The sequence below is a fragment of the Euphorbia lathyris genome, chromosome 8, assembly GCF_963576675.1.
Source record: "Euphorbia lathyris chromosome 8, ddEupLath1.1, whole genome shotgun sequence".
NCBI classification, from domain to species: domain Eukaryota; kingdom Viridiplantae; phylum Streptophyta; class Magnoliopsida; order Malpighiales; family Euphorbiaceae; genus Euphorbia; species Euphorbia lathyris.
In genome coordinates, this window is record NC_088917.1 from 73,414,594 (window position 1) to 73,486,682 (window position 72,089).

Consider the following 72,089-nt stretch of genomic DNA (forward strand, 5'->3'; position numbering starts at 1 on the left):
AAAATATTATTAAGTTGTGATTGCTTAGTTCTAGAATTATAATTATTGTTAGTGTAACTTTAAGATTTTAATTTCTTTATTTATTTTATTAAATTTTATTTTTGGACCCCTCCCTTTTTTATATCTAGATGTGTGTTGCGATTTATTTAGATCTAGGCTAATTATTTACGTAATTGTTACATCTTTTAAGATTTAATTTCTATATTATTAAAACATATTAATTTTGGACCTCTCCTTTTCTTGGATCCTAGGCAGGCGCTCCTCCTGCCCATGCCCAATGATGCCTTTGCCACATGGGCTACCACTAAACTGTCCTTAGTTGACTGCAAACTTTCACCATTAATTGACTATCATGTGAGTCTCTGCTCACATTTAGGCACACAAACCTGATTTTCTTATAAATAAAAGGTACATGGTACCCAAAAAAAATGCACATTCTATTGAGTCTCATTGCTCACTTAAGTCATTCTCATCACAAACTTAGACATCAAAGATGGGTAGTCGATTGTGAACTTCTATTTAACATTTTTCTGTCTTATCTCATGAAGTGTTTGGTTGCTCCTTGTCATACTCCTATTTGCATTTTCACTTCAAAAGTGAGAGTTTTAAGTGTTTGGTTAATGACCTCGTGTTTACCTTTTACACCTGAAATGTAGCTTTTTACAAAATCAGTGAGGGCCCGTTTGTTTTACCTACTGTTTGCTGTTGTTGTTTGTTGTTTGCTGTTACGGTTTGTTGTTTGTTATTGCTGCTTACTGTTGCTAGTTGCTGTTTGTTGTTACGGTTTGCTGTTTGCTGTTGGAAAAAGCTGATTTTCCAAAAAGCAGAGATTCTCTGCTTTTGTAAAATGCTGCTTTTCATGTGTAAAAAGTAAACAAGAGGTCACTAACCAAACACCTAATACTGTTTTTCAAGTGTAAAAGGAAAACATGAATGTCACTAACCAAACACCTAAAACTCTCCATTTCGAACTGAAAATGCAAACAGGAGAACGAAAAGGAGCACCCAAACACTCCCTAAATCCATGTTTTTTAGAAAATCAGTCAGCAAACAACAAACCGTAATAGAAAACAGCAAACAGCAAATACAAACAGTAGGTAAAACAAACAGACCTTCACGCTTTTAGATTTTTGTCACATTAGTTTATATAACACAAATGGAATTAAATTTAAGAAAAGTATTAAGCAAGTGATGAATGTAATTAAGATAGGGAGGAAAAAGGTAAGAGTAGGTATAAAAGAGAGTGAAAAAAGAGAATGTAAGTAAGTAAGTAAATAGGAAAGGACAAAAGTAGAAGAAGAGAAGAGAAGCGTGGAATTCTGGGAGGGTATTATTGGGAGTAGCGAATGAATAACGACGTGACGATCACCTCTTCCTCACTCTCATTTATTGTTTTCTTCATGTCCGGTGCCTTTCACACTTTTTCTAAATCCAAACTGCCCCTCCCCTCCCTCTCTCTCTCTCTCTATAGGAATACATCCAATTCTCTCTCTTCTTTTTAGCCTCCTTTTTACCCTAATGGTAAAGAGTTGATATCTTCTTTACGATTATATACAGTGACAGATTCAAGATTTACTGACTGATGATATTTTTTTACATTAAAAAAATACCTAATACATCACTAGCTCCATGAGCTTATCCAAAATAACAGATTGACTTCCTGAACTTTGCAAGTGTCTCACCAGCTCTTTAAATTTGCTTATTTCGTATCACCAGCTCCCTAAATTTGTACATAAAAGTAGATTAGCTCCCTGAACTTTGAAAGTGTCTCACCAACTCCTCAAACTTTCTTATTCTCTAACAACTAAATACAAAAACCATAATAGTAACTCTCGATCCTCATCCATTCAATCTCTCAAATCTGCAACACTAACTCTTATAATAGGTTGAAAGGTATGAGAAACGAAAAAATTACCTCTCGAATAGATAAAGACGTATTTTTAGAATATAGGTTTAATAAGTTTTTGTATTTGCTTGTTATAGAATAAGCAAATTTAGGGAGTTGGTGAGATACTTGCAAAGTTCAAGGAGCTAATCTACTTTTATGGACAAGTTTAGGGAGATGGTGATACGGAATAAGCAAGTTTAGTGAGCTGGTGAAACACTTGTAAAGTTCGTGGATCCAATCTACTATTTGGGATAAGTTCAGGGAGTTGGTAATGTATTAGACCAAAAAAAATTAAAACCTAGTTTGGTGTTGCTAAGTTCTATTAACGTGGGGAATTGAAAGGATGGGATGAATGAAATTGATTGGCTTGGGTGGGCGAATGCAGTATAAAATTACAGGGGACCAAAATTTTAAAGGGGATTGTTGGTTAGATTGGGGGCCAGTTGGGGATTTTGATGGGGTCAAATCATTTACCCACCGTATTAAAATGTATTTTTGGACTGGCTAGAAAAAAGGAGAGCCCCTCGGTTTGGTGACATATATTTATTTATTATTTTTTTAATCCATGTATAAAAATATGATCTACGTGTTGTCTACGTGCCTTTTCCAATGATTGTTATTGCTGGAATATGGATAAAAGTCCTACAACAAAAAATTAAATGTAAAATTGAATGATTTTAATGTTAAGAAATTTAATTTTGTGACATTATTGTGTCATCTCTGATACTTACAAGAGCTTAGGTGTAATTAACCCGATGAACATATATTGTACACATTTCAAGCCAAAATATTGGTATATTAGAGATATGTAATGTAAAAAACTTATTCTTAGATTTAAGGGTTAACATTGGTTCGGTTCGATTACTAATCGGACCGAACTATCGGTTAACCAAACTGAAATCTCTCTTAAAAGGAAAATCGAACCAAACCTCAGATTAATAAATCAAATTTTATCAATTCGGTTTGGTATTACTAACCAATGAAAATCTGTCGTGTTGCTGCTGTCACTTGCATCTGGTTAATTTGGCATCGCAGGAATGAAGCAATCTTTAAGGAAGATTCTCCTTCTATTCAGCACTCGAAGATCTCCCTCTTTCAAATGATTCGAGAGTCCTTTGCCACTTCTAAAGGTTTTTGCTCTTCGCGGAGAGATGTTGTTATCTTATCCCGTCTTCTGGCTTCTCCTAGGTCATCTCCTGCTCCCAACATTATTCCGGTCCATTGGCTTAAACCTCCTTCGGGCTGGGTTAAAGTCAATATGGATGGCTCTGCTTTTGGCACACTTGGCGAGGCAGGAGCGGGAGGTATTTTTCGCAACTATCGAGGTTTTTCCAAAGGTTGTTTTGCTTTTTCTATCCCTCCTTCTTTTGCTTATATGGCTGAATTGAGAGCCGCTATTTTCACTATTGAACTTGCTTGGGAAAAAAATTAGCATCATCTTTGGGTTGAGTCAGACTCAATGTACGTAATTAATCTGCTTAGACATCGTTCCATGGATGTTCCTTAGAGTATTCGACAAGAGTGGTTGCATTGTCTCAACATTTGCTCTAGGATGAACATTCTTTTTTCACACATCTTTAGGGAAGGAAATAGAGTTGTTGATGCATTAGCAAAGTTTGGAGTCTCTTCCTCAGTGATCAATTGGTGGCCTTCAGCTCCTGCTTTTTGCCACAGGTTTATCAATGATGACATTTGTAGTATTTCATACTTGCGTTTTTCTTAACTTTTCCTATCTTTTCTCCCCCTCCCTTCTTTTTGTTTGTTCTCTTTGCTCTTCTCTTGTTCAAACACTCACTTTTTCCTTTTATTAATATATTGCGGGTTTGACAGTTCTTGGGCCATGGGTGCTCACCCCGCCCAAGTTCTGTCTCGTCCCAACTTCTAGAAAAAAAAATAGTAGTAAATATATTAAATAACTAAGTAAAATCATAAAAATGTAGAATAAATACTATATATATATATATATATATATATATATATATATATATATATATATATGGTAAATTACATACATAGGATACAACTTTTATCCTTTTTCACACTTTGATGTATCATTTTTAATTTTACACACAAAACTGTACAACCTTTTGGTGACATTCCACTAAAGTGTATAGCCGGTAATTATGACCGGTCAACACGCCACGTCAGCAATTTGACCTCCCTAGAAGTCAAAGTTGCTGATGTGACGTATTAACCGATCAACTTTTGATTTTTAGAGAGGTCAAATTGCTGATGTGGCGCGTTGACTTTGCGTTAACCGGTCATAATTACCGGTTGTACACTTTAGTGGGAAGTCACCAAAAGGTTTTACAGTTTTGTATGTAAAATTGAAAATTATACACCAAATTATGAAACAGGACAAATGTTGTACATCACGTATATAATTTACTCTATAAACAAAGAGTTAAAATGGTAAATTTTCTTAGAAAAAGGAAGTAAAAAAGAGTGTGAAAAGGTTATAGAAGTAATAGTAGAAAAATGTCTAGCCATTATAGTGAATATATAGGAATCCCAAATAGTAATAGAAAATGGTTGTTACTTTGTTTGGTTGTTGAGAAAATATGAACAACATTTTTACATGAATATGTTTGTTTTGTTGTCCTTTTTTATGTTAACAACATGTGTGCTACCTATCAATGATCCTTACACTTTTATGTGCTAGCTATCACAATATTATTACTGTTTTTTTTTACTGTTTTTTTGGAATTTTGTTACCATCAATAATTTTCTAATTTTCTCTCTCTAGATAGAGAGATTGATTATTTGGTTTTCTGGTAAATGCAGCTAATAAGGTAGGTAGTACATATTCAAAAGATCTATATTTTGCTCATTATGATTGAATGATTCCATTCAACTTGTTGGTTGTGTCTCTATTTTTGTCCTATTTGTGTGTTGAATCATTTTTTACTTGATTATTTCTGCAAACTTTGAGATTTCCTAACCTATGCATTTTCTATATGGTAAATTACACTTATACCCCCATCAACTTGGCCTTAGTTTTTTTATGGTCCTTAGAACTTCAAAATATAAAGCCTCTAAATTTTATCATTTATGATGTGAGATAATATAAAATAGTACATCTGGCGCTGTTATAGAAGATCACATCATCATTCATAAAACTGGATCACATGACAGATCTAACCTAAGATATTATTTTTAATTCCGTCAATAGTAGATAATGTAGGTTTAAACTATACTGATTCCCGTTCAGTGGAAGCACAAACTTCTGTCCGTCAATAGGTGACATGTGTCTCGAGGGGCGAATATAGAATAGAGTTATAGAGGGAGCCAAATTTTTTAAAAAGGGTTGCTGATTGGGCTATAGGTGCAATGTGGGATTTTGACGAGGCCAAAACCTTTCACCCGCCATACTAAAATGTACCTTTTGTCTAGCTAGGGGGGGTTGAGGCTCCCCTTAATCCATAATGTTGGTCCGCTCTTGTGTGTCTCCACACGCTCTAGGATTTGTAACACTCTCAGTCAGTCTAAATACATTATAAATAGAATGAGATAATCTCCAAAGTACATATTGAATCATTAATTTATTTCTTATAACTTTTGTTTACTGTTGTGTTCATCTTTATCATATCCCTAAAAGCTTACTTAAACATCGGAGTAGAATTGCTGATTTTTTACCCTTTTTTATCTTTTTTTTTTCTTATTACATGCTTGCTCAGAAATTTGTAGAATTCCACTACATCACTTAACTAACATTAAAGGTCCTTATGAAGACGATTTCAAAATAGAAAGTCCAAAAATTAAAGTTTTACCTCTTAAGTCTCACTCAAGATGTAAAACTTTCCTACCAAGTATTTAATTACGTTTATATTCTCATTTCAAGTTAATCTTTTGACTAACTTAATTGTGATTAGTAGTTGTGATGGTTTTTTTATTTTGTTATGATGTCTTTTAATCTACAAAGTATAGATTGATCATGAGTCATCTAAGAAGGATTTAACAAACTGTCAGAGAGGGATTGGTATACGACATCTCTTTTCTGATGTTTAAGTCAATGATTTTATTAAGAATGAAGTAAGTAAGACTTGAAAAGCAAAGTGCAGACAGAATTGATTGTGTATCTTGTGCCTCTTTAGAAATGGCTGATGTAAATGAAAGATATCTACATATTCTTTTACTCTGTCACATAACACTCAGATGTTAATTATATCACTTTAAACAAGTTGATAAGACTAATGAAAACATATCCAAAATTTAGGAGAGCAATTGATTTTTTGAGGCAATTTCAGTGAACTCGTAACATATTGAACATTTTTTTTATATAAGTTTAAAAGGAAAATTTTTATATATGTATAATGTAACAACGAATTTGGGATAAAAAAAAAATTCTCTCAACCTAAGAATAACTCTGTAAAAATGGAACGACGGACACCGTCACAGAGGTGAAACACGCTATTAACCGAGTTTAATATTCACAACTAATTACAAGGTCAATTTATTCAATTTAAGAAAATGGAAATTTAATGTGTACAAAAAAATGAAAGACAGTGTTTTCTGTTTCAAGGGATAAATTTTTCTGAAAATCTATAAGTTACATTTGTGTACAAAGCTAAATGTTATTGCTTTGTTTCTTCATAAATAAGAGAGTTAATTCACTGCAATTTAATTCAATTCAATTGTCTTGTCAGCCAACAATTAATTAGCATTTAAGTTCTTATAAAAATTAATACACATGATTTATGAATTTGGGATTTTTATTGGATAAATGTGTAAATTTTTCATCCTAAACTTGACATATTTAGATAATACCAAAATATTGTTTTCTTGTTAAATTCACCCTAAACTTAACTAACTTTGACATATAGCCCCTTTATTAGGAGCTGAACACATAGAGTTAGAGTTGTGGAATGACTTTTTTGCTTTTTTCATTGTTACTATTTCTAACAATCCAAAAAAAAAAAAAACACTTGGTTGATTATAAGTTTTTAAATCTTATTCTAAAAAATTATATTTTCTTTGTTTTTGAATTTATATATATTTTGTATTTTGCTTCTTAATAATAAAATGTACGATAAAATGATTTAACTTTTTTTTTTTGGAAACACAATTGCAACTTTATTAGATAGTAGGACCAGCGTCCTCACGAATAATATCTGTTAGCCCTATAGGCAAAACACTGAAAAGACTATCATTAGCATTGAAATCAGCCCGCCTAGCCATAACATAAGCGGCCCTATTAGCTAAACGATGAATAAAACACAAATTAAAACCAGAATGCGAGTTGATGATATCCCTGCAATCTTGAACAATCAAACCGAACTCCGAATTATCTTGTCTGTCAGAACTAACCGCATCCACAACTAATTTGGCGTCCGATTCAAAGACAACATTTATGAAATGTTGGCTAGCAAGCCAACTCAAACTCGTACGAACCGCAAGTGCTTCGATGATCTTTGGTTCTTTTACAGCTTTAATTAAGCAACTGCTTCCAAACAGAAAATGGCTCGTCTCGTCCCTTACAACTGCTCCCAATCCACAGCTTCTGATTCCCGCAAAGCTCGCCCCATCTGTGTTGCATTTTACTGAACCAGCCGGTGGCGGACTCCAAGTCGAAGGCATGGCGATCACTGAATCAGCTCCTAGAGTTGCAAAAACCGCAGAAGCAGCTCCAGGTGACCCTGTTTGCTTACACATAGACGAGAATGCTTTCCAGTCCCTAGTGTCGTCAAGTACAGTACGCCAGCTGATATCCGTTGGCCACCATTCTTCTCGCCAAAGCACTCTATTCCGGTGTTCCCATATCGCTTTTAAACCGCAACAGATTCTGACTAATCTTTCTGATGGTGCAGCTTCTAGCTCCTGCAATAACCATTGTGAGAACGACAAACTTCCAACATGAGGGACCCTTAAACCAGCAACTCGCCATAGATCACCTGCAAAAGAACAAACTGTAAATAAATGTCGGTCAAACTCGTCATCCGCCACACAAACCGGGCACTCAAGTGATACCGGGACTCTTCGTTGGACTAGCCTAGTCCGAGTGGGCAAACAATTAGAGCATACCCTCCATATAAACATTTTTAATTTTGGCGGGATTTCTAGATTCCACAATTTCTTCCATCCCTCATAACCCACTTCATTATTCGCCATATTCATTCCTGTGAGATACCCAGATCTAACATTATAAAACCCGTTCTGGGACCAGTGCCACATCCTGACATCTTCCTTGGGGGTAATTGGCAATATAATATCACAAATAGCAGAAACTTCAGAATCACTGAAATATCCATGCAACTTATTCATATCCCAGCCCCTCCCACTTTCATCCATCAAGTCTGCCACCCTCAAATCAGACAGTCCAGGAAAAACAAAGGAATTGACACGAAAATCATCTAAATTTGGAACCCATGGGTCATCCCATACTTTAATACTTTCACCATTTCCCACCCAAATGATTTAACTCTTAGTTTATAAAGAACTTCCAAATGATAAGTCTAATTATAGAAAATGTAGAATTTAATAGTATTGATAATAAAAAATTTATTTAAAACTTTTATAATATAAAATTTCAAAAATAACAATCTTGAAAGATACCAATTTATGCAATATAAATATAGGGATAAGCTACAAAAATCTACTAATTTTTCCCTAACGTTTAAAATTGTGAAATTTTACTATTAATATTAGTATCAAAGAGCGATTTTACCTCTAATGTCACCGAGTTGGGTCAAATTTCAGCTTATTAATAAAAACACAGATGTTTTGTTCTTTATTTTGCACTAATTGCATACCAGTTGGTTCTAAAAAAAAGTTTTCATATTTCTGTGATTTAATAATAGAATTGGATATTAATATTTATAAATTCGGTAAAATATGTGATTTTTTTTTATCCAACTCGTACAAAAGACGTTATATTTTTTAATTTTTTTCACGTCTAAATCATATGTTTGTATATGTTACTAATGAGTGATAAAAAATACACACATGAAAAGTGTAACAGATAAGATTCATGAATTAGAAGACAGTTGATAAATTATTTCTCAAATTATCCAACTTATCAATGTTAGGGGTATAATTACTCTTATTAGGAGTAAAAATTGCACTATTTTAGTTGATATAGATAAAATTATTTCTAGCTGTAAACGTTAAGAGTAAAATTTGTACTTTACAACTAGAGAGAAATGTTTAATCTGATGAGGCTAGCAATAGATATTTTATCCCATGGGCCATGCTTGATGGATCTGGAGCCCGGAACTATGGTGTTCAAAATTGGTTGGGTTATTATAACCCACCAAATTTGAACCCATCCAACCCATGTAAGATAGGTTAAGTGGGTTACAATGGGTTAGATGGGTTGAATGGGTTATAAAACTTATATTTGATGGTTTATCATAACCCATCTTAATAACCCGTCTAACCCACTCAACCCATATAATTCTTCATATTCTCACTTTATCTTTTATTTGTCTCATTTAAATTTTAAAAAAATATGGTTATTAATAATATGATATTTTTTAAATTAAAAAAATAAAAATTGTAAAACCGGACAATTGAGAAAACAAAAAAAAAATCTAAAAAGGAAAAAATGCGTACTTGAATCGGACATGACGCCCAAATCGTAGGGTGTTCAAAAATCGAACTGGACCGAAATAACCGACCGAACCGATGAAATTCGGTTTTTCGGTCTATTTGATTTGGTTTCGGTTCTAATATATATAATATTTCGGTAATTTCGGTCGGTTCGGTATTTATGATAAAATCACCGAAATAACCGAACCGACCAAAATAAATTCTAAATAGATTGAGAATTATAACAAGATGATTAATAGTTTTCTAAGTTTTTTTTATAATATTTCGGTTATTTCGGTTTGGTTCGGTTTTCAGACTGAACCTACCGTTGAATACCCCTACCAAATCGATAGTGAATCGAGCGAGTACACCGATTCTGGCGATTCATGTACTCCACTAAAAAAAATATGTTTAAAATTTTAAATGGATAAAAAAACAATGTTGGTAGGGGTGTGCATCGGTTCGGTTTAAACCACATACCGAACCGAACCGTATGAATTCGGTTTTTCGGTTCGGTTTTTTTGACATTTCGGTTCGGTATCGGTTTTAATTTTAAATATATTTCAGTATTTGGTTCGGTTCGGTTTGACAAAAAATATAAAAAAACCGAACCGCATCGAATTACACATATTTTACATTCATATATCATATATTGTTAGGTTATCAAATTAGATTTCAATGTCAATGTTTTTGTTACTGCGTTTGAATTGGTCACTATCCTCAGTTATTTGTCATTTAAAGGTTCAACACATTAGAAAACATTCACAATCTGGTATACTATGCTGAGTTTGCTACCTTCTGCCTCTCATATTTATTTCTCTACATGATAGATGGTTTTTTTTATGTAATCATTTTATTTGTTGTTGAGATAAATTTAATGAGAAAATGTAGTAGTTTTTTTTTGTTTTTTTTAACTTAATTCGGTTTGTTCGGTTTAAACCGAACCGAACCGAATATTTTAGTTCGGTTCTATTTTGGTTTTATCTATTATTCGGTTCGATGTCGGTGTCAATTATTTTGATCATTTCAGTATTCGGTTTTTTCGATTCGGTTTTACACCGATGCACACCCCTAAATGTTGGCCTAATTAAAAAATAACTCAGCAGCTTATAAAAAAAAAAATCAACTCAATAAAAAATATAGAGTTGAATTGTTATATACAATTCATTTCATGATAAATATATAATAACCCATCCAACCCACTATAACCCAACCCATCTAACCCATTTAAAAAATTCAAACAACCCATCATAACTCACTATAACCCAACCCATCTTAAAAAAAAAATTCCTTACATGGGTTGGGTTAAAATTATACTATAACCCACCCAACCCAAATTTGAACACCCCTAATGGATAGTGTTAGGACTAAGCCCATCAGTGTAGATTCTTCAGCCCAAGGACTTTGTCTTTGGGCCAAAGCCCATTACAGTTTAGGCGCTGAGCTAGATTGGGTCCAAGGAGGCTGAGAATTGTGTTTGTTTACAAGCTTTGGTCTATTTCCGTAAATAAATATTAAAAATATCTTAGTAAATTTTTATACATAGAAAAATGATTAGAGAATAGAACTTGTTGGCTTAATGTATTAGGACAACTTTGTACTTGGCTAAAAAAAACTGATTGCTCCAAAATTTACGGAATATTGTATTAGCCCTTTTAAATTTATTTAAAATAATTTATTGATTATTTAAATTTATTTAAAATGATTTATTAATCTTCAGCCTCTTAAATTTGTTAAAAGTAACAGAGGTTTCAATTTATCCAAATCGAAATTTATTTAATATAGACTTAAGACGTTAATCATGTTGTTTTAAGCAAGTTTGGGAAAGTAACAGGACACTCTGTAAGTTCAAGAGGCTCATAATGTATTAAGCCAAATTTATTTTGAATAAGGAATTTTGTCTTTCGACTTCCTCCTACGGATTTAGTTTTCTCCACATTTGAAGTGTTTTTCTTTATTTTTATTTTCATTTTTGTTAGTGTTCATATATTTTATTCGTTTGACTCGTAACTTCTCTCTATAATTTTTTTCATTTATATCTTTTTCGGATTTAGCAAGAGCGGAAATGGTTGATCTTGTCAATAGATCATTAGATCGATGTGGTTGTAAAATAAATGGCTCAGATTTTAATGTTCAGGATGACTTAAATGGTGAAGATTGGATTGAAGCTGGTTTTATGCGAATTTAGATTTACAAAAAGTATATGATTCATAGTATGTTTGTTTGTGTCAGTGGTACCTTTTATGATTTTTATTGTTGTTTAGAGCATCTCCAACGCAAGATGCTTGGAATGGTGCTTGAAAGAGTGTCTTGGATTGGAGTAACAAATGTTGTTTAAATGATTATGGCAATGTTGCCAATTTTTGACACCTTTATATTTTTTTTAATATATAAAATGATTTAATTGCCTACTATTTGTGAAATTTTATGGAAATATAACTAAATAAATTATATATAAAATAATGATTTATGGTACCATAATGGAAACTTTTAGAGTTGCTTAGAGCATCTCCAACAGCCTCTTAAGTTAGCTCTTAAGTTAAAATTTAAGGAGCAAGAATGAAAAATCAGTTCCAACAGCTTCTCAGTGGGTCCTCAAATTATTAAGAGACTCCACATCCTCTCTATTAATAGAGAGCCTATATCCACCTTTTAGTGATTCTTAGTTTATTTTTTATTAATAATTTACTATTGAGTAGTTTCTCTTCTCTCACTATTGGTAGATAAAAAACAATAATTAATAATTTTAATAATAAAATAATAAATTTTTCTCAAAAAAAAAATAATAAAATAATAAATAAGGAATGAATATAAGAGTATTGTTGGAGATGATATGTCTTAGTCCCTCTTAAATCACTAATGGTGTGTTTGTTAGAAGGGATATATGAGGTGAGATAGGGATAAAAAATACGAGATAAGTTATCTCGTGTTTGTTTGGGAGATAGAAGAGTGAGACAGACGAGAGATAAACTTCTTATCCCTCAAATCCTATACCCAATAGGGGGTGGTATAAGGAGATGAGATAAGCTCCTGCGATTTTAATAGGATGGAAAAATTCATCTTATCCCTGAAATTAATGTTATATAGTTTAAATAAGGTTAAAATACTAAAATGTATTATTTTATCCTTATCCTTATTCCACATACCAAATATTGAATAATAATTCTCTACTATCATATTTTTATCCTTATGTCAACCATTTATCTTTATCCCAATCTTTATCTTTATCCCTATCCCAATAGAATACCAAAATACCGTAAAAGTTAATTATTTATATTATTTTTTAGAGAGTGAATTAAAAGTTTTAGAGATATCTTAGTATTAGAACTTAAAAAAAAATACCGAATGTAATATAGATGAAAGAGAAAATAAAATAATATGTTACTTTTATCAAAGATGCTCTTATAGTCTTTTTTTTCTTTTATTCTGCGAATCTTACAATAAATTGCAAATTGGAACTGATTTCAATTTGGGATTTTTTGCTTACCAATCAACTGTGCCCTTATATGGTTAGAGAAATAATGTTTCGTCCGCCCTCGAAACGACATCGCATACGGCAGCCACCATGTTTTTCTATTATTTCTTCAATCTTTGTTATTTTGATTCTCTCTTTATCTCTATTCCTTTGATCTTTTTTATTCTTCATCAATTTTCGCAGCAAAGGATTATATATTTTCACCTCACCTCACCTCAATCATGGACGGATTTAGGGGGCTTAATGTCATCGGGGTTTTTATCAACCCGTGCGGCACTTTAAGTATTCGAGTTTTGCTTCTCTAGAGAAGGTGAGACGCTAAAAATGAAAGTGTTCTCAGTTAATTCTAAATTAGTCAATGATTATATATTTTCACTTAGTTTGTGAAAAAGTAGAAAATGAAATAGGATAAACACAGGATTTTGGAGAGAATAGCCGATCATTATTACTCAATTTTCGTATATATCAAAATACCAATACAAGAGCTATATATAGCTTCTTCTTTTTTTTTTTTTTTGATAAAGAGCTATATATAGCTTAATTCAGAAAGTAAAGAAAATACTAAAATATCAAACATGGGAAAAGACTAAAATACTGATCATATTAAATCAAAAACTAACACTCCCCCTTAAGCCTAAACACTAGGCAATTGAACTAATCCCATTTGGACTAAGGCATCAAACATCTGTGAAGCAGGCAGAGACTTTGTAAATAGATATGCTAGTTGACATTCTGAAGAAACATCAATAGTGCAAAGGAATCCATTTTCTACATGTTCTTGGATGATATGTACATCGATGTCAAAATGTTTGGTTCTGCCATGGTCAATAGGGTCTTTGGATATCTGAATAGCTGCTGTGTTATCACAGAATAACTTCACAGGGTAAGTAATGTCAATTCTGAAGTCAGTCAATAAATATGAGAGCCATTTCAATTCACACGATGTGGTTGACATGCTTCTATATTCAGCTTCTCCTGATGACTTGCTAATTGTAGGTTGTTTCTTGGCCTTCTAAGAAATCTAAGACTTACCCAAAAACACACAAAAACTCGTGACAAACCTCCGGGATTTTCTACAAGTACCCCAGTCAGCATCACAATATGTTGTGAGGGTGAAAGTAGGGATAGCTGAGTAGAAAAGTCCAAGATGCAGAGTTCCTTTCAGATATCTAAGAAAATTAATTGTTGCCTGCAGATGATGATTGAATTGCAAGATTCAATTGGAAAATATGCAATTGAAAATTCGTTTGAATGGAAGGTTTACAAATCAAACAAGTCTTTGTTTGAGGTGAAATGTAAGGATGTGGGCAAATGTAAATGGAGGGCTAGAGGGGTCGTCATTCCAGGTTCCAATTTGTTCAGGCTTTCAAGAATAGATGGTATGGACATGCACGCTTGTGGGAGAGATCAGATATGTCCGCACCATAGGCAAGCGGGGAAACGTGTTGCAGGGATACTACTCCGGAGCAGGTTTGATTTGGAAAATCGGGTGCATCGGCCAAAGGATATTGTTTTCAATTTTGAATGAGATTTTTCCGTTAATCTCTCTTATATGCAAGCTTGGAGAGCAAGACACTGGGCATTGGAAGCACAAAGTGGTTCGCCGGAGGAATCGTTCATGTTGTTGCCGGACTACTGTGAGATGTTGAAAAGTACAAATCTGGGTGCCGTGACATATATCGAGACAGATGATGATGATCAATTTAGATTTTTCTTTATGGCTATGGGTGCATCATTGAGAGGTTTTAAACTACATATTCGACCTGTCATTGCCGTTGATGGAACTTTTCTAAAAGGTAAATATCCCGGCATATTATACATTGCAGTTGGTATTGATGCGAAACTCATTAAACAGTCTTGGATAATCTGCAAGATCCAAAACCCAATCCTTTGCATGCCTATCGTTAGCATTGTCCAATACATTGCCATGCACAAAGTACAACATGGCAATCATCACAGCATCTTGGTTAAATCTGTCGGTCGCATCCTTCTTCTTCCATTTTATACTTTGCAAAACTTCCAAGAAGTTAATTGTCGTTATTGTCTCGTATTGCTTGAAGTACTTATTTCGCAACCTATGCGGCATCTCTAATTCATACATTCTTTCCATGAATTCCCCAATGTTTACCCCAAACCTTAAACCACTTATCAGGCCAAACTCCCAATCTCCAAACCGCATATCAACTCCCCTCACCCTGAACCACATCTCCCTGTGTTTCCTTTCTTTATGTTTAATCTCCCGTGATAGGACATGATGAACTATTCCAGAAGAGAAACCAGCAACCTTCATATCCAAATATTGACCAAAACATGTTTTCCTATACATTTCTAACTGCTTTTCACTCAAATACTTCTTTATCATGACCCCAGAATCCACATTAAACCTCACTGTTACTTGAGCATCCGAATTAACCGCCTTGGGATATTTGAAAATGGAACTATGTCTGCTCTTTTTGGATTCACTAGGATCATGCTGTAACAATTTTAAACATACACACATTAAATTCACTAACAAAACTGACATATTCTATGTATAAGTCTCACTTACAATCATGTCGCATTCGTCTGTGAATGCGCTCAAATGCGACAATGTTTAAGGGTGTAGCTTGTCGCATTTGAGCGCATTTAGGTAATAATTGCGACAGTTTAATGAAATGGCTCGTCGCATTTGTCGCATTTAGTTAACAAATGCGACACTAGGTTCACGTATAATTCCTTGTCGCATTTGAACGCATTCAGGTAACAAATGCGATCATATTTACATACAGTTAACATACGAGCGCATTCGAGCGCATTTAATCTTCATTAATGGCGGTAACAACAGGGAAGAAGATGATGCATGCTTACCTTATGCTTCGTCCGTCCTTCCTCTTCGCTTGTCGCCGTCGCCTTCCGTTTTCTCGCCATAACTTTCGCACGCAGTAGATGGAAACGGGAAATGAGCCGAGGTAGGAGATGAAAATGCAGAGAAGAACAACCCGGATTATATATAGTGATGAGTTCAAAACGTAAAATGCAGTTCAAACGAACTGAAACTGAAGAAGATGAACCACAATGAAGTTGAATGGGAAAGGTCAGGTGAGGAAGTCGAAGTGGAAGCAGCGGGAGGTAGGAGATGAACCTTCAAACTAAAATAAGGGTAGTTTTGTCCAAAATGAGTTTATTTGTCTAATTTGGTAAAATTGAAGGAAGGTGGGTTAGATATGTAAAGTGGAGTCCTTCATTGGGTTAGATTAGTAATTATCCCACATTTAAATTGGTGTAATTGTACCCCTAATGTTGGCATTCAATACCAATTTTATCCCTAATGTTGGTGTTAGCCCAGAAAAATAAAATAATTATTTTTATGTATATAAATGCTTAGGTTATGTTTTTAGGATATAATTTATATTTTCTAGAAATAATACACCTATAAGCTAAGCTTCAACCCGTGGGAAAATCCGGCACCACACGGGGCGTGTCCTCAATATGCAGCGCGTAAACAAGGCGTCCGGAGAAATCAACGTCAAAACGCAAACACGCAGCGCGTCCTTCACCTTACGCGGGGCGTACTCTCTCACGCGGGACGTATTTGCCAATACACCGTGCGTAAGACGCATTCGCGGAGCATGCCAATATCAGAGGCTTGAAGACGCGGGGCGTATCTACAAGACGCGGGGCGTAATCCTTCACGCAGGACGCGACACCAGAGACGCCACGCGTGAAAACCATCAATGAAACGCACTAGGCCTAATGTCCGCCGACACGCAGGGCGTAGCAGAGCATACACGGGGCGTGTCGTCTCGTCCAAAAGCAGTTAACGGCAGTTTGAGGAGGTTAAGTTAGTTAATTAGAGTTAGTTGGGTTTGGTTAAGATAGTTGGTGACTATTTACCAAAATACCACTGACTATTTACCAAAATACCACTGATTATTTACCAAAATGGCACTCTAAAAAAACTATAAATAGACCCCCTCCCCTTTCTTATTTTACACACTCAACATAAACACAATCCCCTTCCTAAGGTCCCTTTCAATTCTCTCTAGTTTCTAGTTCTTAGTTTTCAAGTTCTTAGCTCCTAAGTTCTTTAATTTCTTCAAGTTCTTCAAGTTTTTCCTTTTCGTTCTTCGCTTTTTTTTAGCTTTGATCCCTTTTTTAAGCTCTCTTTAGCTCCAATTCAAGTTCCAATAGTCTTTCTTTTAAGTTTCTCAATTCAATTTAGCATTCCTAAGCTGTTACTCTGCTCAATTTTCAATTAGAATTTCATTTCCGAATTAATTTTCCAGATTCATCCAATTATTTTCGAAGCCCGATTCCGTCCATTTTAAATCATTATTTGCTTTCAATCCCTTCGACAAAGTTGTTCCTGACGTCTTGAATTTCAATCTAGTGTTTTTAATTTCCCGATTCCGTACCCAGAAACTATAGTTACACGCTGACCTTTCCAGCCCAAATTCTTTTAGTTACTCTGCCCAGATTTTTCCAGATTCGTCCAGTCATTTTCAATTCTCAATTTCGTCCATTTCCAATTCGTTTTAGCTTTCGATCCCTTATACAAAGTTGTTCCTGACATTCTGAAGTTCAATTTACACTATTTACTCGTCCAATTCCGCATTCTTAAGCACTCAAACCAAGCTCCCGAAATTAAGGTCTAAATCTGCCCCATTTGCCTACCAACGTTTTGCCATTGCACCAAGCACATATCGTACGGGGCCGACCGATTGTAGCTCTCCAAAGACCTCACGCCGACGCCAAGATTCAACATCAATCCGAGATAGCTATTGTGGCTCCGAGTTTGTTGTTGAATTCCAATTTATTCTTATTGCATTTCAATTCCTTGTATTTGATTTGCTATTCCTTTTCAATTGAATCAGCTATATGTTTAGTATAGAAGTTTTTCAATTGTAATTCATTTCCAATTTCATGTTTCAAACAATTATTCAATCAATAAAATATCGATTTTTCACCAAATCTTGTGTCAATTTCGCACTTTAAATTCCTTTATTTTCTCGTCTTCAATTTACCCGCATTAGCTTAAATAAAACAATTTATCTAGCAAAGTTTCTATAACGGCGCTAGAGACCCAAGAGGGACTTTTTCAATCCTTGCGTCCCTCGTCAATCGCTTCGTTTAAGATTTCAAGTTTTGGCGCGCAATTCCATAAACTTAACCGTCTTTAATATTTTGAGAAATAATTTCTCTGGCACGCCCGCACCCTAACCACACGTGACAAGGTTGAAATTAGCATATTCGCAAAATATCGCTAACAGTTGGCAAGTTAATTTCAGACATCATTATACAACACACACATTTTGCTCTTTATCTATACCAATTGCATATTCGTTGTTTTAAAAAAAAATCATACTTTTTCAGATTTAATAATTGAATTAAAGATTAATATTTTTAAGTTCGACGAAATATTTGAAATTTTTTTATCCAACTCATACAAAATATAGTACTTTTTTTAAATTCTTTTCCACGTATAATCATATGATTGTGATATGTTACTAATTAATGATAAAATAATAAATATATGAAGTGTAGATGACAAGATTCATGATCGAGAATACAATTTGATAAACTATTTTGTAAATTAATACTTATCAACATTGCGGGTAAAATTGCTATTAACTGCTAAAGTTAGGAATAAAATTGCTTTAAGATGTAAACATTGGGGGTACTTCTGTACCTTATTCTTAGTTTTTTTAAGAAGTGCGTGATAGTTTTTTATGATTATTTTCTGTCAAAAAAAAAAACATTTTGGTAGATTATTATAACAGAGTAAATATTTTAAATATGATTGATGTTTAGAAAGTTGAATGATACAATCAAATAATGAGCTAAATAATGATAAATCGGTTTGTACAAATTTTTGTATGTAAAGGTAAAATTTATGTTGATTGGAAAAATTAGAATAAATTTTTATCATTCATATATCTTTTTTTTTTATAGAAATTGGGACGAGACAGAACTTGAGCGGGGAGAGCATCCATGGCCCAAGAACTGTCAAACCCGATATATATTAATAAAGGAAAAGATGAGTGTAAATTACACTCATCGCCATTAAATTTTATGTAGGGTAAATTACATATATCATTCATATAATAGAGCTAAATTTATGTAGGGTAAATTACACTCATCGCCATTAAATTTTATACATTTTAACATTGTGACTACTGAATTTCAGTCGTAACGATATGACCATTGAACAACTTTAATTCTTGAAATTTTTTATTTTCAGATAGTTAAAAATGGTTTTAATAGCATTAATCCAAAAAATCATTGTTTTATTAAAAATGCGAAATCTTAATCCTCGTTCTGATAAAAAATGAAACCATAATCCTTTATCTGAAAATTAGTGAAATTACTTGGGTTTTATTTAAAATTTATCCTAAATTTAAACCTTATCTCTATTAAATTAAAAATAATAATAATAACAACAATGACTCTGCAATAACTTTTTAGTGAATTAGAGAGAATCATTTCAGAATTTTATCCAAGAAAAAAATAATAATTTCAGATTTAAATTAAGTCCGACAAAATTTCAAGAAAAAGAGGAAAAAAACGAAAGTGAGGCGCCGACCGTAGGGTCTTTTTCTTTTTCTTTGTCCTTCTCCATTTCCATGTTTATGTCCGTTGGGAAATTTTAATAATAATTCTTCGTTACTGCAAAATAATACTACTGCTTTCAATGTCTTCGATTAGATCCATGTATGATCCATTATATGTAAGAGAGAGACTTGTGCTATAGATAGTGACATTTTTTCTTGTACATTTTTATACATCGATATAATTTAATTTGACAGTACAATCTAACTTTTAATACATTTAGACGTATTATAGAGACGTAAGATTGGAGATGTTAGATTTGAGATAAAAATGATAAAATTTACATAGTATTGGATCAAACTGTCATGGTTGGTATCAAAACATGCTTTTTTTCATATACGATGTGTGGTTCAAGCACAATCGAACGGAAGTTGATGGACCTGATCTGATTTTGAATGTGGCATCAGAGTAGACGTCGTGAGTAAGAATAATGATAACATAAAAATAAATGAATCTCAAATTGGAAATAGAGAAAGTGTGTAATTGAGGCTTATTATTTATATACACGTACACACATTTTAGAGCCGTGATATTTAAGTAAAAAATGATAATCAATGTTATTGAGTTAGTCTTGTCATGGAACCAATTGAAATAAAAGCACAAGCTGATAGATAAGTTTCAATCATATATCTTATATTAATTTCTGATACACTTTAAACTTGCAGCGTGTACCAAGACTCGAACCCTCGACCATTTGGTCCAAAAGGCTCTGGTACTATGTCATGGAGCAAAATGAACTAAAAGTTAAAGCTTATAATTAATAGACCACTTCATATTAATATCGCAAGACTATTACACCTTGTCCTTCTATAATTTGAAGGATGCAAATGGAGCGGGACGAGACGGAGAATACATTTCCCATCCATTTTACCTAGTCTAACCAGAACTCCTCGTCCTTGTCCTCATATATGAAACGGAAATTTGTTTTTTTCCATCCACGCCTGCAAGGATCCCCATTCCCCAATTCTTTCCTCCATTTCTGTTTTTTAAGATTATTTTTTAAGATAGCCCTCGTATTTGTTTCTTTAATTTTTTTTTTTAAATCTACTATAATTACATAAACTTCATGTAACATTTTAAATTTTAAAAGAAACTAAAAATAACATCATTTCTAACACGAGAAATTCTATATGGACCGAGACCAGTACTGATCCTTCCACTCAGATAATACAATATCGGCAATTGGGTTAACGTGACATCATCTAAATATTTGAGACCAGTACAGTACTAATCTCCGTCCAATTATAGAAATTTTCCTCTAACACTAATATAAGTATAATAACAATAAAAACGTTAATGGAGATTTTTTCGGAGAACCCACATAAATTTTGTGGGAGCATATCGGGAACGTTTATGCGAGACGTGAATACCTATTCTTATTTCCATCCCGTCTCTGATTATAAGCATAAAAAGAATTTTCATCCTCCGTCAAGGAATTCTTATCCTTGACGGAACAGATCTAACCAGGGGCGGAGACGGGAGGGGGTCCGGGCCCTCCGGTCACCATGACGACGAGTAGTTTCGCTCTCTCTGTCTCTACAAAATTTGAGGCTTTAGTGGTTTTGATCCCCTATTTCCAAAAAATAATGATCAGATGCTGAATTAGCACTCCAAAATTGGCTCATGTCTTGTTAGAGCATCTCCAATAGAGAGTGCCTAAAAGAGTGCCAAAGCTTAACACATAATCCTAAAATATAATATTTTATTGTCTATTTCATTCACATTACTTTTGGCAACCTTTACTTAAAAAATGCTCCAATAGAGGTTGCTTGAAAAATTGTCATTACAATCCTATAAATTATTATTTTATTAAAAATATTTAAAATAAAAAACTCCAGATTTTATTATTTCTAGGATAGGAACCACATATTAATATTAAAAAAATAATAAGCAAGGTTGCCAAGAGGTTGCCAAGAGGTTGCCAAAAATTGGCAACTTTCATTGGCACCCACAATCACTCCAATATTGGACACCCTTTAAAAGTTGTCAAACCTGATGCCACATCAGCTGGCACTCTTTTGGGCACCCTTTATTGGAGATGCTTTAGACACTCTCTAAATCCAAAATTCTAATTTTCTTTGGCCTGTTATGCATTTTCTAAATCCAAAATTCTAATTTTTTTAACATATTAGGCCTTATTGAATCCAAATTTTTGTTTTTTGGCATGTTATACCCTTCTTAAATCTAAATTTCTAATTACTTTTTTACCTATTAAGCCGTTCCTAAATTCGATTTTTTCTATTAGACACAATTTTAATACATGTTAAGAATTTTAAACACAATATTACTTAATTTTAAAAAGTTTTACATTAATACTCAAAAATTCTTAATCACTCCGATTATAACACGTAAATATACTAAAACATATTTAAAGCAAAAAAATTTACACATCACGTATAAAATTGATCTCCCAACCGAACAATCTTATGTTGGCCAGTGGATCCGACTTGGTCTGATTTGAAAATCCTTACTGCATTTGCAACCGTATGTAATTTCCAGGAGTGAAGAGAATCCTTTCCTTTCCTTTCATGTTTGATCCCACTGAGGTACTACTTACCATGTGAAGTTGTTGTTTTTTAATGTATAAATATATTGTCCGAGTGAAAGGGTCTGACACATCATTGAAAATTGGTCCGAAATGCACACATCCTAACTTTTATTCACTCTCTGCAATCACTTCAATTTATATGTTTCTGTCTGACATTACCTAATCTCTATCTCTCTCGTTATTTTATGGTTTTTTAACTGATCCACCTCTCATTATTTTCCACTCTAAGTCTCAATTATTCGGTGAAAAAAATATTTAATTAAAGGGTAAATTAAAAAAAAAAATCCTGTGATTTCACTTCTGTTTTTTTACCGAGAAAAAGAACGGCTTCTTTTTCTTTTCAAATACAGAACTGTGGTTTATTCCGTTACACTATTTACGAATTTGGTGAAGACGTCGTTTATTTGCTGACGTGGCGAAGGACAAATATGGATTTTTAAAAAAATTGGGGTAAATTAAAAAAAAAAACATACGGTTCCACTTTTTTTTTTTGCAGAAAAAAGACTGTGGTTTTTTTTCTTTTCAAATACAAGACTGTGGTTTATTCTGTTACATTATTTACAGATTTGGTGAAGATGCCGTTTATTTGCAGACATGGCTGAAAGACAAATATGGATTTTTTAAAAAAACTGACTATAAAATGGCTTGAACAACCATGTGAGATTTGCGCTCATTTGAGATTTTATAGTTAATATTGTAGCCACAAAATAGTTATAAAAATCCATTGGTCAATAATGTTGAACCAAAATAGTTATAAAAAATCCATTGATCAATGTTTTAAAAAACTCATATTTGCCCTTCAGCCACGTCAGCAAATAAACGACATCTTCACCAAATCTCTAAATAGTGTAACGGAATAAACCACAGTCTTGTATTTGAAAAGAAAAAAACCACAGGGTGAAGGTAATGAGATTGTAGTATATCATCCAACCAAACTCCGAGTTCGATGTTTATAAAAACTCTCAACAACTCCCAAAACATCCATCTCAACGTGGACATTTCACCATCCATTTGTGTGGATCCACATCAAGGCCTCCCGCATTCTAGATTCCGCAAATAGTTTTCACACAACACCCCAGAACCCATCCTGTCTAGTTGCGACACGCTAGACCAAACCCTATTTGTCCCTTTTGTGATTGAATTGACATATCGATGTTTACCTTCAGGTCATTCGGATGCGGGGGATTCAACATCCTCGCGAAAAAGCAAACTGGTTGCTAATTTGTTCTGATCATTATGTTCGGCGTTTGAACTCCTCTCAACCAGCCCAAACAATTCCAAACACTCATTGTCGTCGGTATCTCCCGCTATTCCTAGAGTTTTTGATTGCATTGCTACCAAATCTACCATATGATCATACACATCCTCTCATTGTGCGCAACTCCCAACTGCATTTCAAACGTGTTTGCCACCCAGTTTGTTATAGATCCCAAGTCAATCTGCACCAGATCAATGCTAGTTGCCACCCAACAGTCCTTCACATACCGGCAATCTAGAAAATTTTAAATAGAGTGTTCGCCATATTCCTCATACATCACGCAACAATTGCTTATATTCAGCCTTTTATTAAATCTTTTAACTATTTTTATAATATATTTTAATTTTTCAAATAAGAGAATAAAATTTAATTAGTTGGTGGATCTCGTGTGATTGGTGGATTCATTATGATTGATTGCTTATATAATTTAACCATTAAAATTAATAGTTTAATAAAATGAAGTTTATTAAAAAAAATTACAATGATGATGTGTCATGTATATTGAATAATTGTGTTGGAAATGCTCTAAGCAAACCTAAAAATTTGTGTCAATTTTGTATCAATCCAAAAATAACAAACTATCTAGTAATAAACTAAAGCGAAACACTAAAGTGTTGTTTGATAAGGATGTTGCTGATTATACAGATATATTGAAATGTCATGCTTAACAAAAAGCTTTGAACATGTTATAAGTTACCATTATACATTTAAACTAACTTATAACAACAAACGGAAGGCATAATTCTTATAATAATAGATTTAATTTCTAACTATACTTCATTCATTTCGATCGGTTTGGTTAATTTGGTAATTTTGATTCAAAAACCGAACCGATCAAAATTACCAAAATATTAGAAAAAGTAAAACCGGAACCAAATTTCATAGATCCGAAAACCTGAATTGAAAAACGGAAATGCATCGGTTTGGTTGAATCAAGCGTTTTCTAAAAACCGCTCTTTATCGGAGATGCTGAGAGTGGGGGTAACAACGGGGCGGAACTGAGGCGGTTTTACATCCCCCATTCCGCCTCTATATTTTCGGGGGCGGTTTCAGAAATTCCCAAAAAAAATGTTCGGAAATTTTTTGGCATATGCATCCGTCCGCACGATTCCCCACGGGTAACGGGAAATTTCAATTCCCCAAATAAAATTTAAAAATTTATATAAAATTAAAAATTTTATAAAAAAAATTACAACTTAATACTAATTTTAGTATAAACGTAACACTGGTTTAAACCAATGTTACTGGTTTGTACCAACAAACTGGTATAAACCAGTTGTTACTAGTTTATACCAGCAAACTTTTAATTAAACATAATTTCTAATTGAAATATATATATTATATTAGATATATAAAATATTTTATTTCATTTTACGGGATTTTACGAGTGACTTTTTGGGGGCGGTCTGCAGATGTCTACGGTTCAGAGATAGTAAAACCCATCCGTACAATTTTAATTTTCGGGACTAAAATTTCTTCTCGCATCCAAAATCTCGATTTTTTTTTACAATCTTGTCAGCTCGGATACCCACAATTTTCGATTTTCCTCCGTTGCTTTGCCACCTTTAGCTGAGAGTGGAGTATAAAATCTACTATCTCTAATTACTTTTCCAAATTTCAAGATTCCTTAATGTATTTGGCATTTATTTTTCTAAAATTTCCCAAAAAATGAATGCATCCTCGATATTCTCTATAAAGAAACCATCAATTGCCACCCAATCCAACAAAGAGAGAGAGAAAAGGGAATCCTTCTTCTTTACTGTCCTCTCAACGTACCTTTGGTTGTTTGCGTGTGGAAATATTCAGTAGCTTAGCTTCTCTCACTTCAGTTCCATCCATGGCGATGGCGTTAATGCTCAGATCTCTCTTCACTCTCCTCCTCTCCACTCTCTTTTTTTCAGGTATTTACTTCATTTCTCTCATCTCTTACTGTGTTCTAAGATCTGAACCTCCATTCCTATTTTTCTTTTAAAATCATCTTTACAGCTTACTTCAAAATCTCTATCTTAATGATTTCTTCTGCCTTTTGTTAGAGATAATAAAACTTGTTCTTAAACTGGTTTAGTTGGAGCTCTAGTTTCAGACCAAACAATGGTTTAGTTCTCGAACTAAGTGATTTCATCGAAGTATGAATGACGTGTCACCTTTCGTATACTTGTAGTACTGTTTTATACATGGAATCTAAACTGATACTCCTCCCAAAATCATAAATTTATTTTAGTAGTAATGTTGATTTGGACTCTAATTTATAAATCTTACGGTGACGGACTAAATACTTTAATAGTACTGAGGGCAGTCACCGTCATAGTGAAGCGATTAGAAGCTATCCTTGTTAAAAGGTTGTTTGTTGTCGGAAAAAACTGATTTAAGAAAAATATTCTGTTTTTTTTTGAGAAAGCTACTGCTAGTTTTCAAAATGAACGTTTAAAATTCTTGTTTTTAATATGAAAAATGAAATAAACAATGTGTAAGCCTAATTTTGATAGTTAAACTACTAGTACATTTTAATCCGATTCAAATTTGGATTAGTCTCGATTGTCCATTAGAATATTAAAAAACGGCAAAAACATCTATTGGAAGGAGTTTTTATATTAAGCACCGGATCTTTCATCTCACTCGGAGAATTTTTAATTCATATTTTGACATGTGTATTGTGATCCTACATAATAATTAAAATAATGAGATCTCTTATAATACGTATGGATTCATATTACACGCATCAAAATATATATGGAAGGTCCTTTATTTGATATTGAGAACCAGATGCTTCTAATAATTTGCCATATTGGAAGAAGTCTATTGCTTTATAATTCCAATAACCTCAAAGTATTGAAATCATTGTTTATAACATCAAGGATCCATTTGTTTTATCTACTGTTGCTATTTACTGTTTGATGTTATAATTTGATGTTTGGTGTTGTAAAATGCTGCAACAGAAACCCGAAAAGTAACAATCAAACACCCTATTTTTTCAAATTCTTTTAGAATATTCCAATAATACTACATCCGAGTAATTAATTAATATCTGGTATATATACTTTTTTTTTAGACTAGTCGTTTTGAATGTAGCGATATGCAAAACGATTTGTATTGTTCCGGATTACAGTAAAATTTCTCCTAATTTTTTCTTTCACACGTGTGTTTCCAGATGTTTCATCAACAACTATAACAATGTACAACAAATGCACACACCCAGTCTGGCCCGGAATCCAACCAAGTGCCGGAAAACCACTTCTCGCCAAAGGCGGTTTCACACTCCCCCCAAACAAAGCTTACTCCCTCACTCTCCCTCCTCTCTGGTCCGGCCGTTTCTGGGGCCGACACGGTTGCTCCTTCGACAAATCCGGCCGTGGACGTTGCGCCACCGGCGATTGCGGCGGATCTCTCTTCTGCAACGGAATCGGCGGCACTCCACCAGCCACATTAGCCGAAATAACCCTAGGAAACGACCAAGATTTCTACGACGTGAGTCTCGTCGACGGCTACAATCTCGCCATCTCGATCACGCCGTTTAAAGGATCCGGGAAATGTAGCTACGCCGGCTGTGTTAGCGACCTGAATTTGATGTGTCCGGTAGGGTTACAGGTGAGATCGAAGGATAATAGAAGTGTTGTGGCGTGTAAGAGTGCTTGTTTCGCGTTTAATTCGCCGAGATATTGCTGTACCGGAAGCTATGGCAGTCCGCAGTCGTGTAAACCGACGGCGTATTCGAGGATTTTTAAGACGGCGTGCCCTAAAGCTTATTCGTATGCTTATGATGATCCGACGAGTATTGCGACTTGTACTAGAGGAAACTATTTGGTCACCTTTTGCCCTCATCGCCGGTGAGTCTGGCGATGACGTCGGCGTTTTGGTTAATGTTGATTAATTAGTTAATTAAGAGTTTTTAATGAGTTAAGTTGGTTTAGTTTTAGTTAATTTGAGACTGTGGTGGATTGATGTTGCTTTGCTATAGTTTATTTATAATATTATATTATATATGACCTGATTTCTTTTTATCATTTATGGGATAATTACAAATATACTCTTTATTGTTAATTGAATGAATTTTAAGGGGTAAATTACACCTATGGCCACTGAACTTTACCAATTTAACATTGTGGTCACTGAACTTCAATTGTTAACGGTATGATCATTAAACTTTATACTTTTTAACATCGGTAGCCACTCAACATCTCAAAATGACTATTGACGGTCTCAAAATAAATTTTTTGAAGAGTTAATGATATTCTAAGAAATTTTAATTTTTGAATTTTTTTGTTTTGAGATTATTTAGGCGTTGTTTGGTTAGGAGAAAGACATTTCCAAAAAATGTGATTTTTGAAAATGAAAAATGTGATTTCATAGTAAATATCGTTTTTAACAATTTTAATTTTTAAATATTTTATTTTAATTGGAGAATTTTGTATTTTTCGTCATAAAAAATTGAACGATTTAGTATTGTTAGTCACTAAAAAATTTACGATTTTGCACCGGCCAAAATGTGACCTAAACGGATGTCGCATCCATTCGGCCCATGGTGGGAACGAATACCGCATCCGTCGGCCCATGGCAGAAACGGATGCGGCATCCATTCCAACCATGGGACGAACGGATGTGGCACCCGTTAAGACGAAATTTTGGTCGATTCTCTCATTTTTTTTTTCAGTTTTGAAAAAAAATTATGCAAAGGACAAAATTATCCAAATGAAGACGGTGATAAATAATTTAAGACGGTAAATAGCAAAACCCCCCAAAAATTAAAGTTTAAAGGTCAATTACCCGAAATTTAAACACCATTTGCGTATTGATTCGTTCAAAAAGTAACAGTTTTGCACTTTTTGGAGGGTAAATTACATCCATGGCCAATAAACTTTACCCATTTTCACATTATGATCACTAAACTTCATTTCTTCCCGATATAGTCACTGAAATTTACACTGAAATTCATACATTGTTTGGGAACTTTATTTCTTTATTTCAAAGTGTAAAGTTCAGTGGCTATACCAGGAAGAAATGAAGTTCAGTGGTCATAATGGGTAAAGTTCAGTGGCCATGGGTGTAATTTACCCACTTTTTGGAATAAGTTTGGGAACTTTGTAACGTTTTATTTTTTCTTCCAACACACAATGTATGAATTTTTTATTTTTATGGGCTAAGCCCAAATTGAATTTATGAAAGGGTAAATTACACAATAATCAAATTGAAAAAAATATTTTGCTTTTAGTCAAATGGTTAACTTTTATATGAAATTGATCATATTTATAATTTTTATTTTGAAAATGTCAAAGAAAAACAGTTTTTGTTTTTAAATTTAAACCAGGATAATCATCTCCAAATTAACTAATTATTGATGACTTCCTAATTGACAAAACTAAAAATAAGATTTGTCATAACTAGAAATTATTTATGAGATGTGTTTTTCCATGTAATTTCCCCTTTATGAAAAGCTTGAAACCTTTGTTCTCAAAGGATAAAATGAAATGTAAAACATTTCATATTGTCTTAAAGATCACTTAGAAATGTTATTTATAAAGGGCCTAATACACAAATAACCCCTGAACTTGTTCAAATATTGCAACTGCCCCCTCCAACTTTCAATTATAACAATTTATCCCTCAAACTTGTCCAATTGTAAAACATAACCTCTCAAACTTGTCCAATTGTAAAACAGAACCTCAAATTGCTATACGGATTGCAATTGAAGAAACATGTGAAATACAAAAGCTGCAAACGCTCGTGGAATGTGATAATAAGATCTTTGGACCCAAAAAAATCAGGATTTAAGTAACCAAATCCTCAATTCTTCAACTTAGTCTTCAACTTCTTCTTCTTTTTGTTATTCCTATTCGTTTTTTAGTGATTTCTTGATTCAAAATTTTAGGATATTATGAGGGTAAAAATGTGTTTATGTGGAGAAATAGCTCTATTGAAGATTTCATGGCATGATACGAATCCGGAGAAACATTTTTACGGTTGCTTCAAGTACGGGGTAAAAAAAAAATCCCAATTTGGGATTATGTTTTACAATTGGACAAGTTTAAGGGGTTATATTTTACAATTGGACAAGTTTGAGGGGTAAGTTGTTACAATTGAAAGTTGAGGGGGGCAGTTGCAACATTTAGACAAGTTCAGGGGTTATTTGTGTATTAGGTCTTTATAAAGAGATACTCATGTTCTTGGATGTGCTTTAAGGGTACCATATTTTTTGTGAAAATACGAAGACCTACATGATATTTAACCACTACATGCCTGTGCGTTGCCTAACCGGACCGTTGTGGTGTGGTTTAGTGTCAACACTATATTGTTTTAATTAATTTCTTGGAACTTTTTGCCCCCTAGGCAAGTAATTCAATAACTTCTTTTTGCAGTTATATATAGTTTTGATATTTCGTATTCTTATTCAGTTGATTGAGTTTGTACTGTGTAATACGAATTCGTATTTTCTTTGAGTGATGTTTTAATCCATAAGGGATCGGATTATATAACTACTACACTATCTGAAAGCAATTCCGCCAACTTGTGTATTTTCTGTTCATGCAACAATGATTATCATTATAAATCATAATATAATAGATAAGGAGAAAAATTAAGGGTTGGTTTTGGCATAGAAATTTAGTTTAACTCATTTATATCAACTCAGTTTTAAAATTGTTTAAATTACACTAAAAATTGGATAAATTACACCTATAGCCACTGAACTTTACTCATTTTAACATTGTGGTTACTGATTTCAATTCTTAATAGTATAATCACTAAACTTTATACTTTTTAATACCAGTAGCCACTCAAGTTTAACTAACTCCATAAAATAACCATTAACAACCTCAAAATGAAAATATGTAAGAACTAAAGTTGTTCATAACGATATTTACCATTAAAACCACATTTTTTATTTTCCCAAATCACCTTTTTTGGAGATTCCTGGCTCTAAAAATTCACACCCTCTCCTAACCAAACAACACATAAATGATTTTAAAATGAAAATTTTCAAGAATTAAAATTCCTTAGAATATCATTAACTCTTTCATTTTTTTTATTTTGAGACCGATAACAGTCATTTTAAGGTTGAATGACTAAAGATGTTAAAAAGTGCAAAGTTTAGTGCTCATACTATTAAAAATTAAAGTTCAATCACCACAATATTAAACTAGATAAAGTTCAATGGCCATGAGTATAATTACCCCCTAAAAATTTGTCAAATTTTGTCAATTTCACGACTAAGTGGATACCTAAATTTCCTTTTTGATTAAATTGATTCTACATGTCAACTCCCTTAATCTCATAATAAGAAGCATAACAACAACCATGAATGGAGAAATGACTTCCTCATCAAAATCAAAACTAGGATAAACCTTATTGAAGAGAAACTGAGTCGTGGACCTATCACTGTTTGAAAGCAATTATCAATATGAATTGAATCTCAAATCGAAAATGAAAATTAAGTGACTATATTTTATTAGTAAAGTGTGTTTCTAATATACGTGGTCACACTTTAAAGCCGTGAGAATGATTATGTAGAATTTGCGCCAAAACAGAAAATATCTAAATGATATTGGCCTAGACGGTTATAATTAGTATCAGAATCGACTATCCACCTACGATGTATTGGTTTAGATACAAACTATGCGGAAACTAGTGATCATGTATCGACTCGATAAGGACTTGATGATACCAACATATAAGATGAGTAATACACTATCATAAAGGATAAAAATGATGTCCTCTATATTGAATGTGATCTTCTGACGGTTTTCGCTGACCTAGGAGAGTAGCAAAACAGTGAGGGAGGAGCCAAAATCTGGCAAACCCCTCTCTGATGTTTAAGTCAGTGTATGAAGAATAACTTACCTAAAACTCCGATTTCAAGGCTATTTATAGATAATTATGTATGGAGAATATTGTTAGAAGACAATGTATGAAGAATAACTTACCCGAGACACTGATTTCAAGGCTATTTATAGGTAATTGTGTACCTGACAACATGTTATGTACTTTTACACGTGACGTGACAGTCCTTTATTGGCTTCGGACTCCTTCCTTCAATAACGTTTCATATTTGATGGAAACTAGGAGCGTGCCTTTGGGATCCCGAACAATTATTGATCCACGTATCCGATTAGGTAGTTCCGGTAGGAAATTCTCCACATGTGAGATTTCATATTCTCATTTAACATGTGATTCTTGGATCAGAGCCCTGTTTGGTAAATAGCGTTTTGGGATAAAAAGAGCGGTTTTGACCAACTTTAAATGTTTGACCACTGAAACCGCTAATTGGAGTGTTTGGTGGAGAGAGGTTTGGGAGAGAGTTTTGGGATGAAAACGCTAATTTAGAAAAAGCTCTTAAAAGGAGCTTTTTCAATTAGCGTTTTGCAATATTAAAATTAATAGACTCTCTGTTCTCCTGCGCCAAAATTAATGCCCTTATTCGTCTTTTTACACAAACCGTTATTATCAATCAGCTAATTTTTACCAAACAGGTCTACACAAACAGCTAGTCAAATCAGCTAATGTAATCAGCTAACATCTAACAGCTAATGTAATCAGCTAACAGCTAACAGCTAATTCCCAAACAGGGCTCAGGTCCAAGAATTACGGATTCGGCCCTTACCTGAGCGTTTGGACCCATTTATCTAATACCATATCAACAATTAAACATAAATCCATCAAAGTATCAAACACTAACAAAGCAAGATAGTCCAAGAACAATGACGAGCAGTACTGTGACAGTGAAATGAAAATCTTGAAATTCTCAAGTAATCAACTCTCCAATGTCAAAATCAGAGATTCAATTCTTCTCAAACCCATTTTAGCTTCCTTCTCCACTCAAAATCTCCCAAATTTCGAGCCACAATCCCACCACCGAGACCCAGAACAAGCCGCCATAGCCGATTCCAACAGGTCTTACTGGACCAAAAAAATCCACAATCTCTGCACCCAACACCACAAAGTCGACGAAGCACTTGCCCTCCTCGACCACCTCCGCCTCCACGGCTTTCGCCCCGATTTCCTCAATCTCAGCAGCATAATTCACGCTCTCTGTGACGCTAAACGCTTCCACGAAGCCCACCACCGCTTCTTCCTCTCAATTTCTTCAAATTGCATCCCCGATGAACGCACTTGTAATGTCATCATCGCTCGTTTGCTTCATTCCCAATCCCCAATTTCCACATTTCGTGTTATTTGTCGCTTGTTTGATGTTAAACCTGAGTTTGTTCCTTCTTTGATTAGTTACAACCGTTTAATTTATCAGTTTTGTCAGGTTTCGCAACCATTGATTGCACATAGATTGTTGTATGATTTGATTAGCAGAGGGCATCGCCCAAATATTGTTACGTTTACCACTTTGGTTAGTGGGTATAGTCAGGTCTGCGATGTGGCTTCTGCGCACAAGGTGTTTGATGAAATGCGTGAGTATGGTGTTAATTTCAATTCATTCACTTACAGTATGTTAATTCGAGGGTTTTTGAGGAATCGTGATGTTGGACATGGGAAAGAATTGATGTGCAATCTTTGGGAGACAATGAAGGATGAAGAAGATCAATCTGTGAATAGCTCTGCTTTTGCGAATCTGATTGATTCTTTGTGTAAAGAAGGGTTTTATAATGAGATTTTCGAAATTGCAGAAGATATGCCGCAGGGGAATTGTGTGAATCACGAATTTGCTTATGCACATATGATCAATTCGCTTTGTAGAGGCGGAAAACACCACGGTGCTTCGCGAATTGTTTATATAATGCGAAAGAAAGGGTTTTCACCAAGCACAGTTTCATATAACTCTATCATACATGGTCTCTGCAAGGAGAGAGGTCATATGAGGGCTTATCAGTTGTTTGAGGAAGGGATTCAATTCGGTTACTCCATGTCCGAGTATACTTACAAGGTCCTAGTCGAAGCTCTTTGCCAAGAACCGGATATCGATAAAGCGAGGAGAGTTCTTCAGTCAATGTTGAACAAGGAAGGAGTGGACATGACTAGAATTTACAACATATATCTGAGAGCACTTTGTCTAACGGATAGCGCAACCGAGCTTCTGAATGTTCTTGTTTCGATGCTGCAAAGTGAATGTCAGCCTGATGTAATCACTCTCAACACGGTTATTTTCGGGTTTTGCAAGATGGAGAGAGTTGAAGACGCTCTTAAGGTAGTAAATGATATGATGATGGGGAAATTTTGTTCCCCTGATGCTGTAACATTTACTACTATCATTAGTGGTTTGTTAAACGTCGGGAGAAGTCGAGAAGCTCTTGATTTTTTACATAATGTGATGCGCGAAAAGGGTATTAAGCCCGGTGTTGTGACATATAATGCTGTTCTTCATGGTTTGTGTAGGCTTAGATTAGCAGAAGATGCAATGAGGGTCTTTGGTAGAATGGTAGCTGAGGGTGTGGCTGCTGACAGTAAAACTTACAGTATAATAATCGATGGATTATGTAACTCGGACCAGATTGATGAAGCGAAAATGTTCTGGGATGATGTGGTTTGGCCCTCGAAAATTCACGATTATTTTGTTTATGCTTCGATTCTCAAAGGGCTTTGTCGCGTTGATAAGTTGGATGAAGCTTGCCATTTCTTATATGAACTAGTAGATTCTGGGGTTAGTCCAAACATTGTTTGTTACAATATTGTGATTGATTGTGCTTGCAAGTTAGGGATGAAGAAGGAAGCGTATGAAATCGTAGGCGAAATGCGAATGAATGGTTTGGAGCCGGATGCTGTAACTTGGCGGATTCTTGACAAATTACACATGGAAATGATAGATTAATGTTATACATGAAGCTGACATTTTGTACATGGGAGATTTCATAGGAAGATAACACAAGTTTTGGCCTGTTTGTTCGGTTGTTGTTTACTGTTTGCTATTGTTGGTAACCGGTAGATTTTAACTGATTTGCTTTCTAAAATAGCTATCAACAGTTGTCTTTTATTCTTAACTTAACATTTTATATATGCGGTTAGAAGTAAAAAAGTAAAAGCAAAACCAAAAGGACATTGTATATTAGAAGAATGTGCCTTCCGCGTCCTTAGTAAATGCAAAAGGAATGGTAGGCCGATTTGCTGGGCGGAAGGATAAAGGGTCATGGAAGTTTTTGAAATGATAGATTTATGTCATACATGAAGCACATAAGAGGAACATAATACAAATTGAAATTATCGGTCAGTTTAGTACGTTGTTAGTTGTTTGTTGTTATTGTTTGTGGCTAGAAGATGTTAGTTAATTTTTTTTTTTCTAAAATAGTTGTCAAGAGTTGTTTATCAATTCCGGTAAACGTTTTATATCTAATGCTTAAAAGTAAAATAGTAAGAAGAACGGAACGAGCATTGTATATAAGAAGAATGGGCTTTCTACATCCTTATTTGTACCATTTGATAAAGTATAGTTCTTTTACAAAGTATAGTTCTTTTAAATAAATACACAAATGTTACTGGATATTATTAATTCATAACATTTTGATGTGACAAATAAAGTCATTTATCAACATTATTCTTCATATGAAATGATTAAGTATATAGGCCAGGATTAGTCCACTTTCAGTCCATCTGGAATCAAGGCCCACTTAAACATTAGCTCTATTTATAAAACAGCTCCTAACTTCCAATAAACAGGTCTGAATATCCTCTTTCGCGATTAATTACTCTTTCTTATTTCTCTCTCTACTTGAACTGACTTGGCCATTGGAGTGTTCTCACACGACGGTCCCGGCACACAGAAGGCATCCGGGTCCGAAGGTCCACACCTACCCCACATCTACAGTATTTGGTGCAGTGAACGTGGAGAGCAAGCGACCTTCAAATCGGTTTTAATGAGCAGTAGATAATGGAGGACCCAACAACGACGACTCCACTGAAAGAGATGCTAACAACAACTGTTGGAACCTCCACCCGCGGGAGGAGGAACCACTGCCAAACTTTGCGGTAAGGCCAATGAATATGGCTCCCCCTGCTGATAGACCTGTTCATGGATTGGGTCGGACCGGGCCTAATCGGGTTTTACATATAATTACTTTGTCCAAACCCAACTCAGACCACCTATATTTATATTGGGCTCAGGCCGGGCTAGACTATAAAAAGTAATTCTCAAGCCTGGCCCGGGCCAAACATCAAATATGAATGTCCAAGCCCATCCCATGAATGACGGGCCTGGGCGGGTTGGCGGGGCCAATGGGCTCATGAACAGGTCTACCTGCTGGAAGTGGTGGAACCTGGAGAGGAGGAGGCCAACACCGCAATTTCCAAGCTACCCAAGCAGTGCAAATGGCGGCGCAAATGAAGATCATTGAGCAACATATAAACACCTAGGAGGAAAACACACAAATCTGGTAGTTCCTCAAGGGCGGCACCGGAACGATGTGGGCTCCGTTCATCCGGACACTGTAGGAGGCGCGGAGCCTGCAATGGCACCACTACCGAACCCCCCTAGTTATTGCACTCTTGTCATGATTCCAAGCACCCATAACGGAATAGTGGCTCAAGGCATGACCCCCAAGGAAGTCAAAGATCAACTGAAATCCAAGATTCAGTGCTTCCTTGACAAGTGGGCTCTTGTCGGAGTAATGGGAGGAAATGTCACATCCAATAAGACACTCTTTATTCAGAGGATTATTGAAGCTCATTTCCTTAGGGATTGGAAGGCCTCCTATTCATTTAGCCTACTACTCAGGAACCGAGGACCCTAACAACCGCGTTGCCTCCTTCATGAGCACTATTAACCTGTATTCAAAGGATGAAGACATAATGTGCAAGGTGTTCTCGACGACTCTGTTCGGAAGCGTGCAAGAGTTGTATCACGGGCTTGCCCCTGAGTCAATCAATTCTTTTGATCTCTTGAAAAACCTTTTCCTCTAGAGATTTGCAGCAGCGGCGAAGGTCCGCAAAATCAACTCTAACCTCAACGGCCTTCGTTAGAGACCAACGAAACCCTTCAGAAACTTCCTATCAATGTTCCATCACATGCCCTCACAAGTCAAAGGCCTCAATCTCGAGGTTTGACACAACGTATTGGCTAAGGGAACCTCCAGCGAACCCCTTAAACAAAAGTGTTTCCGCAAAATGCCCCGATCTTTCGAAGAGCTAATGGCCAAGGCCCAGACTTTCATTAGGTACGACGACTATGACCGCCCCCCGGGGTATGAAGAGTCGGAGAAGGAAAAAGCCAAGAGTGATGCCAGGCGTGAGGAAAAAGGTAAGGCCCCCGCAGAATCCAACGACAACATAAGGAGCAGAAGGGACGAGGCGTCATGGCATCTCAGTCACGAAGAGAGCCCAATCACAGCGACGACATAGGCAGTCACAAGTCTGAAAAGGCCCCCGATAAGGAAGTACACTAAGTTAAGCGCACAACTCAGCTACCCCCTGCACAAAGATGGACAACAATAGCTACCCTCCGAAAGAGTGACGAGAGCCCGGACCGATACCAATATTGCAAGTACTATAAGTCCTCCATGCACTCAACGGAAAACTGCAATCAGTTGTAGAAGGAAATTTACAAAATCCTCAAATAAGGAGCTACTCCCAAAGGTCCTCTCGCAACCGCTTAATTGCATCATGGGCACCAATGCCTCATCCGTCATATGCTTAATATCAATATCATTTCACCTCAACGTACAGAGAATGAGACAAATGTCTTCTCTGCTCCCCGCAACTTTTCCTCTAACTCCACAACTCAACCACTACGGCTTAAAGCCTGCCGAGCGACAGATGTGGATGCCTCCATTACGAAGGCCTTGGACTCGGTGGCCCTAGCCTTGGCCTCAACTATACGAGCTTAAGCCCTATGTCGCTCTTAGGTAATATTAACACCATCCGGAGCTCAACCCAACTTGGTGGATTTATTTATTTATTTTTCTTTCAGTTGGATAAGAATTACGATGATGTTATTTTATTGGTTATGTCTTTTTGTTCCGTGAGATTTTTGAAAAAGATTTCTTGTTTCCAAAAACTATTGAACATTTGTATTTGAAATCAAAATATTAAACTTCACAAATTATTATCATATTAGAAAGATCAGAGTTTACAAATGTGATCACATTATTTGAAATATGATCTCTTCATGCAAACTTAAAGATCAGAGTTTACAAATGTGATCATATTTTAAATTCGGTAAAAAATTTACTGCCTTTTGTTCGAATTAAAGTAAAAAATTTAAAAAATTCACCGAATTTATAAATATTAATCTCCAAATAATATTTAGAATTTGTTAGAATAATTATAGTATTTATAATTTTTTAGAATAATAATAATTAAAATGTAAAATTCGAAAAAAAAAGTATTCCTATTGTTGGAAGCCAAGAGCAATTTTACCCCTAACGTTGATAAATTGGGTCAATTTGAGAAATAATTCATCAAACTATTTTCTCGGTCATGAATCTTGTCATCTACACTTCGCACATGCGTTATTTTATCAGTAACAAATCACAAACATATGTTGGGATGTGAAAGAAATAAGAAAAAAATATTAAAAATATACTGTCTTTTGTACGAATTAGAGTAAAAAATTTAAAAAATTCACCGAATTTATAAATATTAATCTCAAAATAATATTTACAATTTGTTAGAATAATTATAGTATTTATAATTGTTTAGAATAATAATAATTAAAATGTAAAATTAGAAAAAAAAAATTCTCACGTAGGCATGTGAAGAATATGCCTCCACCACAGGTGGGGCGTATGAACATCACGCCCCACCATAGGTGGAGGCATATTGTTCATATGCCGGCGTGATGTTCATACGGCCCACCTGTGGTGGAGGCATATTCTTCACATGCCCGACACTGAAAATTTGATTTTTAAAAAATCATTCGATTTTACTTATAACAATCGTAAATAAAACATATTTTTGAACAAAATTATGTATCATTAGTCATTTTCCATGTTTTTTCTTTACCAAATTAGTCCGGATTAGATTTTGGAGAATTTTGTGTTTTTGAGAGGATTTGAAAATTTGGGAAGATGAGTGAATTAAATGAAAGGGCAATTTCGTCTTTTCATGAGGCTAGGGGTGGAAAATGGTGGCTAGGTTTAGTAATCCACTAGTTTTATCAGCTTGTTTTTAACAATGTTATCAGGCTCGGACCGGACCGGCCGGTCCGACCGGTCGAACCAGGAACCGGTAAGGAAGTCAGTCCGAGCATGTCCGGTTTTTTGAATGTTCAAAAAACCGGAGAGACCCGGGGTTGGACCGGGACCCGGCGGTCTGGCCGGGAACCGGGGTGACCCCGGGTCTCTAACAATGAAAAGAAAAAAATCTGGGCGAGATTTTTTTTGTTTTTAGGCGGGTTGGAAAAAGTGTGGATAATTATTTTATAAAATGACAAAAATCGGCCAGCAAGCACTGCTGGCAATCAATTCACTTCATCTACTGCTTTATTTATAGTACTTGGGCATGCTTTGTTCTGCTCATCTTTGCCGATGTGGGAAACACATTATTGGAAAATTACCAATATAATCCAGCCACTTTTTATTTTTTACAGAAACAACCACAATTCTTTATAAAAAGCAGTTTTTTCATTTTTTTCAATAGGGACCAATTGTTTTATTTTTTTTTGGAAAGAGGGACCAAATAAATACACTTGATTTCAATATATTATTATTATACCCCAAATTATATATAATTTATCTCATGTTGATGTATTGGATTATATATAATTTATAAAAAAAAATCAAATTATATATACATATATATTTAATATATATAAATATTATTTATTTATTACGTCATCCGGTTCGACCAATCCGAGTTATCCGGTCCGACCAAGTGACCCGTGACCCAATCACCAATCCGATTAGATGTCCGGTCCGGTTCTGATAACATTGGTTTTTAACGGCTAGTTGTCATGTTCAAAGCATTTGGTGGCTCTATGGTAGATTTCTTTTTTTTTTCTTTTTTTTTTATTTAGATTTCTTTTTGTATGTATAAAATTGGGTAAATTACGCACATTGTTTATTTTAATATTATGGTCATTGAACTTCAATTCTTAGTGATATAATTATTTTTTTAATTGAAGACTCTTAACGATATAACTATTTAAATTTACACTTTTTGATACTGATGGTCACTCAACTTTAACAAACTCCTCAAAATAACCGTTAACGACATCAAATTGGAAATATTCAAGAATTAAAATTATTCAGAACGACATTTTCCATAAAACCAAATTTTTTTATTTTCCAAAATCACATTTTTTGGAGCTTTCTCTCTCCAAAAATACACTCTCACTTATAAACAAACAACACTTAAATGATCTAAGAACGAAAATTTTCAAGAATTAAAGTTCCTTAAAATATCATTACCTCTTCGAATTTTTTTATTTTGAGACCGTCAACGGTTGTCTTGAGGCATTGAGTGGCCACCAGTGTTAAAAAGTTTAAAGTTTAGTGGTCATACTGTTAAGAACATCTCCAACCGCCTCTTAAGTTGGCTCTTAAGTTAGAATTTGAGGAGGGAGAATGAAAATTCATCTCCAACAGCCTCTTAATGGCTCCTCAAATCACTAAGAGCCTCTTCATCATCTCTATTAATAGAGAGTCTCTCTCCACCTCTTAGTGCCTCCTAACTTCATTTTTTATTAATAATTTATTATTGATATATCTCTCTCCTCATACTGTTGGTAATGTAACAATAAAGAATAATCTTAATAATAAAATAATAAATAAGGAGTGAATATAAGGAGCATTGTTGGAGATGATATATCTTAGTCAGTCTTAAATCACCAAGAGTCAATTATTTATATTATTTTTAAAGAGCTCACTAAGAGTCTCTTGGAGATGCTCTAAGAATTGAAGTTCAATAGCCACAATGTTAAAATGGATAAATTTCAGTGGCCATGAATGTAATTTACCGGTATAAAATTACAGATTCTTCTAAGAAACATAATACCCATTTGGACTCCCAAATTAAAGCTTCAAAGTTAATTAGGATTTTAAACTATCAAAATCATCAACCATATATCTAAACTAAATTAAAATCATCAATTGAGTCTATTTTCTAAGCAAAAGTCATCAATTGAGTCATAATCGAAAATCATTCGGTTAAACAGTTTCAGACTCTCTTTCCTAAATCCATTTTGAGCTAAAACAAAGATCATTAAAGTTCATGTCAAATAGTCACAGTTTCTGATTTTAGGATATCATAAGAACTTAATTGATAATTTTTGCTTAATTAATTAATTGATGATTTTGATTTAATTGATGATTTTGATAGTTTGAGATAGTAATTGATTTTGAAATTTTGATTTAGGGTCAAAATGAATATTGTGCTTAAAAACATTCTAGATTTTTCTAAATCATTATTATATATTTTATAATTTTAGTTTGCTTTTATAAGTTTCTAAACATAGGTACGGAGTAGTTTGAATGATATTGAAAGCAGAGAAACGCGTTGAGTCCGACGTCCAAGCCGCGTCTTCTTTTTGACTCTTCCTATTCGCAAACATACAAAGTACAATTGCAGGATAGAGTAGAATTGTGTTTTTAAGAATAAATATACAATTAAATTCGAATATAGGTAAACTATCCAAAAGTCGACCACAATAATTTATTTTCGCTTTCCAATATACATGGATGTCAAATTTTTGACTTCTTTGTACAATCATCTGAGACGTATCATGTAACCACCTTTCCTTCCCACTTACATTGGTTATAACCAAACCCCAAAAAAATAAACAAAATAATAGAAGCGAAAGGGGAGTTAATTTCGAAACTCCTTTTTTAATGATCGAATCTTATTGGAAAACCAAAAAATGGGATTGGGATTAAAGAAGACAAGTCGCAATATATTAAAAAAAAAACTAGAATATATAAATCGAATATTCTACCAAATTCAGTTGTTTAGGGTTTGTTTTTTCTTCAAAAAAAATGCTTAAAAAAAATTCTCTGTGTCGTTTTGGTTAGAGATTTGAGTTGATTCATATCGACATGTCACCTACGTCGTTATTTCGATATTTTTTAATCACTGAAATCGTGAGAGTAACCTAATTAAGATAAAACTCAAAGTTTAGTGATTTTATTGAGACAAATTGAAGTTAAGTTACCATTTAGAGACAATCATATAAGTCTAGTGACCAATGTGCATTTAACCGGTAAAGTACCCAATGTTTTTTTAGGAACCAATTTTTTTTAAGGGTTATGATATATAGAACTCTAACGGCTGTATATAAGCATTTAATAGGGTAGTATATTTATGTGTATTTCTAATATTTGTATAGATTATTGCATTCAACTAATAGATTTGGTTGTATTTAAAACTTCAATGTAATAATAAATGTAAATAATATAATAATAAACATAAATATACTATTCTATTAAATTCTTATATACAGTCTAACCTTAGGCGTTTCCTTTGGGGTGAGTCTGGAGAGGGTAGGAAGATCCACCTAGTCCATTGGAAGGAGGTCTGCCAGCCTAAAAGCAGGGGAGGTCTTGGCATTAGACAAGCTAAAGACAACAATAAGGTCTTGTTGATGAAGCTCCTCTGGAGGATGTGGCAGAACCCTTCTTCCCTTTGGGTTCGGTTGCTTTGTGGCAAGTATCGAAAGGACAAAATCTTTGGGGGGCCCAAAGAGAGAATTGGCAATTGTTCTTTCCTTTGGACAGGGCTCAGTGCTGTGTTTGCTGAGTTCTGTACGGGGGTTGGCCTGGAGGTGGGCAATGGTAGGTCCATAAGCTTCTGGTATGACACCTGGATCGGAGATAAACCGCTTATAGAGGTTTGTTGCTCTCCCCCGCCTAGCAATATCCGCAACTGGAGGATTGCTGATGTGGTAGACTCTGATGGGGACTAGATTTGGCCTATGTTTGATACCTTCTTGAGCCTTGACTCTCTCCTCAGAATCAGGGGAGTTAATAACCTGGAGGAGGACAAGGATAGGCATTGCTGGGCCCTGACAAGCAATGGTGCTTACTCTTGCAAGTCTGCCTTTGAAGCCTTTACTCTTGACAGATCCGACCCTCTTTCGGACATTTGGAAATCCATTTGGGCTCTGAAAATCCTTTATCGAATGAGGAGCTTCCTGTGGCTTGGGGTCAAGGACAGGTTGCTGACTAATTCGGATAGACATAGACGTCACTTGGCGGCTTCATGTGCTTGTAGTAGATGCAGAGGCCAAGTTGAATCTTTGTGCCACGCCCTTAGGGACTGTCCTAAGAGTAAGGAGGTTTGGCAGAAAGTTCTTCCGCACCACATCCTCCCCGCCTTCTTTGCCTCTCCTGAGAATGACTGGTTCTCCAATGGGGTTAAAGGTAGGTTACTGTCTAGCATGGAACAGGGAGACATTTTATTTGCTATTATTTGCCACCACCTTTGGAAGTGGAGGAACGAGGAGATCTTTGGGGAGAAGACTGTTTTTATTCAGAACCTACCCGAGTTCTTCTCTAAAAAGCTCCTTACCATTACGGGGAGCTTCAAAGGGGAACCCCTTGCCAATTCTTCCCAGAATAAAGAGGTTCACCTTGTTGGTTGGTGTAGGCCGAAGGATGGGTTGGTGAAGTTGAACACGGATGGCTCCTGCCTCAACAATGGTAAGATTGCGGCTGGAGGCGTGCTCAGGGACGCGGGCGGTGCCTGGTTGTCTGGATTCACCCATAACCTGGGTTTGGGCTCATCATTTTCAGCGGAGCTTTGGGGTATTCTTTCTGGAGTCAAGCTTGCCAAGAATCTGGGTATTAAAAGACTTGCTGTGGAGTCTGATAATAAGGAGGCTATTAGTATGATCTCTAATAATCATGCTATTTGTCTTAGTAGCCAGAACCTTATAAAAGCAATAAGAAGGCTTGGCTCCTCCTTTGAGTCCTTAGAGTTCAGCCACATCTACAGAGAACAAAATCGAATTGCGGATCGCTTGGCGGCGGCTGGGCACGAGGGGATGTTAGGTGTTACCACCCTTTCTGAACCTCCAATCTATCTTTCTTCTTTCCTGTTAGAGGACAGGGTTGGGGTTAGCTTTCCTAGGCTGATCCCAGGTTAGCTTTTGTTTCGTTGTTTGTTTGTTTTTTCTTTCATGTTTCTACCAAAAAAAAAAATTCTTATATACAGTCCAAAGGGCTGTACATATCATAACCCTTTTTTAAACACCATGTTATCATAAGGGTATCAATCCGGATTATTTAATCTTTTTTAAGGGATATGGTAAGGGTCGTTTTAAACATTTTTATGCCCCCGTATTAAACGAAATTAAAGTCATTAGTCATTAAAAAATTATTAGTATTATATAATAAAAAAATATTTCTACAACATGAAACACTAAAATATTTTAACTTAATTTTTGACATGATAAATATAATAAAAAATTATAATATCGTATAATAATAATAATGATAATAAATGTCCATTTAAGATTCTTAAATCGTTAAATTTTAGATATTTCTTAGATAAATTAAAATTCACATTGGATATTATATAATAATAAAAATTTGGTCCCTTAAATTTGGAGACCCTGTACTGGGGACCTTTTTGTACTCCTTTTTCCTACCCTCTTGACATAGTGCAAAAATACTTATAACATTGATGACCAAGAGCAATTTTATCTTTAATATTGACAAGTTGAGTCAATTTGAAAAAAAATGTATCAAATTATCTTCCGAGTCTTGAATCTTGTCATTCGTCATTTTATCTCTCATCAGTCAAATATCACAAACATATATATACAAGTGCGTTGACACAAAAAAAATTCAAATATTTCATCGCATTTAAAATTGTTAATCTTCAATTCTATTATAAAATTATAAAAATGTAATTTTTTAAAAACAAATTGATATGTAACTAATACAAAGTAAGAGAACAAAATATCGTTGTTTTTTAAAAATATATGAAATTGACATAACTTGTTATTATTAGGAGTAAAATTGCTTCAGTCTGTAAACGTTAAGTGATTGTTTGGATGATGACATTTGAAAGAAGGTGAGTATAAGTGTAATTAAGTAATATTCTTTGTTTTGAGGTGTAATTGAATAGTATAATAAATGAGGGTAAGTGAGGGTGAATTTTGGCTAATTTTCTTTACACCCAAATTAAAGGGGAATCATGGTACATGTATTTTTCTTACAAAAGTACATTTTCTTTTATTTATTTATAAAAAATATAAGGATATAAGAGTAATTTTATATATAATTACATTATTAAACCATCACTTGCCTTACATTCCATCCAAACACAACAAGTTATTTCATACACCTCACTTACTTCCCTGATGTAGATAAAATCGATCTGAGAGTTTTAATCGTAAATTCACAAAGATTACAAACTTCTCTAGCTAAACTAGAAGGTTGAGTAGACCCAAAAAGGATAATATCATTGCTCCAATGGAGGCTTCAAATTCAATATTCATCAAAGTTGGAAACCATTACAAAATGAGGAGAATATATACTCCTCCCAAATAAAAGACAAGAGACTAAAAGGCCCCCATAGGCTTACCAACAACTAAGGAACCATAGGGGTAAAGTAGGAATTACATAAAGAAAGATAATATGATAATTAAGTTAAATGGCAGGGTGGTAAATAGTTGAGTGGCAAAACAGTAAATAGAAGGTGGCAGATATTGTTCCTAACAAGAAGAACTTGGGGAGGAAGTATTCCTCAACCCTGGTACGCCCCGTGTAACCTGATTCACGCACCCGCGAGGTTGTGTCTCTGGGCTTGGTGCCTCTCGTTGGGCATTCACACGCGTGGCGTCCCCGACAGTACGCCCCACGTTCTTTACCTTTTGGATGGAACTCTCTTCGAAGCCTGGTTCCACGCTCTGCGCCTCGGAGGGCACGCCCCGCGCCTCGGAGGGCACCCCCCGCGTATATGACCCGTTGGGCCGTTCCCCCGATGTTGGATTCTTCACGCTCCGCGGTCCCTTACGTGTGCTCCGCATGCTCAACTTTTCGCCCTTGATCTCATCACCCTTGGCTAATTCTCTCCGGGTCTCGTCTTTTGGTTCCGGGTCCATATCCGGGGGATGGATGCCCTCATCATACTCCCCTTCTTTAAAAGAGTTGGACCCCAACTCAATGATAAAACAAGGACGACTCATCCCCAAGGTTGATGTTCCGCTCACCCCATTAGCAATACTCTTCTCTTGGCTCGGGTTACCCGTTACTAGCAATCCGACGGGTTGTCCAACTCTTGCATCTTCTAGCGGCGTTGGTTCTCGGCTTGGGCACACAATCAAGGCGGCTTTCCTTTCTCCCTTAGTAGGACCCTTCAACGGCATGAGAATATACTTGGCCCCATCTTTGAATACGGTGTACGTGTTGTCCCTTCCCGCATGCGAGGCATCATGGTCGAACTGCCAAGGCCGCCCAAGGAGCAAGTGATACACATCCATCTACACCACATCACACATAACCTCATCTTGGTAGGCCCCAATAGATATAGGAACCTTGCATCGGTGAGTGACATTAAGCTTCTCTCCCTCTTTAATCCAACCCACTCGATACAGATTCGGATGTGGCTCGGGCACTAAGTTGAATTTGCTCAAAGCGGCTTTGCTAAGGATGTTCTCTTGACTTCCGCCATCAACAATCAACTCACATATCAATCCGTGGACCAGACCTCTAGTCCTAAACAATTGGTGTCTCGGGTCATGTTCTTGTTCTACCAACATAAGAACTCTCTTCACTACATGGACTCCCCGGTCATCTCCGGATGATCCGCTATCCACGGGCTCACAATACACCCCATCGTTTCCTCCATACCCATCATCCTCGTACCTCTCAACCATATTAGCGCTCCTCCTCTTTGGACATTCATTTGAGCGGTGGTCCGATTCGTTGCATCGAAAGCACTTAAACGGAACTGTTTTGGTGTACGGGTTGTTGCCCTTAAGAGGGGCTGCTGTCCTAAAGGGTCTCACATCTCCGCTAGGTGATTTTCCCCCACTCAAGACTTTAGTGCCACTTGAGCTAGCGCCACCTTTGTCCTTGTCCACCCCCTTGGACTCTTCTCCCTCCTCACATGCTTCCTCAATCCTCGTCCTCCGGTACCCGTCACGTGCTCTAACATTCAATTGAGACTCGGCCTTCAAAGCTAGATTCCTTGCGTCTTGAACACGGATTACCATTTGGGTCCCAATTCTGTCTTGAATGTTATACCGTAGCCCATCTAGATACCTTGAAGTCTTTTGGCTTTCGGTTTCCGATAAGTTAGCCCTTGCCGAAAGCCTCAAGTACTCCGAAGTATACTCGTGCACGCTCCTAGGCCCTTGTGAGCAATTCCAGTAGGAGCTGTAGATATACTACTTGTAGTCGAGTGGCAAAAACCGTTCTCTAATCATCGATTTCATCCTCCACCAAGACCTAATCGGTTCCCTTCCTCCCCTTCTCCTTTCTTCCTTCACATTGTCCCACCATACCAAGGCTCCCCCTTTCATTCTATAGGCTACTAACTGAACTCTCCTATCTTCCGGTATGCCCGCATAGTCGAAGAACCTCCCCACCTCAAGCAACCAATCAAGGAACCCCTCAATGTTGAGTTCTCCTCCAACCGAGGGTAAGTCCACTTTCAACTTGAAGGCATCGTCCCTCTCAAAATTCCCTCCATACGCCATTCTTACACTCGGCTCGCCTCTATGCCCGCCTCTTTCATTACCCCGACCCCCATACGGATCATTCAAACCGAAATGTTCCCTCTCATAACCACCTACAACATCATTATGCACAACACCCATATTCCCAGCACGCAAATGCATGAGACCAACAACATCATTCATATGTATATCATTCCTATGCCTATCATTCAAAGTATCATCATCCATTCTAATCCTCATATTTCTAGCAATCCTAGGCATCTCAAAATCATCAAATAGATCTCCATCGCTATCACTATCAACATTCCTAATGTTCACGAGATTAGTTCGTCTTACCTCTTGAACCCGAGGGCCCATTGGTTATGGTGTTGGTGGTCGCTCTTGTTGGGGGCGGATTTGCTCTTCTTTCCGCCGGTGGGGTCCTTCGGTTAGAAGAGTTTGAGTATTGCGGTTTCCGATTTTCAGTTCTTCAAGGGCGAGAAGAATATCTCGGGTACTCGTGTCGTACCTTTCCTCTAACGCTCTTAGGGACTCCGTTAGATGCTTCACATTGCCTTCTAGCATATCAACTCGTTGCTCCATAGGTCCGATGGCTTCGTTTGTGATACGTGGTGGAACCATTTCCGAGAAGAAGTCTTCGGAAAGGAAAACGACTCGGCTGTGATACCAACTGATGTAGATTAAATCGATCTGAGAGTTTTAATCGTAAACTCACAAAGATTACAAACTTCTCTAGCTAAACTAGACGGTTGAGTAAATCCAAAAAGGATAATATCCTTGCTGCAATGGAGGCTTCAAATTCAATATTCATCAAAGTTGGGAAACATTACAAAATGAGGAGAATATATACTCCTCCCAAATAAAAGACAAGAGACTAAAAGGCCCCCCCTAGGGTTACCAACAACTAAGGAACCATAGGGGTAAAATAGGAATTACATAAAGAAAGATAATAGGATAATTAAGTTAAATGGCAGGGTGGTAAATAGTTGAGTGGCAAAACAGTAAATAGAAGGTGACAGATATTGTTCCTAACAAGAAGAACTTGGGGAGGAAGTTGTTAGACGAGGTGCCGCGGCCTAATCTCCCGGGCGGACCGGGGGGTGGACAACCTCATGGCGACGTAAGCGGTGATTGGCGCCGAAAGCAACCAATCGCGGAATCAAGCTGCTCGGCAGGACCGGAGCTCGGAGATATGGAAGAGTCGCCACCCACGAATGGGAAAATGAACACCGATCCCTTGCGGGAGACCGGTGTGGGTTCGGGAAACTTAGGTACGAGCCGAGAAGGCTAGCTCCTTTCCGGAGAAAGGCTACTAGGCACCCCGACATCGCCCGGTTATGAACCACCGGCCTCCTACTCAGCATGTTAGGCGATAACGGACTAATCGTATACTTCTTTAAGTTTAAAATTCATTTGAAACCCTTTTCTTTCTCTTTTTGGAAACCGTTTTGAGCATATGATATTGACAAGCCACATCAGTAAAGAATCACCCATTTATGTTTATACATACACAGAGAGGGGGAAGAAAGAAGTGATTTATTTACAACCGTATTTAAATGTTATGTTGTGTGTCTATTCTACATTAACTTATTTCCCCAAAACGATGTTTATTACATGGTTCGCGCCTTAATCGCCGTTGGAACGATTGAGGTGCGTTTTAAAGCCCCGTTGGATGAAGTTTACCCGAATCGCCGTTGGAACGACTCGAGTATTTGAAGACGTTTGTGATAAAAACCTTTTAACGAGAAAACGTGCTTAAACATACAAGTCAATTTTATTTTGTACAAATTCTTTAAGAAAGTGATTCGAAAATTCTATTATTCACAACGAAAACGATTTTAATTACAATAATCCTTTAATCCGCCTTTGGAACGGACTAAGGTTTTAAAACGTGGTGTTTTGAAGACGGTTTGAAATGCTAACAAAAACGACTCTATTTATTCACATTAGGAAACTCCAAAAATTCATTAGTTTAAATAATTCAATTGAAAACTCTCTTTTTTGTGATTTATTTTCCCCACTTATTTAATGGACTCTCTAATTGTTATACTTACAACAATAAACTTATTTAAACTAATATTCACACTCAAATAAAGCCTTCTTGGAACATGGACCCATGAATGGGCTAAAAGAATAAAGAAAATAGTTTAGACACATATATATATATACATTTAAATCAAAAAGGAGAAGATAAGAAAATAAGAGTTAATAAAAGGAAACTATATAATACATATATGAAAATGCTAGATAAAATACATTTATACTTTAAAAATGCTAAAACAATAAGTAAATCTTATGGATAAGAAAATAATATTTACCCAAAAATAACTTCCTTCAATAATTAACGAAATAACCCAAATGTTCCTAAAACTATACATATATATACATAATTAATATAGTTTAAATACCAAAAATGACATATACTAATATCCATCCATTGTTTCTCAAAATATCAAATAACTAATATTTAAACATAGCCTAAGTTAATAAAAAGGAAATACGTATATATATATTTATACTTATATTGTAAAATAAAATAAAAATGATATACCAATATTCTAAAATAAATATATATACTAAAATTCTTTAATAATTTTAAAAGAATATGTTACGTAATTATATATATATATATATATATATATATATATATATATATATATACTAAGGATTAAAAGTCTAAAAGTTAAGAAAAAGGGACCGAAATGACATTTTTTACATTTTGGCAGATTTACCGACGGAAAATCCGTCGGTAAACAACCTTTAGTGACAGAAATGGCAAATTACAGCAGCACTCCAATATTTTCCAGATTTATTCAAAAGCATTAAATTAACTCTAATTCAATCGTTTTGGACTTCCGAACTACCAAAGATGGATCATAGTCGAAAACGGAAGTTCCTAAAACGATGTTTTTATTTTAAAACGTTATTTGGAAACCTCTTTTAAATCAAAAACTTATAATTACAACATTTTTGATACCCGAACTACCTTTTTATCGGATCACGGTTCGTATGGGGATATCCAAAACGAGGTTTTTATTTTAAAACAAAACCGAATTTTATTTAACACGAAACGAAAATTAAATAAATACGCTAACTAAATAAAACGTGACAAAATAAATAAATGACTAAAGGAATAAAAATTATAGCATAAAAAAAATAAATAGAAGGAGAGAAATAAATTAAATAAAATAAAGAGTCTAGTCCTCGGATAATACCTTTGATTCGGTATCTGACAATCGAAGCCGATTGATTCCACGAACCGCGAGCTCCCGATTTTAATAAAAATTTAGTAAAAATTGAACTTAGGAAATTTGGAATTTTTGAGGAAAAAAATATTTTTCTCAAAAAAAATCCACTCTCTCTCTCTCTAAAAATGTTTAGAGTGAGAAAGTTTTCCTCCCAAAAAAGGCCTCCTCTTCACCTTGGGATCCATGCCCTTATATAGGGAAACGGATCCCGGAACAATGGGCGACGCCCAAAAAAAATTGGGCGTCGCCCATTGTGGTTGGGCGGCCGCCCAACCTAGTGTTGGGCTACCGCCCAACATGAGTTGGGCGATCGCCCAACGCGAGGTTGGACGCCCGCGCCCAACCCTCGTCGGGCGTCCGCCCGACGCGTTGGGCGTTCGCCCGACGTGGTTGGGTGCCCACCCAGCGACCCTCGGGGCGTGCCCCACGCCGTCGGACGCGTGCACTCCGTGGCCGCCGAGCGCGCGTTCCGTGCAGCTAGACGCTCGCACGTCGCGGCCGCCGAACCCGCGCCTCGCGCTGCCAGGCACGTGTGCTCAACGGCCCACGAGGGCGCGCACCGCCAGCGGTCCCAGGCATTGCTCGCGGTGCGTCCGACGGACGCCGCACGCACGTCTCGAGCCGTCAAGCGGGCGTTCGACCATCGTCGTCCTCGTGCGGGATGCCGTTGCGTGCCCGCGCCGTGCCGTTAATTTTCCTCAGCTTATTATTCTTTATATATTTTTCAAAACATCCGGAATCAATCGCTTCGACCGTCTTGTTTCAGGTTTTCGTCACAGGTCCTCCGACTCGGTGTCTACAGTTGCCCCTACTTTTCTATTTTGACAGTGATGTGTGTGGTTCGAAAACGTTTTTGCTAACGTAACACATGCAATGTAAAACATATAAAAGTAAAAGACACGTAACGAGTAGGAGGAAACATACCTGACCTTTGCGCTGCGCGCTCCGGCGTTGCTCTCTGACTGCATCAGACTCTGCTTCGGGCTGCACCCTAGTTCACGACCGCGGGGATAATGGCTAAATAGCTACCCTAGTTTATGACCGCGGGGATAATGGCTAAATAGCTACCCTATTTCAAGATTGCGGGGATAATGGCTAAATAGCTACCCTGATTTACGACTGCGGGGATAATGGCTAAATAGCTACCCCATTTTAAGATTGCGGGATGATGGCTAAACAGCTACCCTGGTTTACGACTGCGGGGATGATGGCTAAACAGCTACCCTGGTTTACGACTGCGGGGATAATGGCTAAACAGCTACCCCATTTCAAGATTGCGGGGATAATGGCTAAACAGCTACCCTATTTCAAGATTGCGGGGATAATGGCTAAACAGCTACCCTATTTCAAGATTGCGGGGATAATGGCTAAACAGCTACCCTGATTTACGACTGTGGGGATAATGGCTAAACAGCTACCCTATTTCAAGATTGCAGGGATAATGGCTAAACAGCTACCCTATTTCAAGATCACGGGGATAATGGCTAAACAGCTACCCTGATTTACGACTGTGGGGATAATGGCTAAACAGCTACCCTATTTCAAGATTGCGGGGATAATGGCTAAACAGCTACCCTATTTCAAGATCACGGGGATAATGGCTAAACAGCTACCCTATTTCAAGATCGCGGGGATAATGGCTAAACAGCTACCCTGATTTACGACTGTGGGGATAATGGCTAAACAGCTACCCTATTTCAAGATTGCGGGGATAATGGCTAAACAGCTACCCTATTTCAAGATCACGGGGATAATGGCTAAACAGCTACCCTATTTCAAGATCGCGGGGATAATGGCTAAACAGCTACCCCATTTCAAGATTGCGGGGATAATGGCTAAACAGCTACCCTATTTCAAGATTGCGGGGATAATGGCTAAACAGCTACCCTATTTCAAGATCACGGGGATAATGGCTAAATAGCTACCCTGATTTGCGACTGTGGTGAAGATGGCTAAAAAGCAACTCCGGTCAGCGACCACGAGCCAGATGGCTAAAAAGCAACTCCAGTCTGCGACCAAGAGTCAAATGGCTCAAAAGCAACTTCGGTCTGCGACCGAGAGTCAAATGGCTAAAAAGCAACTCCGGTCTGCGACCGTGAGTCAAATGGCTAAAAAGCAACTTCGGTCTGCGACCGAGAGTCAAATGGCTAAAAAGCAACTCCGGTCTGCGACCGTGAGTCAAATGGCTAAAAAGCAACTTCGATCTGCGACCGAGAGTCAAATGGCTCAAAAGCAACTCCGGTCTGCGACCGTGAGTCAAATGGCTAAAAAGCGGGGGCTGTTTCTGGATTTTCTTACCACACTGTTGTCTGTATTTTCTCACTAGAGCTATCATCTCGACGATTCGATGGGCACACGTCTGAGTCCGAAATGAAATAGACTACTGATTGTTTTTCTGTTGACTGTCGTCTGTATTTTGACTGGTGTCATTGTTCTGTAAAAATTAGCTGTTGTCTAGAATTGATGTTTTGACGATGTTGGTTACTGTCTGGGAGAAACGCAGGCTGAAACGGAATGCAAATCGGAGGTCTGTGCACCTGATAATTAATTATTTACTTTTTACCTTTATGTCAAATCGTACTTTTTCACTATTTACGGGAATGCCATTCCCTTTTCCTATATAAGGTGGTGGGGTTTCATTTCAACCCCACACCTTCTCTCACTAGACTTCAATTTGGATTATTCTCGGGATGGATTTTGATGAATGGGATGGCACCAGAGGCATGGACGAGGTTTACGTAAACCTGGATAGAGTGGATACCTTCCACGACCCTACGACACACTTGAGCAGGACACGCTGCAACGAGGTAAGTGGTTCCTCACTTTTATTTGATTTGAACTCTAGGCTTTAGCACTCATATACGAACATGATTTGCATGCTAACTCTTAGACTGCCTTAGAGGACTTTAGCTAGAAAACGTGAATTCCTTTATTTACACGTAACACCTGTTTGTTTTTGTAAGAATGCGCGCTATATGCATGTGAATAGTACACTACGAATTTATGCATGTTAACAGTAAAAACGATGTGAATAGTAAAAACGTGAATAGTGACAACGTGAATAGTAAAAACTTAGCTAATGCATGTGAATAGTAGAACGTGAATAGTGCATGTGAATAGTGACAACGTGAATAGTAAAAACTTAGCTAATGCACGTGAATAGTAAAAACGTGAATAGTGCACGTGAATAGTAAAAACTTAGCTAATGCACGTGAATAGTAAAAACGTGAATAGTGCACGTGAATAGTAAAAACTTAGCTAATGCACATGAATACTGAAAACGACGTGAATAGTAAAAACTTACCTAATGCCCGTTAACGTACGTGAATAGTAAAACCTAATCTACGCTCCTCATCACCGCAGACGAGAGTGGATCAAAGAATTGACTCAACCTTACGTGAAGGACCCTACATGAGAGATTTTTACAGAAAATTGGTCCTAACTGACCGGATGTCTCTAGGTTAGAAAATGAGAGAATACCTAGTCTTAACGCGTTCTTATCACTTGCTTGCCTTAGGAGTTGTATTAAATTTTTTTTATCTTGTTCCTCTTTAGCTCATCGAGATTTCCGGGACCACTGCCGAGGTTCTTTCATGGTATGATAGGCTGAGCGCCGCGGCGAGAGCCCGCGTGCAGGAGTTGGGCTTCGGATCCTTCATTGCAGCGCTGCCCCGCACCAACGGGGTGTGCGATCCCTTTGGCCTACGGCCCTGTGTGAGCGGTGGGTTGACTCGACCCACACCTTCCACCTTTCCTTCGGGGAGATGACCATCTCGCTCGGAGATTTCTCATTATTGACCGGATTACGAGGGAGCAACACCCCCGTCCCTTTCCATTATGGCATGATGCGACCGCGGGTAGACCCTGCTAGGCTTGCCGCCTTGATAGGACCAGGAGTTCCCCTATGCGCCAAATCTACCCCGGCGAAGTTTATTTCGACTGCTAGCCTCTTGAGTAGACGGGACTTCTGTGAGACTGATGCTACTGATCTGGCGGTTCGTAGCTTCCTTGTATATGCTCTGAGTGAGACGATTTTCCGCACGAAGGGCGGAAAGGTACATGCGGGTCTCATCCAGGCCCTCAGTGATTTAGATGCCGCAGCTTCCTACGATTGGGTGGGGGCAGGCTTAGCTTTTCTCTACAAGTTTCTAGACCTGACTTGCCGGAAGCGCAAGGATTTCGGTGGTTACACCTTTGCTCTGCTGGTACGTGACGCCTTCTTGATTCGCCGGTCTTTGCTTTTTCTTTCTCACACTCCTAGTCCTTGTTTATACCGTAGGTGTGGGCGTACGAGAGACGCATCCTTCCCAGTCGATCTTGACCTCGATTGAGAGCACAGAGGCCGCCTTTTATGGTTCGATGGAGAGATTTTGATCTGAGCGCTGAGAGGAGGCGGACAGTGCCATGGCTCCTAGATCAGATTGAATCATTGGTCCTCACACAGGTAGATTTCGCTTAGTCTCGCTAGACTTTGGCTTGAGTCTTTCTGACCCTTTTCTTTGTGCATATTTTTTAGATTAAGTTCAGGTGGGACGACCTTGACTTCGGTCCCGAGTATGCATACACATCGATGATCCAGGAGCAGCAGTGCGTGCTCACCGGCCCTTGTGTGCGGGTGTGGTATTTGGGAGATCGAGGCATCACCGGAGTGAGTGATGTTCACTGGACGCCGGGGGAGATTCCCGTTTCCATGTTTGCTGTGCGGACTCTGCCCTTATCGACCATTCGTCGAGATCTGACCCGTCGTTTTGTCGGTAGAGTGGTCTGGATTCATGCCGGGGGCCGCGAGCCTTATTTGTCTACTTTACTGAGCGCGAGGGATGCCCCGGCGGCAGCGATGGAGGTAGATCCGGTGGCGGACGTGTTTTCGAGAGAGGCGGTCGAGGCCGTCTTTGGTCAGGCGGAGGTTCCGGTAAGTGATTCCGCCCTCTTTTCATTTTATTCATGATATGCTCGGAGGTTTTATTGTGTGTTTTTTTTTTTGCCTTTTTTGCAGGAGGGATCCTGGCGGAGTGCCCACCTATCAGATTTTTTCGATGGCACTCGGGCTCAGACACCGGTGTGCGAACAGCCCTATTTTGTCGGTGAGTCCTCCAGTGCAGCTCGACCAGAGAGGTCGTCCATAGGCGTGCCTATACCAGACTATGGGAGAGATTATGCTACGATCTGCTATGAAGCGTCCGGGGCACCTTACGCGGGATTTGAGGCGGCCCCTCCTATCTTCTCCTCGAGGGTCCCGTTTGATCCCTCAGACGCTTCTCTGACCACGAGAGAGACTTGTACGGATTACATAGGGCTGTCTGGTTATCTCCGAGACCGCCTCAGCTTGCGCTGCACCGATCACCTGGTATGTATCATCATTGTACTTTAGTGTAGTGAAATGTATGCATGTATGTATGATTTATGTTTTTTTTCTATGCTGCCTTTTATCTGTTCTTTTTTCCTTTTTCTGTAGAGTGATCTACATGCCCACGAGCGGAGACAGAGCGAGCTAGTGCGGGAGGCTGATGCTCGAGTTGGTCATATGTATCAAGAGAGGAACGACCACTGGTCGGGGATGATGCGACGGGAGACTGAAGGTCGCCTTGCCGTCGAGGAGAGGGCGCGTGATGAGTCGATCAGACGCCTTGCTGCAGAGGAGAGAGCACGAGCTGCTGATGAGAGAGCACGAGTTTCCGATGAGAGAGCGTGAGTTTCTGATGAGAGAGCGCGTGCTGCCGAGGAGACACTATCTGCGGAGCGGGCATCTCACCTGAGAGATTTTGAGAACTATTGGGACTTCCCTCCGTATTAGGCTCGTAGCTTTCATTGTTGCTTTGTAGCTTTCATTGTTGCTTTGTAGCTTTTATTAGGGTTTCTCCGATGTATAGGGAGTGGGGTGGATAGTAGGTAGGCTTTTTGTGAAAAGTAGGATAGGAAATGTATAACCCGTGATTCATATTACCATGCATTCAGTAGATTATGATGATTCCAATCATTCTCGTCAAATATATTCATGCCTTTATTTATTTACAAACAACAGAAATACTTAGTCTCTTATACATTGTTTTTGTAATTGCTCAAGTCATAACTATTGTTACCAGGACCCGCCTTTCGGTTTTCGGATCCTGGTGATTTTTCTCCTCTCCTTTTACTATCCCAGAATTTTTAAATGAGTGCCCTTTCGGGTTTTCACCCATTGGGATTTCCCTTATTGTTGCATATGTCGCCCTTTGCGGGTTTTCAACCTATCGGGAATTTTTCTTTATTTTTCTTTTTTTTTTTTTTTTTTACGAAAAGTATTTCTTAAGCCTATCCAGATTGGTAGGTTCGGAGAATTCCATGCCGTCCATTGTGGTTAACTTCACCGCTCCTTTGCTTAGTATCTTCTTTACGATGAATGGTCCTTCCCAGTTAGGCCTGAACTTCCCCATCGGGTCGGTGTGCGTCACACAGATCTGTTTCAGCACCAAATCTCCTTCTTTGATAGGGCTGGTCTTGAATTTTTTATTGAAAGCCCGAGCCATCCTTCTTTGATACAACTGTACATGGTAAAGGGCTTCCATCCTTTTCTCATCAACTAAAGCCAACTGCTCGCATCGCCTCTTTACCCATTCCGTCTCGGGAATTTCTGCTTCCACTGCGATTCTCAACGATCGCTTTTCAATCTCAATCGGCAAAACTGCTTCTGTGCCATACACCAAAGAGAATGGTGTTGCCCCAGTCGAGGTTCTGACTGTCGTGCGATAAGCCCACAACGCGAGTGGGAGGTGCTCATGCCAGTTCCGATGTGATTCCACCGTCTTTACGAGAATCCTTTGAAGGTTCTTATTAGCTGCTTCTACTGCCCCATTAGCCTGTGGACGGTACGGAGAAGACCTGTGATGTTCAATGCCATATTCTCGGAAAAGATTCCTTACTTCCCCCTGAAACCGGACTCCGTTATCCGTGATCATGTGATGAGGCACTCCGAACCTGGTGATCAAGTGTTTTTCAATGAACTTTCTCATCTGCTTGGATCCCAGTTTGCTAAACGACTCAGCTTCTACCCATTTGGTGAAATAATCGATGGCGACTGCAACAAACTTATGTCCGTTCGAAGCGTTAGGCCTTACTTCGCCGATGATGTCAATGCCCCAGGCAGCGAATGGCCAAATAGGTGCTAGCACATGTAGTTCCATGGCCGGAAGATGACTGCAATCGCCGTGGATTTGACAATCGTGACATTTCTTCGCATACTCGTTACAATCTCTTCCCATGGTGAGCCAATAGAAGCCTTGCCTAATAATTTTCTTAGCTAGTACTGCTCCTCCCATATGGGCTCCACAAATTCCCGAATGTACTGATTCCATCGCCTCGCGGGGTTCCCCCGCATCCAAGCATCTTAGTTGTAATCTGTCAATGTGCCTTTTGTAAAGCAAGTCGTTATGGATGACGAACTGACGAGCTAGCCTTCTAATCACAGCTTGATCCCTAGGTTCTGACTCTGCCGGATATGTTCCATCTTTCATGAAGTTCACGATATCGAAATACCACGGTTTTTCATCTGCCCCTAACAGTATTACGTCTTCGTAGCACGGTTTGTGAGATCTTCTCAATACCAATGGTTTCGAAGTAAGGTTCCGGGGGTTGTCCCAAACTGACACCAAAGTGGCCAAGGCATCCGCGGCCTGATTCTGAGCTCGAGGAATGTGATAGAAGCGACATTCTTTGAATCTCAATGCCAACCCTTCTAGCTGATCTAGATACGGACGTAGCCTTTCTTCTCTCACTTCCCAGTTTCCTTGTGCCTGTTCGATGATCAACTTGGAGTCGCCCCAAATTTCGACATATGACGCTCCCAGTGCTGCTAATGACTCCAAACCATAAATGCATGCTTCGTATTCGGCCATATTGTTGGTAAGGGGGAAGGATAACTTCTTCGCCATCGGGATTCTTTCTCCTTCCGGGGAGATAAGTAGTACTCCTACTCCGGCTCCATTCGAATTAACTGCTCCGTCGAAGAACATTTTCCACGGTATAACTTCGATTGCATTCAAATGTTCATCGGGGAAATCATAGCTTATCTCTTCTTCTTCTGTATTCAGGGGTTGATTAGCCAAAAATTCTGCCATGGCTCTTCCTTTGATAACCTTCTTCGTCACATATTCAATGTCAAACTCGGACAAAAGCAACAACCATCTGGCTAACTTCCCCGTCAAGGATGGAGTTCGGTATAGATACTTCACGGGGTCCATTCGAGAAATAATGATCACTTTATACGATTGGAAATAGTGCCGCAGTTTCTTCGTCAACCACACGACTGCCACACATGTCTTTTCGATCATGTTGTATTTGAGCTCATACTCTAGGAACTTCTTACTCAAATAATACACCGCGTGTTCCACACCGGTGTCTCCCTCTTGAGCTAACATTGCTCCAATAGATCGCTCCTCAATTGCTATATAGAGGAGAAGTGGCTTTCCCAGTTTAGGCGGTCTCAACACTGGCGGATTAGACAAGTAACTTCGGACACTCTCCAACGCTTGTTGACACTTATCATTCCAAACGACGGGTTGGTCTTTCCTTAACAACTTAAAGATTGGCTCGCAGATTGTGGTTAGTCTCGCTATGAACCGACTGATATACTGAACTTGCCCCAGAAACCCCCTCACTTCCTTTTCATTTCTCGGCGCCGGCATTTCCTTTATAGCCTTCACTTTATCGGGATCCACCTCAATTCCCTTATTTCCGATTACATAGCCTAAGATTTTCCCCGATGAAACGCCGAAAAAGCACTTCTTCGGGTTTAACCTTAGCTTGAATTCTGCAATTCGGGCCAAAAACTTCTCGAGTGCGGTAAAATGCCCTTCTCTTGTCTCTGATTTGACCATCATGTCATCCACGTAGACTTCTACCTCCTTGTGTATCATATCATGGAACAGTGCTGTAGCCATTCGCTGGTAAGTTGCCCCGGCATTCTTCAAACCAAACGGCATTACCCTGTAGCAGTATGTTCCCCACTCTGTTGTGAATGAGGTTTTCGCTTTGTGCTTTTCGGCCATCTGAACTTGCATGTAGCCCATGAAACCATCCACATTTGTGTGTAAGACGCTTGATGCTGCACTGTCGATCAATACATCGATATGAGGCAAGGCGAACTCATCCTTGGGGCATGCCTTGTTAAAATCTTTGTAATCCACGCACATCCTCACTTTGCCATCCTTTTTCGCAATGGGCACTACATTTGCGACCCAAGGGGGATAGTCGATCACTTCGATGAATCCTGCTTCTAACTGCTTCTTCACTTCCTCTCTGATCTTATCTGCCCATTCGGGTCTCATACGTCGGAGCTTCTGCTTTACGGGCTTTGCTTCGGGATAAGTTGGAATGCGGTGAGTTACGATAGATTGATCAATTCCAGGCATGTCTTCATATGTCCAAGCGAATACAATTTCGTATTTTTTAATTATTCTCTCAAATTCTTTTCTCTCTTCAATAGTTAATGCTTGAGCAATTTGTATAAGTTTAGGATTTTCATCCGTACCAAGATTGAAAGTTGACATTTCTATCGTATTGATTTCAAATGTAGGCATGTTATATGAATGAGAATGCATGGAATGATCATGATCAACATCAAGCAAGTAAGCAAAATCAGAATTCATTTCATTGATAGCGTGGGTGATTACATCATCGGACTCAAACAAAGCAGTAATACAATTTTCGTCCTCAAGGTTCTCGGGCTCCTCATGAATTTTGGAGGTACTAGGCTCATCTCCCGCTCCTGCAGTTGCCTCAATGGTGATGACTTGCTCTTCGGCATTCAAATCCAGCATTATAATCTCATCGACAAAGCAGCTCGCCTTTCCTTTGCCCCAGTCGGCAACATCATTGAAGATTTCAAACCCTGGCAGAATCTTTCCTTCCGTGCTAGTCCACGACTCGGAGGTTCCCGAATATGGCTTTCCATGCCCCTCGCTTACAAAATGCTTCCTCAAGCCTATTTTTCCTTCTGCACTCATGTTGGATGGACTCCCCTGCTCATATCCCAAACCCCTCCGGGTTTTCTGACTTTTAAAATTCGGAAACTCCGACAACCCTTGATGGTGTGCTCCTAATCCCATTCCCGGGATGAAACCTCCTTTCATCATCTTCACCACATCGGTGGTCATGCTCGATTCGTAAATCCCGAAGACTTGGAATCCGGAGAAAAGTTAAGGCTCAATTCCCAATGCTGCCACCGAGCTCAGTTTCTCAGCTCTAATTGTTACTATCTCCTCCCCGAAAGGGAACTTGATCATTTGGTGGAGCGTGGAGGGTACACCTCCCAGCTTGTGGAACCAAGGGCGTCCCAACAACACAGCAAAAGTTACCGGGATGTCCAATACTGTGAACTCAGTCTCTTCTTCATGCGGCCCTACTTTCAATTTGGCCTTGAAAACTCCTTTAATATGCCTACGGCTGTCATCGTATGCTCTGATCACTGTTTCAGAAGCTGTCAAATCTCCTCTCTCCACTCCCAACTTCGACAAGAGTTTCAACGGACAAACATTAATGGCCGATCCATCATCGACCATCACACAGCTAGTCTTCTTCCCGTTAATTTCCGCTCGGATATATAATGGCTTGTTGTGAGCCTTCCCCTCTTCTGGGAGATCCTCGTCGGTAAATGTGATCTCAGTCCTCTTTCGAGCCATAATTGCCCCTACTAGCGCTGTCGGCTCGGTATCGGTGGAAATAACCAAATTCTGCAACTCTTTCATCAGATTTTCCCGATGGTACCTAGAATGGCATAAAACTTCCCAGACCGTAGACTTAGCTTGCGTCTTCTTCAACTGTTCAAGAACTTGGTCGTCGGGCTTAGGAGCCGAACCTTCTCCAATCTCAATCTCTACCATTGGTGCCTTTCCCTCGGCCACACGACCTGATCTCGTCATCACCGCAACTTCCGGCTCGTCATCCGACTCGTCCCAAATGTTGATAGGGACCCTTCGATTGGCATCCTCCTCATCCGAGGAACTCGCCCAGATGTCTACGACCATTAAATCCATGACGTGAGAAACACTCGGATTCAGGAAAAAGGGATCCGCCGATCCATACAAGGCCCAACCTATCAACTCATCATAGTCACGGAGGGACACTCTACTCATCCTTCTCGCGGCCAACGGAATAGCGCCTCGTTGTATGCACATAAGCTGCACCTTATCGCTCATTGTCTCATTACACTGCTCATAACGGTGCCTCCACCTTCTAGCATAATCCACAAAATGTTCCTCGGGGAATTGCCTAATCCTGTCCAGATCATCCAGGGATCCCGTCCATGGAATGTACATTTCATATCTCGCCACAAAGGCATTTCGGAGTGGTATCCAATGACACATCTCTTCCTCTGACAGACCCTGATGCCACAATAAGGCTTCACCCATCAAGGTTTCCGGAAAATGTTCATGCAACTCACACTGTGGAAATCCAGCGTTATACATATGATCGCGGAATATCCTTGCATGCTCCACAGGATCCCGGTATCCACCATACCTAGGCATCGCTAACACCGCATCGGGTGTTTGGTAAGACGGGGAATGAGGGGTTTGCTCTGCTAGCATCCATACTGTATACTCCTTGATAAATCTCTTTGTCATAGCTGCCCAATCGGTCTTAACATACATTGGCAACGACATATACCACATCAGCGGTTCACCCATCAATGAATTACAAAACAAGCTAGTGATCTCTTCCTCTTTGAAACTCAAGGCTGTCATAGCCGACAAGTAGAAGTGAAGATGCTCCATAGGGTCCTTATTACCGTTATACTTGCTCACCTTTGGCAATGGACGTTTGATGGGTCCAATCTGCATTGCAAAGTGCTCCGCAGTTCTATCCTCACCTCTCTGATACTTTTCAAGAAACAAATCTGACAACCGATCCCAATCGTGCTTGCAAGAGTCGGGTAATGAATGGAACCATTACAAAGGCTCACCTACCAGCGAATGGTGGAACCACTGAGCAATTTCATCTACTCCGAAGGATTCAATAAACATGTCATGCATATATTCACGCAAGTGCACTTCGGGATCCCTTCCGCCACTAAACAAACCCAAATTTGGCACGATAGTCCGAGACGGCCCCTCTCCGGTCTCTTCGGCACTATCCTCGTCATATGGTGCTCCACCATCTGATCCCTCCTCCATTGGTTCATCCTCTTGTTCCTCACCCAAGAAGGACACATACAGACCATTTCCTACATTGCTTCTTTCGACGGAGTCCAACAACTCCTCTACATCTTCCTCAAAAGATTCCATCACCACAGTTTCCATCAAACCAGCTCCGATCACGCTCACCCTATGATTAGGCAATGGATTGCGCCTAACGGAAGGGTTTGCTGACGAAGGATCAGCTATCTTCTTCTCCTCAATCAAATCTTGGATTTCGTGTTTCAGCCTCTCGCAATTCTCAATCGTATGTCCATAACTGCTGTGGAATTCACAATACCCTCTAGCCTGAATCTGCGGAGTAGGTTGAGCTTTGTTATACGGGGTAAGGGCTTTCAACAACCCCTTCTTCTGCAGACATTCAAAAACTTTCGCATAGGTCTGATCGAACTTGGCGAACCGCCTCTTTTCGATAGCATTAAGATCAACCACTTTCACTGTCGCAGATTCCGTACTCGCGCTAGACCCTCCGGCACTATATCCAGACTTCGTCCACTTGGTATAAGCTTTCTTCGGCTCCCCATCGCCTTCGACAGTTAAGGCACAACTATACATCTGATTGAAATCTGTGAACGGCATATATCTCAACTCATTCTTAATATACGGCAACGTATTGCCAATCACCATTCGGATCTGATCTTGCTCAAGCGGCTTCTGTTTCATGACCGCGGCCTTAGCCCTCCATCTCTTCACGAAGTCTGAAAGGGATTCTCCAGTCCGCTGCTTAGTGCTCTCTAACTCTTTCAAAGTGACTTCCAACATGGTGTTAAAACTATACTGAGCGATGAATGACTTCGCTAACTCCTTCCAATCCTTCTTTGTCACCATTGGCAGCGCATGGAACCATGTGAGGGCAGCCCCCTCCAGGTAAGTGTTAAACAGCCCCAGGACTTGATCCTCAGTCAGGATCGTGTGCTTCATTACCGCAACGTACTGATTCATGTGAGCGGTGGGATCTCCAGTTCCATCGAACTTTTTCATGTCAGGGAGCCGGAATTTCAGAGGCAAAGCTATTGCTGTCAAGAAATTCTTCAAGTTATAGAAATCCTGACTTCCGGAGCTTCCTCCGTGCAAGTCCTGCACTTCCTGTGTGATGTGTTGCCTCCACTCCTCTTCCTTAGCTTTCTCCTTCTCTAACTGTTTTCGGACATAATCCTGATAATCCTCCTCATTCCCAAAGCGAGGGCCATCGTTCACCTCATTCTCAGCACGCTTACTACCACTCTTGTTGTCCTTCAGTGCTAACTCAGCTAGCTGGGCCAAGATTGCGGCCAGCTGATCGTTGATATTGTTCACAGAATTCTCCAATTCAGCCACCTTCTCATCGGTTGCAGACATACTGACGGAAGACTGAGTATACTCGGATGAAGATGATTCAGAAGCCACAACTACTGATTCGGGACTGTCTACTCGAGACTGATCAAACTGTCTGACAAGCCGATTACTCTCGCGAAACCACAACCGCTTAATGATGACGTCTGCGCGAACGGTATCCATTAGTATGTATGCATGATTTCATATGCATGATTCGTGATGTGTGCGTTTATTTATTTACGATTATAAGATAAGAAGAACAAACGTTAGTTCTATTTACATGTATCACAACATCTCTCTTCCACCCTTATTCCTCCACACACTCGTTGGTCCAGGTCTCTTTCCTAGGATTTTGGTTTTTTGGCTCACATTGCGGTCCCGGGGACGCGTGATGCCGTCGATTATTGCGGAAAAATAAATCATTCATCAGACAATACAGTTCGTTTTGACGTATCAACGTTCAGTGACTCAGAAATCGACCAGGTTGGATTGTCCTTTCGGAATAACTCGTCTTTCGTCCTTTCGTGAGACGCATTAATTCGGGTTTTGACTCCCTTTGAGCGCATCTCAGTTTTTAGACGTGGTTCGAGTTATTCTTCTAGTCCAATCGTTCGTTATTGTCAATGACTCGTTCCCTTTTATTCGCGTGGGTTCATGTCTCGATTTTTGGATTACAACGGGATCTTTTGGATCCATCGAGAGAAGTAACCACGTGTTTATTTAGTGATGGAATCACTTTTGGATTTTATTTTAGGGAACGGACTCATCGCGTAACGCGTTTGTTCCTAGCGTCGAGGATCCGTTTGCTCATTTTAGCTACGTGAAAAAAGACGGCGAGTCTTATTTTGAGCGCACGGTAACCTTTCGGCTAGCAACAGTTCGTTGTTTTTCCCAATCCACGGGATATATCATCTTAGTGTGGTTATAGAAAATCAACGTTTCGTTGAATCGCGTGTTTGTTCGAAGCGAGGATATCACCGTTTTCTTTCCTTTAGGCGCGAATTTAAGCAAACACGTATATCGGGCCATATTTCTTGCAGTTTTGGTAACGGTCGAAATGATCGAGTCGTTAGTCAAAACTCGCAGTCTCGTCCATATGGCACAATTATATGGTTTGGCTTAATTCGGCTTCGAGATTTTAAACGGGGTATACTCTCGTCCGAGGCATGTATTCAACGACATTGGTTTATTTTCTTTAACTACTCGCGGGATTAACATATATCGTAGATTCAGAATGATTTTGGTCGATTAGTTCATTTTTCTTTTCTTTATTTTCTTAGTCATCTGTACGGGCACATCCATTTCTCTTAAGAACGACACGAGGCATAACGTAAAAGCTCGTCTTTCATTCGGAAGGGACGGGCTACTTGTGCGAAACTTTTCACGTTACGACAGGGTCGTTCGAAACAGAAATGTTATTCGTTTTCGTTTCGTCATGATCTCGTTTTATCCTAACTTATTTAAAGAATGTGAATAACGGCTACCGTTAATATAGTCTTTTGTATCGAAATGTAACTATCCTTAACACCGAACCGATTCATACTAATACGTGCTTACGTCATAATGTATTTCCTGAACATGTGCCTTCGTCGGGACACCAAAAGGGACAAGGCGGGTCGCACATGTTCATTCATATGAGATGACTAAGTCGTCTTTAGTTCAAATCGTTTCGATGTTTTAGGGTAATTAGTATGTCGATTCATGAGTATATATTAACGCATCGTCTCATTTTCTTTATATAATTTAGGATTAGACACGTATCATGGCGGTTTGAAAACACGAACTGATTCATTTATCACATCAAAAATAGTAACGGGTAATCCTATGGAAACTTCTAAGGCTACTATATGCTGACACGGCTGACCGCGGGACCTCACAGGACCGCACAGATTCGCCCCTAACGAATGGATGGGGACCCTCTAGCGCCTTACTGTAAGGGGGAACTTACGCTAGCCTCTTTCGAGCGACGAATGGACTCTCGCTAGAGGTTTCGCGGAAATTACCCAAAGGGTTTGCAATAATGCTCGTGAATGCATACGAAAAGAAGTAAAACGATCCGTCCCCGTTAAGGGCTTAGTGCATGCCTTCCGGAATCAAATTTCTCGCTTCCCCAGCAGAGTCGCCACTTGTTAGACGAGGTGCCGCGGGCTAATCTCCCGGGCGGACCGGGGGGTGGACAACCTCATGACGACGTAAGCGGTGATTGGCGCCGAAAGCAACCAATCGCGGAATCAAGCTGCTCGGCAGGACCGGAGCTCGGAGATATGGAAGAGTCGCCACCCACGAATGGGAAAATGAACACCGATCCCTTGCGGGAGACCGGTGTGGGTTCGGGAAACTTAGGTACGAGCCGAGAAGGCTAGCTCCTTTCCGGAGAAAGGCTACTAGGCACCCCGACATCGCCCGGTTATGAACCACCGGCCTCCTACTCAGCATGTTAGGCGATAACGGACTAATCGTATACTTCTTTAAGTTTAAAATTCATTTGAAACCCTTTTCTTTCTCTTTTTGGAAACCGTTTTGAGCATATGATATTGAAAAGCCACATCAGTAAAGAATCACCCATTTATGTTTATACATACACAGAGAGGGGGAAGAAAGAAGTGATTTATTTACAACCGTATTTAAATGTTATGTTGTGTGTCTATTCTACATTAACTTATTTCCCCAAAACGATGTTTATTACATGGTTCGCGCCTTAATCGCCGTTGGAACGATTGAGGTGCGTTTTAAAGCCCCGTTGGATGAAGTTTACCCGAATCGCCGTTGGAACGACTCGAGTATTTGAAGACGTTTGTGATAAAAACCTTTTAACGAGAAAACGTGCTTAAACATACAAGTCAATTTTATTTTGTACAAATTCTTTAAGAAAGTGATTCGAAAATTCTATTATTCACAACGAAAACGATTTTAATTACAATAATCCTTTAATCCGCCTTTGGAACGGACTAAGGTTTTAAAACGTGGTGTTTTGAAGACGGTTTGAAATGCTAACAAAAACGACTCTATTTATTCACATTAGGAAACTCCAAAAATTCATTAGTTTAAATAATTCAATTGAAAACTCTCTTTTTTGTGATTTATTTTCCCCACTTATTTAATGGACTCTCTAATTGTTATACTTACAACAATAAACTTATTTAAACTAATATTCACACTCAAATAAAGCCTTCTTGGAACATGGACCCATGAATGGGCTAAAAGAATAAAGAAAATAGTTTAGACATATATATATATATACATTTAAATCAAAAAGGAGAAGATAAGAAAATAAGAGTTAATAAAAGGAAACTATATAATACATATATGAAAATGCTAGATAAAATACATTTATACTTTAAAAATGCTAAAACAATAAGTAAATCTTATGGATAAGAAAATAATATTTACCCAAAAATAACTTCCTTCAATAATTAACGAAATAACCCAAATGTTCCTAAAACTATACATATATATATACATAATTAATATAGTTTAAATACCAAAAATGACATATACTAATATCCATCCATTGTTTCTCAAAATATCAAATAACTAATATTTAAACATAGCCTAAGTTAATAAAAAGGAAATACGTATATATATATTTATACTTATATTGTAAAATAAAATAAAAATGATATACCAATATTCTAAAATAAATATATATACTAAAATTCTTTAATAATTTGAAAAGAATATGTTACGTAATTATATATATATATACTAAGGATTAAAAGTCTAAAAGTTAAGAAAAAGGGACCGAAATGACATTTTTTACATTTTGGCAGATTTACCGACGGAAAATCCGTCGGTAAACAACCTTTAGTGACAGAAATAGCAAATTACAGCAGCACTCCAACATTTTCCAGATTTATTCAAAAGCATTAAATTAAATCTAATTCAATCGTTTTGGACTTCTGAACTACCAAAGATGGATCATAGTCGAAAACGGAAGTTCCTAAAACGATGTTTTTATTTTAAAACGTTATTTGGAAAACTCTTTTAAATCAAAAACTTATAATTACAAAATTTTCGATACCCGAACTACCTTTTTATCGGATCACGGTTCGTATGGGGATATCCAAAACGAGGTTTTTATTTTAAAACAAAACCGAATTTTATTTAACACGAAACCAAAATTAAATAAATACGCTAACTAAATAAAACATGACAAAATAAATAAATGACTAAAGGAATAAAAACTATAGCATAAAAAAAATAAATAGAAGGAGAGAAATAAATTAAATAAAATAAAGAGTCTTGTCCTCGGATAATACCTTTGATTCGGTATCTGACAGTCGAAGCCGATTGATTCCACGAACCGCGAGCTCCCGATTTTAATAAAAATTTAGTAAAAATTGAACTTAGGAAATTTGGAATTTTTGAGGAAAAAAATATTTTTCTCAAAAAAAATCCACTCTCTCTCTCTCTAAAAATGTTTAGAGTGAGAAAGTTTTCCTCCCAAAAAAGGCCTCCTCTTCACCTTGGGATCCATGCCCTTATATAGGGAAACGGATCCCGGAACAATGGGCGAAGCCCAAAAAAAATTGGGCGTCGCCCATTGTGGTTGGGCGGCCGCCCAACCTAGTGTTGGACTACCGCCCAACGACGTTGGGCGAGCCCCCAACGCGAGGTTAGGCGCCCGCGCCCAACCCTCGTCGGGCGTCCGCCCGACGCGTTGGGCGTTCGCCCGACGTGGTTGGGTGCCCGTCCGGCGACCCTCGGGGCGTGCCCCGCGCTGTCGGACGCGTGCACTCCGTGGCCACCGAGCGCGCGTTCCGCGCAGCTAGACGCTCGCACGTCGCGGCCGCCGAACGCGCGCCTCGCGCTGCCAGGACGTGTGCTCAACGGCCCACGAGGGCGCGCACCGCCAGCGGTCCCAGGCATTGCTCGGGCGTCGAGAGCGTGCCACTCGCGGTGCGTCCGACGGACGCCACGCGCGTCAAGCGGGCGTTCGACCATCGTCGTCCGCGTGCGGGATGCCGTTGCGTGCCCGCGCCGTGCCGTTAATTTTCCTCAGCTTATTATTCTTTATATATTTTTCAAAACTTCCGGAATCAATCGCTTCGACCGTCTTGTTTCAGGTTTTCGTCACAGGTCCTCCGACTCGGTGTCTACAGAAGTATTCCTCAACCCTGGTACGCCCCGCGTAACCTGATTCACGTGCCGCGTGATTGTGTCTCTGGGCTTGGTGGCTCTCGTTGGGCATTCACACGCATGGCGTCCCCGGCAGTACGCCCCACGTTCTTTACCTCTTGGACGGAACTCTCTTCGAAGCCCGGTTCCACGCTCCGCGCCTCGGAGGGCACGCCCCGCGTATATGACCCGCTGGGCCGTTCCCCCGATGTTGGATTCTTCACGCTCCGCGGCCCCTTACGTGCGCTACGCGTGCTCGGCTTTTCGCCCTTGATCTCATCTCCCTCGGCTAATTCTCTCCGGGTCTCGTCTTTTGGTTCCGAGTCCGCATCCGAGGGATGGATGCCCTCATCATTCCCTTTACATGATTTAATTACACTCCACCTAAACAAGACCTATAGACATTAAAAATAAAATAGCTCTATCGATCTAACATTAACTATATTTTTACACCTGGTTCTACTTTTCACATCAAGTTTTTATTTTTTTTAAGTTTTTGGTTTGTTTTCAATAAGGAATTATTTTGAATAGAAAAACATTAATCAAATAATCGTGTATTTAGAATATTATTGTCTTAAATTAATCCGGACCTTATTTATAAGTTTATCTATTCTCATGAAACTTGTATGAAGCATATTCAATTTTAAAAAAGATTCCAAATTTTCAGATTAATTTTTTTATTAGTTACGTGAAAAATCGGAATTATGATGCGATTCTTTACTATGTTTATACGCGATTCAAAATTTTAAAAAGATAATATTAAAATATTTTTGTTACTTTTTGAAGCAAAATATTTTTGTTATTATCCATCCTAAACATTATTATTATTATTATTATTATTATTATTATTATTATTATTATTATTATTATTATCTAACTTGGTGGTAGATGATAAAATACAGATGAACATTAATGAGTTAGTTCAATTTTGAGACATCATTTAACAAAACTGTCTCATCAATCATGATTGTGGTTACGTGGAATCAATACGTGTCAAAAAATGCATGTACATATATAAATAAAAAATAATAATAATAAGATTGATGTGGAATAATCTAATTGAGCCGCTGCGATCCTTCGAGTGCATGAAATAAGACAGAAAAGAGATTAAAGATGGCGGGAAATCTAGGCCTCCGCTTGGATGCTTACGTGAGAGAATGATACTAAAAATATGCAGTTTAGGTGAGTAAGAAGAATGAATTAAGTACCTCTTAGTATACTGTACCTTTTATTTATAGGAGGATTAAGTTGTTTGTCATAAATGAGAATCGAGGTCCATATGGTAGCCCAATCAATGTTGTTAACCTTAAATGGCTTTGACGGCTGCAATTGTGATTCTGTAAATCAAGGCGTCAGACTTGGGTGGAATGTGCATGACCTTGAAGTCTTTATTGACTAGTCCACGTGACTTTGGCGATTACAGTTGACAACGTGGATACCTTATTGGGCCCTTGTGTGATATTAGAGGTCCCTCCACCAAAAGTTTCAGACTGAAGTTCTTTAACGCTTCGTTGCAGTGGATAACTAAAGGTTGAATTTCTTAGTTTGGACTTCGGCCTCTGCTGAACCGAAGTTATTCTTCGGTTGAACTTTCAAACTAAAAAATTTATGTTGACTTGTTTTCGCGTGCCTTTTGGCTTAAGAGAAAAGTATGTGAAAACGTGAGATAATGGTATTAATTGTTGACAAACCACGTGAAATTGAAACGTGACGTCATTCTTTCTACATTTACGACCATCGTTCTGAATTCCTGACATGTGTTATTTCAGTTTGCATTTTCACTTTAATCGGTGTTATTAATGAGTGCACTTCTACTCTGGTTTCGACCTTTCAGTTACTTCGAAACATCTTTATTACGTTGAGTTGCCATCTTCTTTCAGAACCCTATAAAAAGAGGAGACTATCTTTTAGAGGATTTTGCTGCTTTCTTCCTCATCCTTCAAGTTTCTTCAAAACTCAGTAAGTTTTTCCTTTCCCTTTTCTCTCCATTTATTTCCTTTATTATATGGAATGATTGCGACGTAAGAATTCTAAGAAATCCCTTTCCTTTGAAAGTCTCAAACACTCAAACCCTTTCATGAACATTCAAAATACGATTATGTTGCCTCAAAAGTTAAAATTTGTCAATGATGCTGAACAATTGAAGGATATAAAGAAGTTTGATTATTCTAAACATACAAATCCATAAGTTTATGAGCAACCCTCGACCTTAACCTTAAAAGAGTTTATAGGCATTGTAGCTTCATATCATGAGATGGATAAACTGGAGGCTAGTATGCGTATTGAGGAACAGAAGGCGTATATGGGCCCTCCAAGATATCTAGGGGTATTTACCTAACTGCTGAAATAATGGGTAAGATTTTCCCTATAGGGATGATCAATATGTTAAACGAGTTCAATCTCCATTCCTACCAGATTTCACTAAATGACTGGGTGGAACTTTTTATCTTTTCCAAGATTCGCGAAGATCTAGAAATTAACTTGATCAGACCCCTGTTTTATTCATGTTGAAAATTAATAAAGAAGGTTCCGTACGGCATGACATATTGGCAGATGAAAGTGCTTCGAAAGGCGTTTTTGACTAGTGAGATGCAAAGTGTCCAGGACTTTAAGCTGGACTAGTTTTTGTTGAAGGGTATCCTCACAATTCCAAATGGCATTTATATTGACAACTTCCCCTTTAAAACTACTTAGAATAAAGATCCTTGTAATCCGGACATATGGAAGTATGATTAGGAGGTGTTTGAAGAGGAAGGCAATCATGGGCCACGTGTAATATGATTAATTGTGCGATATCAAAGATATATCTTATGTTTTGCAGGTGTTAGGAAATAAACCTTAAAAATCCCAAATATTTTGTTGAGCTCAAAGACATTTAATCCCCAAATCACTTATTCTAAAATCACAGAATGCGTAAAATTCTAGCATTTTGAACCAACATATACGCAACTAGCACATACTATGTAAGCAAAATATTTAAAATTTTAATGAGAATTTCAACTAACTATACCATTAAAATAGGAAGTCATTTCTTTTTGACAGCAAAGAAGAAATCTTATTCCATATCAGATAATAACGCACTACAAATAAAATCCGGAGGGGTATGTTTCCATACCCTGTTGTCAGTCACGGAATTCGAAGCTCTTGCTAACAAGTGAGCTATCGTATTCGCTGACCTCCTAATAAATGAAAAAGATAACACATTAAGCCCTTTAATCATGGCTTTACAGTCGTCAACAATGATGCCAAATGGGGAAACTAACTCGGTGGTTCCGTTTATTGCCAAAGCCAGGAGCTGAGAATCCGTCTCCATGTGAACACCGACCATATTTTCCTTTTTTAACCAGCTAAGAGCTTCCCGACAGCTCATACTTTCTGCTAACAGGGGGTCTTGACAGAAGCCTAATATACCATTTCTGGCTGCTATGAATTCAGCTCTATGGTTTCGAAGTATAAAACCAAAACCCACCCTC

The 72,089-nt window shown here is 37.9% G+C and overlaps 2 protein-coding genes across 2 annotated transcripts; both read left to right on the forward strand.

Moving 5' to 3' along the window:
• Positions 1-24,964: 24,964 nt before the first annotated feature.
• On the forward strand, positions 24,965-27,306 carry LOC136204244 (thaumatin-like protein). Its single transcript, XM_065995464.1, has 2 exons — positions 24,965-25,185; positions 26,433-27,306. The coding sequence occupies exons 1-2, from the start codon at positions 25,122-25,124 to the stop codon at positions 27,110-27,112; spliced, it is 744 nt and encodes a 247-aa protein (XP_065851536.1). The 5' UTR covers positions 24,965-25,121; the 3' UTR covers positions 27,113-27,306.
• A 4,635-nt stretch (positions 27,307-31,941) lies between these two features.
• Positions 31,942-34,386, forward strand: LOC136204059 (pentatricopeptide repeat-containing protein At3g18020). Its single transcript, XM_065995244.1, has one exon. The coding sequence runs from the start codon at positions 31,998-32,000 to the stop codon at positions 34,026-34,028; it is 2,031 nt and encodes a 676-aa protein (XP_065851316.1). The 5' UTR covers positions 31,942-31,997; the 3' UTR covers positions 34,029-34,386.
• The last annotated feature ends 37,703 nt before the right edge of the window (positions 34,387-72,089 follow it).

What these genes read in the sequence shown, in the direction of transcription:
- LOC136204244 (XM_065995464.1), top strand. Translation starts at nt 25,122, where the DNA reads ATGGCGATGGCGTTAATGCTCAGATCTCTCTTCACTCTCCTCCTCTCC. An exon ending in CTCCACTCTCTTTTTTTCAG is followed by an intron (nt 25,186 to 26,432) that starts GTATTTACTTCA and finishes GTGTGTTTCCAG; the next exon opens with ATGTTTCATCAACAACTATA.
- LOC136204059 (XM_065995244.1), top strand. Translation starts at nt 31,998, where the DNA reads ATGAAAATCTTGAAATTCTCAAGTAATCAACTCTCCAATGTCAAAATC.